The following is a 72,089-nucleotide window of genomic DNA, read 5'->3' on the forward strand; positions in this document are numbered from 1 at the left end:
TTACAAAATTCTAAATTTGTTTGTTAAAAATTAAGAAACCCTTCGAAGAAAATATGTTCACGGAGAGTCTCACTTTATCACGGATGTGCCATACAGCTTTAATGAAAAAACATGAATGAGATTTTTAGTGCCCAAAGAACGGTTTTCCTTCACTTCATCTACAGGGAAATTGTTTACTTTTTTTTTTTAAATAAAATATCCAAGCTTATAACATATAATATAATTATGTTAAGAAAGACAAAATGGTTTCATTAAAAAAAAAGTTAAGAATTAAATCAAAATAATAAATTTAGAGATTGAATTCAATTAAATTAACAAATAAAGAATTAAATTAAATAAAAGATAATGACACATAACTATGTTACTGTTACATACCATATTGTTGATTTAATATATATATATATATATATATATATATATATATATATATATATATATATAATTTTTTAAATTAAAAAAATATAAAAAATAGAAAACAAAAGCAATCAAACTATGAAGTTACACGTAAAATACATTATTCACATAACATGTCATTGATTATTTACACGCTTTCACGTGACCGTATCATATTTTATGATCTCAAAATCACACGCGAAGCTCGCTTCACTCTTCTATCTATTTTTATTTATATGTTTGTGTGGTCTTTGATGCAATTAATTTCTACTTCTGCTGTGAGATTATGATTCTTAATTCTTGGAAACTGTGTTTCTTTGTTGGAGACAACACAATTCAAACTTAATTGCTTCAATTCACGTTATCCACCAAAATATTCCAAAGCTTTTTATTAGGGTGTTTCTATCTCAATTTCATTAATTTTTCATCAAAAAATATTCCAAACAAATAATGAAGTTAAATGTCGCCCCATTTTAATTTAATATAAAATCTAATCAAACTAAAATAAGTTAATTCTTATAACAATTATTAAACATTTTATAATAAAAAATTATTAAATAAAGAGATATATTTAAAGATTTTGATAATTCAAAGACATTGTGAAATCTTTTTGTGATTTAAAATTTTAGCTTTTTTGCTCACAAATATTAAAAATATATCAAGCATCTTATGTTAAATAACGAGACTATGTTATGAAAAATTGCAGCATAAATATTTCATAACTATAATTCTAATTTTCTCTTTCATTACGAATAAATTATATAATTTTATAATTAAAAACTACATTGTAAAATTGTTAACATATGTATTTTATGAATATAAATATATTATCTATAACATCAATAGAAGGAAAAGAAACTGTAAGATTTCATTTAATAGAAAATACTATTAAAATAAAACATCACATGCTTGAATATACGAGTAAACCAGAAAAAAAATTACAGGATTAATCATTATAGTTATCTAAAGATTTAATTATAAAAAATGTCTAAGGGCACAAAACAACCTTTAAAAAAACTATGAACATAAAAAACATAGAGTTCTCAAAAGGATGTTAAAAGAAAAGGATTGATCTATAAAATCTACTCTAAAATCTACTCTAAACAATAGCATCTCCCTCTACCTGATCAGGATAAACAGGTGTCTCCTCATCTGCTCACACCAAATTTTAATGATCATTGCAAAAGAAAAAACAAACAAGAAAAATATAAGCACAATGAGAAGGGAAAGCTAGTGAAAATAAAATGACCAAATAATAATCAAGTCACTTTAAACACAATCAACATGTATTACTAAACATAGAATGAAATCAGATTCACTAGAAACTTGCACTTATGATGGCCTCTACTGCTCTACAGATCCAACTAAGGTCATTATCTTGCCTTAGACTAGGACCTTCTACTAGTCTCACCACATGAACCATTTTATGCGAGTCTGAATGATCATTAGAGCGTAAAGATGTAACCTTACTTGAATCCATAAATCATTACATACACTAGATTACCACCAAAGAAATTTCCCCATGAAACTCTCACATATTTCATATGTTATCTCAGAATAACTCATATCCCATGCTAAATACATCAAGTCAAGTCTCAAAATACCATACCATTCATGCATAGTTTTATACATCTTTACTGCTCTGCAGATCCAACTAAGGTCATTATCTTGCCTTAGACTAGGACCTTCTGCTAGTCTCACCACATGAACCATTTTATGCGAGTCTGAATGATCATTAGAGCGTAAAGATGTAACCTTACTTGAATCCATAAATCATTACATACACTAGATTACCACCAAAGAAATTTCCCCATGAAACTCTCACATATTTCATATGTTATCTCAGAATAACTCATATCCCATGCTAAATACATCAAGTCAAGTCTCAAAATACCACACCATTCATGCATAGTTTTATACATCATGTTTTTAAAATTAACTCAATCAATCACAAGTAAAAAGAATAAGGAATTAAAATTTTACAGCATTCTCGCTTGAGTTAGAAATTATCGCTTGAGCGACAAAGGTTCTCGCTTAAAGAACAACGACTCTCGCTTAAGCTAAAGATTCTCCCTTGAGCTAAAATTAAGCAAAAGTAATTCCAATGATTTTCTCGCCTAAGCTAAAGATTCTCGATTAAGCGACAAGGACTCTCACTTGAGCTAAAATTTGAATAAAGAGCAAAGTGGAATTCTGGCTATTTTCGCTTGAGCTAAATTTCTCTCGCTTGAGCGATAGGATCTCTCGCTTAAGCTAAAATAAGAGATTTTCACATGTTGTCAACATGCAAAACCATAAAACATAAACCACCACAATTCACATGCACTCATCAATTCAAACACATTAAAACACGATTAATGACCAAGATAAGCAATTTATTTTGAAATTTCAACCAAACCTACCTTCCCTTACCTCAAACATGTACTAAACTTGATAAGAAGAAAACCCCAAGAGTGTGTTTGGATAGAGTATTTTAATGAAGTAATTCATTTTTTTGAAGAATTTAGATTTCTTTGTAATGAAATGCTTTGTTTGGATAGAGAAATTAAAAAGCATTTCAAATGCAAGCATTTTTTTGAAGGATTTTAATTAGCTAAATTAGTAGAAATTCAAATACCCTAAAATAGGTGGAATTTGAAATTCTTCTCATTCAACCTCACATTCTAGACGATTCGAACGGGCATGACAACCCGGACGTGCCCGATGACACGGACGTGCTTGACGACCCGAACATGCCTGACGATCCGGACGGGCCCGATGACCTGGACAGGCCCGACGACCCGGACGTGCCCGATGACCCGGACGAGCCCAATGACCCGGACGAGCCCGACGACCTAGACGAACCCGATGACCCAAATAGGTTTGTGGACCCAAATAGGCCCGACGATCCACACAGGCCCGATGACCCGGACGGGCTTGACGACCTAGACAAGCCAGACAACTCGGACGAGCCTGACAACCTGGACGGGCCCGATGACCTAAACGAGCCGAATGACCCGGACGGGCCCTTCCCAATCATTGGGCCCGTACACCCAGACAGGCCCAACGACCGGATGGGACCGATGACTTGGACACGTCCAACGACCCGGACAGGCCCGACGACCCAGACGGGCCCGACGATCCGGACGGGCCCGACGACCCGAACGTAAACGATGACCCGGACAGGCCCGATTACCGGGACGGTCCCGACGATCCATATGGGCCCGACGACTCATATGGGCCAGACTATCCAGACGGGCCCGAGGACCCAGACGGACCCGAAGATTTGAAAGGGCCCGTATGAGTTGTCGGGCCCGTCTAGGTTATCGGGCCTGTCCTGGTCGTCGAACCCATCCGAGTCGTCGGGTTCGTACGGGTCCTTGGGCCCATTCTAGTCGTCAGACTCGTCCAGGTCTTCGGCCCCGTCTGGATTGTCGAACCTGTCCGGGTGTTCAGGCCCGTCAGGATATTCGGCCTCGTCCGGATTTTCGGGCTCGTTCAACTCGTCAGGCCCGTCCAGGTCGGTGGGTCTATCTTGATCGTCGGGCCTGTTCGGGTCGTCGGACCCGTCTGGAGCATTGGGCCAATGACCTAAACGGGTTGGACCGGGCCATATTGACGAACTTGACGGCACAATCGTGCAGTATGGGCTGTCAGGCCTATAGATCATCGGGTCACCCAGCCTGTCTAGGCTTCCTAGTCGGTCCAACTCAGGTGGGTCGCCAGGTCTAACCAATTAGGTTGCGTAGTTGGGTCTACCTAACCCATCTAGGTTGTCGAAGATGTTTCCAAATTTATCATGAACTCAAAACATAATTAAGCGTAAAATAAATATTGTTAAAATTAAATTTTATCTCACAATAAATTCAATTTTTTTTCCAAACAAGAAATTGAAATGTAAGGTATTTTAATTTCATTATCCAAACAAGTTATTTAAAAAATGAATTGAATTTAATTACAAGCAATTCAAATACAAAGCATTTTAATTTCTAAGCATTATTGAAATGCTCTATCCAAACACAAGGCATGGGAATTTGAGCAGCAAAACCCCCAATTCAACCTAGAGAATCCAAAACACATGAACACAAAAAGGGAATGATATTCTGATTAGAATTCAAGCAGAACAAAGCTCTCAGAAAAAAAGAAAGGGAAGGTTAGATCTTCAATTTACAAGGATTAAGAAATTGTTCGTTAGATTCGAAGAGGACTCCAGAGTGATATCAAATTTAGCCTCTGGTTTAGGAAAAGATGAAGATTCGGATGAGAAAAGAGGGGATTACGGCTGAGTGATGAGAGAAGAGTGAACTAGTATCGGGAGAAAGAAGAGGATTGTATTTTGTTAAAACGAAGGAAGTTGAATTTTAGTGTTAAAAGAAATGGGTTTTAAATTATTTCTTTTTATGTACACAAATTCTTACTAATTTTAAGTGATTTTTTAATTGACTTTTACTTTTAAATTTAATTGTTTTAAAAATTTAATTGTTTTCTTTTCCTTTTTTTTTAAATTTTGACCATATTTTAAATTAAAATAACTACCTATAATAAAATTATAAAAATTAGTTATGTATTTTTTATAATCATAATAATAATTTTATTGTTTTTTATTATCATAAAAAAAAGACACTCGTAAAATAATTTATAGAAAATCAATTTATCTTTATTTTGTTGTTAATTAACTATAAAAATATAAAATTATACATAAATATAAATATAATAAGTAGTTCGATTTAGGTTTTAATTAGCAAACTAGACCAAACCGTCAAATAGAGAAAAAATATATTAAAATGAAAAAAATATCAAATTTTCAGTTTTTAGGTACCGGTGTGGTGCCCAGCGCTGCATCAGTAAAATCACACCCTTTTTTTTTCTATACTATGATGCTCAAATTAAATTTTCTAAAGATTTTCTACTTTAAATAAATCATAGTTTACGCTTTAAATAATCTGAGTTAGACAAACCTTTTTCAGTATTACAATGTGAAGAAAATCAAAGCATGCTCCATTTTTCAAAGTTATTCAACCAATTTCACAAATTTTCACATCCAATGCAACACATGTTAATGAATCCAAATTTACAAATTCTCATACCTAATAAGTATAACTACACAAAATTATACTGAAAATTAATTCAATTTATAGCACAAGAAAAAAAATTCCAGCTTCCCTTTACTTGAGGTCGGACCCTATAATTCTACAAATTATCCCTCCATAGTCCCCTCATTTGGAAATTCTATCTACACAAAAAAAAAAAACTCATACCAATTATCTAACCTTACTACAAGAATCACAAACACACAAAGACCAGATAAAAGAAGATGGAACCACATGCAGCCTGCAAAGTTGACATGCATGAATAAAACAAATCAATTTTCTAAAAAAAAGAGGTAAAAGAAGAACGTACTCTAATTGATATTTTAATCGGATGGATGAGTAGAGTTCTCTACCATAAGCTCAGAGGTGGTCTTTAATTGAAAAACATAGGAGAGATGGGTGATAGAGCTTATAGAGAAGTCAAAGAAGATATATCATAAATGTTTCTAAAGAGATGAAAAAGATTTCTATCTAAGCTTTGTATAATAAAAAACCTATTTATAGTTTACCCTTTTATTAATAAAATATACACATATCATTTTATTAAACCTTCTGTAGTTTTATAAATACCTATTTTCTAAGTCTTAATATTCTTCCCAACACAAAAAAAATTTTGTCTCCAAACTTTTACTCACCAAGAAACAAGTGAGGGTATGAGCTCTTCATATCTTCTTCTACCTCCTATGTAGAATCATTTGATCTAGCATCCACAAAACCTTAACCATATTGATAACCTTAACGTGAAGTCCGTAACAAAAGTTATGACCATTTGAGGTTTTTAATCATCAAATCTTGACAACTCTAAATTTGTGACCAATATGTCAGGTGTAAACATTATATTTGAATACAACCTACTACAAGTTACTAAAAAGAAACTTGAGTCAACAATCATTTTCTAGCTAATTTTAATAATTTTACAAAACCAGGATTTAATATTTAAAGTGAATGAAAATACCAACTTTAATACAAAATGTAATCGAAAAAAATGAAAGCTCGAGTCAAATGAAATTGCATAAAAATGAATTTTTTATTTTTTGAAATCCATAGTAAAAAGTTTTAAATCCTAAATAATTGTGGTAGATGTAATATATTAAAGCTAAATAAAATTGGGAAAGTAAATAACGACTTTAGGTGGAAGAGGACAACAATAACTACGATAACAAATCCTCTATTCTTTTATCATAATAATAAATTCTTCTTTGGATAAAGACCAACCAGCTTTTTATTATTTACTTTTAAAAAGGCTTTTAGTAAAATATTGTTTTATTTTAAAGGTTAAAATATTTTTTTTACCTCAATTTTGGTTAAGTTTTGTCAAATCAGTCTTAATTTTAGTTTTGTATTCAAATAGGTCCCAATTTTCGTCAATTTTGTTTAATTGAGTCCTTTTTTGCTAATACCGTTTAAATCATTAACGACCATGAATAATGACCACCACATGTCACTTCGTGGTTTTTTTGAATTTTTGAATTTTTTAAATTTTGTTAAATATCTTTATGTCAACCTAGTAGCATGTCACGTGTCAAAGTCAATATTCTATATTCAATTTGGTCCCTATATTTGTTATTTTTGTTTAATTTAGTCCCAATTTTGTCCTATCGAAGATGTGACCAAATTTAATTTTTATATCAAAGTTATAATAATGTGAATTTTAATATATTATATAAAAATATTTAATAAAAAATGTAAATTTTAATATAAAAATTAAATTTGGTTTCAATTTGGAGAGGGACCAAATTGGTTCATGTTAACAAAAATTGGGACTAAATTAAACAAAAATAAAAAATATAGGAACCAAATTGAATATAGAATATTGACTTTGACACGTGGCATGCTGTTGGATTGACATGTGGACATTTAAAAAGAATTAAAGAAAAATTTAAAAAAATCAAAAAAATAAAATAAAAATTCAAAAAAACCACGAAGTGACACATGACAATGTTCATGACTGTTAATGATTTAAACGGTGTTAGCAAAAAAGGATCCAATTCAACAAAATTAACGAAAATTGGGACCTATTTGAATACAAAACCAAAATTAGGACTCATTTGACAAAACTTGATGAAAATTGGAACAAAAGGATATTTTAACCTATTTTATACGAATCTTGTTAAACTAATTACACCATTTTGAAAATTTCCCTTAAGTTTTATTTTAACTCTAGAGTTTCATTAGAATAATAATTTGATAGTTTTTTTTTTTTTGTTTTAATCTTTTATAATTTAAAAAAGGGTTAAATATGTTTTTGGTCCCTCAAGTTTCAGTGAAATTTGGAATTAGTTCCTCATCAAAATTTTTGACCAATTTAGTCCTTCATCTTTCAAAATGCATGAATTTAGTCATTTTAACCAAATTTTGTTAAGTTTGTCTGATGTTTCAAGCGCATTTCATGATAGTATTTAAATTATTTAGACTGTTTGACACATTTTTGCTTCAATGTTAATTTAAATACTATCATGAAATGTGCTTGAAACGTTAGATAAACTTAACAAAATTTGATTAAAATGACTAAATTCATGCATTTTGAAAGATGAATGACTAAATTGATATAAAGTTTTAATGATGGACTAATTCCAAAATTCACTGAAACTTGAGGGACCAAAAACATATTTAACCCTTTAAAAAATTATTTAGTCATATATTTACTTTTTATTTTCAAAATATCTTAAATTTTATATCATATATATTATATCAGATGAGATTTCTTACAAAATATGTTAAATTAAAATTTTGGCTTTACAACGTTGGGAATATAAACTCTTGACACTTTTAACCTGCCATCACTTATCTTGAATTTCGTATTTCACAATATTTATAAGAATGTGGATTGTCATTTACGTAAAAGAAAAAAACACACCTCTTTTTTTTTTGTCGGTCACAAGTATATTTTATTTATTTATTTATTTTTACGTTTAACAAATTACTCGAATACGTTAAATTTAAAATTGTTCATGTTAAAAAAGTTGAAATTGCTCATCCAAATTTATTTTTTCCAGCCACCAGTGTTTTGTTTTAGTCATGCTTAGAAGTTTAGGGTACGTTTGTTGTGCATTTTCTATTTTCTTTGATATTTGACAGTATAATCTACCGTGGTTCAAAATTCTTAAAAATATTAAAATATTAAATTTAAATTTAGTAATTCATTCGACAATTTTAAACACTTATTTATTATGGGTTTCATTAATTATTTGTACGAGTCAAGGGTATGTTTTAAAATAAAATTAGTTGTCATTCAGTGTTTGTTATAGGATTTTGTGTTAAATATTTTCTTGAAAGAAGTGATTTACGATGAAGAACAAATAACACTATCATATTACTAGTGAAAAGCATAGGGTGACCAGATAAATGTATAAGAACTCGATCGAATAAAAAAAATAATAAAACAAATATAATTATAGGTCTATATATTAATTAATTAAGACTGAACTATTAATTAAGTCTTTTACTATACTAAAACGTGATCATATTTTAAATTATACTAATTTAATAAAAAGATCACGTTAAATTTATTCAATAAATATTTGATATTAATTAAATTAATTATAAATATAAGAATCTGAAGTGTAAATATGATATTTACATTCATAAACTTTTTAAACGTAATAAATAAGATTGAAAAAATTGTTACAAAATTTTGACCCAACGGTGATGATATTGAAAGGCTGCAGCGATAGCAGTAGCTGTAGTGCAGAACTGGCATTCGTCTCGTTTTCGGGATATGTTGGTGGCTCCTAACTTCTCCACAATGATTCTTCAACACCACCAACCGCAGAGACAGCCTTAAACACTTCGACACACATAAAACTTTTGGTCTCATCCTTCTAAATCCACAACAACAACAACCAGATTTCTACTATGGGCATACTCTACGACGACGTGGTGATCATAAGCCAACCACAAAAAGACGGCGACCCAACTGTTCTCACTGTCAATTGCCCTGACAAAACTGGTCTGGGATGTGATTTGTGCCGTATCATACTTTTCTTTGGTCTCAACATACTCAGAGGAGGTACCCATCTAATAAAAATCTCTTTTTTTATTTTTTTAATTTCAACTTCAACTGATTCTTTTTTAATTTTTTGATGTTGTGGAATGAAGATGTTTCAACGGATGGAAAATGGTGCTACATAGTTTTCTGGGTGGTTGGGAAACACAAGACGAGGTGGAGTTTGCTGAAGACGAGGCTGATTGAGGCATGTCCTTCTTGCTCCTCGGCTTCTGGAATCTCTTATTATCGATCTGAGTTGCAGCCCTCCAAGCCCCCTGATGTCTTTCTTTTGAATTTTTGCTGTCATGACCGGAAAGGGCTTTTGCATGGTAATTTTCGGAATTTAAGTCATGAGTTTTTTTGCACTCTACATGTATGATGTATTGCTTTTTGATGATTGAGCAATTGGACGCTTTGGGATTGTTTCTGTTGTTTCTGTTGATAATCTTTATTGTTTCTGTTGAAAAGCCTGTTTTTAAACTGCCGTACTGATTCATGATATTGCAAGATATTGTAGAGAAATGTGTTGTGGTGTGTTTTCAATTGTGGTTGTGATGCCGTTTTGGTGAGTCCATGGTCGAAATTGCAAATGCACACCGTTATTTAACTCCTTGCGTATTAAGATCAAGAACCAACACTTTGGGGCTTCATTTTATGATAAGGCCATAGGTTGATGTTATTCTGATTCTAAAGCTTCATTGTGCACTTACTATTCATTGATTGGAAGTTATTTTTGTTTTTTTTTAAATTGTTATTTTGACATTGATGTTTTGTGGAACTGGTAGACAGAGCAAAATGACTGAATGTGTTTATAATGGTAGCAGATGTTACTGAGGTTCTTTGTGAGTTAGAACTTACTATAAAGAAAGTGAAGGTATCTACTACACCTGATGGCAAAGTGATGGATCTGTTTTTCATCACAGATACCAGGTTTTCATTTTATATTTGCTTTCCTCTAGCTGTTCGTTGATTTCTGTTGAAACTTCTTGATCTATTTGTTAAGACTGCAGTGTGCAAATTACTTTTGCCATTTTGAACGAAATTAACATACATGGTTTGGAGATGAAAAGGAAATTAATCACTTGAACTCCAATTTCCCAATGTTTTTTATATGAGAATGAAAGTTTATTTGATGATATGTCCCATTTGATGAAAATTTCATTTTCATCCCCTTTGAGAGTTTATTCCTTAATCTTGCATCCATATCAGAGAACTTCTACACACAAAGAAGAGAAAGGACGAAACAATTGAACATCTAACAGAGATTTTGGGGGATGCCATCATTTCTATTGACATAGATTTGGTTGGCCCAGAAATTACAGCTTGTACCCAGGCATCTCCATTACTTCCAACTGCAATCACAGAAGATGCCTTTGATTTGGAATTGCCCGATTCGGCTCGGGGAGGAACTCTGAGGTCAGATTATGTTTCTGTAATGATGGACAATACGCTTAGTCCTGCTCACACCCTTGTCCAAATTATGTGCCAAGATCACAAAGGTCTACTTTATGACATCATGAGAACTCTGAAAGACTACAACATTCAGGTACAGAAATTTGAAATCTTTATAATACTACAATTCTTAGAGTTGATTTTATGCTGCTATAAATTGATTTGTCAGCAGACACTAGACTCCATTTCATCTTGAATTTGTAGCTTTTGTACTCATATTACCAAAAAATGAAATTTCACTTTCTTCCTACTGAGGCTATTTGCCTTTGTTTTTCTACGCTTCATGAACACTGGCATACATATACTTGATCATCTTTAGCATCCTAAGGGGTACAACCTTATTTTTCCTTCAACCAGATTTCTTATGGGCGTTTCACTACAAAACCTAGAGGGAAATGTGAGATTGACTTGTTCATCATGCAAGCAGATGGCAAAAAGATTGTTGACCCACACAAGCAGAATTCATTGTCATCACGCCTTAGAATGGAACTATTTCGACCACTCAGAGTAACCATTGTGAGTAGGGGCCCGGATACCGAGCTTCTGGTCGCAAATCCGGTGGAGTTATCTGGCAAGGGCCGGCCTCTTGTTTTCTATGATATCACTCTTGCACTCAAAATGCTAGGCATTTGCATCTTTTCGGTAATCACTGATCTTAACACACATCCTACTGTTTAGAGAACTCATAATTTGAATTTCCTCCATGTCATAACTTCCCACTTTCTTGAATCATGTTCTTTGCTCACAAACGGTTGGAGATAAATCAAACTATAGTTTATAGAATATAAGTGGGGACAGACCTTATCTTAATACAAAACCGGCTTAGTAAATTGAGGTTTGTCCCTACTTATATATTATAACTTGGTTTTATTTTTGGCTGAGATGTGATATCCGACACAAGCAGACACTTCAGTTTTACTAGATTTCACATACTTTCATGTGGTTCATTATCATAACAGGCTAAAGTTGGAAGACACGTAATTGGAGATCGTGAGTGGGAGGTTTATAGAGTCTTGCTTGATGAAGGGGAGGGGCTATCTTTTCCAAAGAACAAGATTGAGGAGGGAGTTTGGAAAATGGTGATGGGTTGGGAGTAACCCATGGTTGCCATATTCTGATTGCATCCTTTGGATTAGATCATCCTCTCTACCTGTGTACAGATAGCTGTGTCTAATATGTTGTTGTTAGGAGTAATTGTGAAATATGTCGTATGCTAAAGTGGTTTTGCCACCATACTTTTGAGTTTTTCTATAATTCTAACTTATTGTATATAAATGAAAAGGCAGAAACAAGTAGAAGACTTTGGAGAAGGGAGTTTTGCTGAGGGTTTTTAATTATAAATGAAAATTAAATGTAACATTTTAAGGTGATTATTATACCTGTCCTTGTAATAAATCTCTAACCTTAACATAGTTTTAAATATTAATTACCCAAATCACATTCAAATTTGAAGATATATTATTGAAGAAATAAGTGATTGAATTAGTTGAAATGTTGATAAGGTGTCCCTACAAGCAAGATATCAATTAAAGAAAGGAAATTAGGATTTTTTTTTTCTCTAATTTGAAAATCTTAAATTTATGATAATTCATTATTTTCTTGCTTTATATACAACGACTCTTAAGTATCGTTTGCCAACGGATATTGGTAATTGGATGCTGCAAACTTGCAACTATTTTCTTGTTCAAGATATAATTAATGAACATTAAATTTTATAAAAATTTATAGTTAAACCGTAACATAATTTATTTGAATTAATGTTAACAAAAATTAAAATATAATTAGATGTAAAAAAAGTTAATTAATAGAAAATAGAATATTATTTGTTTGTTAATTTAAGTTTTATTTTTTCATTTAGTAATATTTTAAGTTTTAGTAATATTAAAATTTAACTATTTTATTCTTTAATTAATTTTTAACTTTTTTTTTGTGTGTAACAAATAAATTATCAATTGAAGATGTATAACACTCACAAGCATTTATATTCTCAAAACAAAGTAAAATTGTATCAATAATTATTGGGTCTTGCTAACCATTAGTTTTATTTTATTTAAAAGACAAAAATGTCCATAAATATTTCTCTAATAAAATTAAAAAATAATTAAATAATAAAATAATTATATTTTAGTGTTGTTAAAAATTTAAATATAATTAATCATAAAAAGTTTAAATTAATAGAAAAACCAATCTAAAATAGTGTTAAACATTAACAAAGTTTACAAAAAAAAAATAAAAAAATAAAGTATCAATTTAAAATTTCATTGGATTTATAAAATGCTTATTTCGATTGTTTAGAGATTTCAAAGAATATTTTTGTTTTTATAAAATCTGTTATATGCATTTATATTATTTTAATTAATGAAATTAATTATTCTAACTTTCAATATAAAAATAATATAACTAATGTACATTAATTATTCTTTAACTAGTGCGGTAAGAGCAAGGGTTAGTCTTCTTCATAATTATTAAGGTTAGAATTCATTTAATGTCACAATTAACTATGAACTTTTACAAAATTCGATATTCATTAATTAGACTTTGAATCCATAACACTGGTTAGCATTCTCTTTCCTAATTTTCAAGGAACCTTTGTAAAATTCGATATTCATTAATTAGACTTTGAATCCATAACATTGGTTAGCATTCTCTTTCCTAATTTTCAAGGAACCTTTTTGATTAAAAGTAGGTTGGTGTACCTTAAACTGTTTATAAATAATTAAATATTGTGGTAAAATTTTATATAAACTCATTCATATAATTTAGGAAAACTTATGAAAGTAAGGTAATTAATCGAAATGGACACTTTTTAAAAAAGACTTAATTACTCGGATGATCCCAACTTTGGTAGGAATATGTCAATTTGGTCCCGCTTTTAAGAAAATTTTAATTTCATCACAACTTTTGAAAAAATGCCTCAATTAGGTTTCTTTAAAAAAAATTACTAACGACATTAACAATGTACCATGTGTAAATCTGTGAATTTGTTTTAAATTTTTAAAAATTTTAAAATTGTTTACAAAAGATTTTGTTGTCACTTACTTGTCAGGTCCATGGTGTGACAGATGACACTGTTAGTGTCACGTGACAAGACAATGTCATGTGTCGGTGCCACTGCCAAGTATCTTGATTTCAACTTAGTCCATATATATGTCTCTTTGATTCATTTTAGTCCATACTTTTATTTTTTTGGTTCAATTTAGTCCTATTTTTTTTTTCAAAATAGAGTAATATTGTCTCTCTCCAATTTGAGACCAAATTTATTATTTGTATAAACGTTATACTAATATTTTTTTATTAAAAATGACTTTTTAACATATTACATTATTGTGTATTATAAACTCATGTTTTCTTAATCACCCAACTTTTTTTCAAGATTAAACAATATTGTATCTCTCCATTTTGAGATCAAATTTATTATTTATATAAATGTTATAATAATATTTTTTTATTAAAAATTAATTTTTAACATATTATATTATTGTATATTATTAACTCATGTTTTGTTATTCATTACTTTTTTTTTCAAAATAGAACAATATTGTCTCTCTCCAATTTGAGACCAAATTTATTATTTGTATGAATGTTATACTAATATTTTTTTTATTAAAAATGACTTTTTAACATATTACATTATGTATATTATTAACCCATATTTTGTTAATAATTTCATTTACCACTCAATTTTAATATAATATCAACACAAAATTTTGTAAAAATATTTAGACATAATTAATTTTAATCTTATGAAAAAAATGGATTAAAAAAACAAATTTCAATTATTAAAAAAAATTGGGACAAAATTAAATCAAAGTGACATTAGTAGGGATTAAATTGAATAATATATATATATATATATATACATATATATATATACATATATATATATATATATATATATATATATATGGATTAATTTGAAATCAAACATTTCATAATGGCAGTGACACGTGGCATTGTCCTGCCACGTGGAACTAATAATGCCATGTGTCATACCAAGGATATGACACGTGGAAACAAATTTTTTTGCAAAAGAACAATTTAAAAATTTTAAAAAAATTAAAAAAAATCACATATTAATACATGACATGTCGTTAACATGTTAGTAATTTTTTTTAAAAATGACCTAATTGAGATAATTTTTCAAAAGTTAGGACGCAATTGAAACTTTTTTATAAGCGGAGACTAAATTGACACACCCCTACCAAAGTGAGGATCATCCGAGTAATTAAGCCTTTAAAAACTTACTTATATAAATAAGTTGTGTTCGTATGATACAACTTCATTATTAAAAAATTGTATTACCTAAACATGATTTTGCTTATGTGAAGTAATGTTTGATCAACACAATTATTCTATTGGTACCAGAGTTGTGGTAAAAAACCTTGAATTTTTTTTATCAACTTAACAAAATGGATGTTGGAGAATCCATACATAAGAATAACTAACCTACCACCATGTTTTTAAATGCAGGGTTTCAGGTTGTGAACAAGTGTGACTACATTATGTGACTAGGGATTTTAGGGACACTGAATGTGAACCACAAACTTTTAATTTTCAAAAGGGTAGAGTGAAGAAGTTAAGGTTAAATTTCAAAACTCATAAGGTCATTTTTGTCATTTCAAATATTTGAGGGGGAGTAGGTTGAAATTTGAGGGGGTGCGAGAAGCTATTGCCTACTTCCAATCCATTTAAATGGATTTATCTCACATCCAAATCTATATTTTTGGATTTTAAATCAAACCTTCTTAATTGGATTTGGAGTGGGTTTAGATTGGATCACTTTTTGGATTTTGAGAATCCAAAATTAAGGTGCGTCTAAGTTGACTTAAGGTGGTTAAGGATCAGGTCGAACCAAGTCAACCTAGGGTCAAGGTCGAGCATAATCGACCTAGGTAAAGTCGAGTCTACCCAAGCTAAAGATTAATCCGAGTCGTGTCGGGTTGAAGAATCAAGTTAAGTTGGTCTAGATTGAAAGTCAAGATGTGTTTGTCTAGGCTAAAGATTGAGATAAGTCGACCAAAGCTAAAGATCTAGACAAGTGAGCCATGACTGTAAGACAAGCGAAGTTGGTATAGGTCGTAGTTCAAGCGGAGATGTCTTGGATCAAAGTTCAAGTCGAATCAGATCGGGTTGAAGGTTGAGCCAAATAGGTTGGCAGAAGGTTAAGTCGAGTCGACCTAGGCCGAAATTTGACCGAGTTAGCCCAAGTCAAATTTTAATAGAGTTAGCTTTGGCCAATTGTCCACTAAGTCAGCCTAAGCTAAAGGTTGATCGAGTCAAATCCCAAAAAAAGGTCGACTAAGTTGGTGTAAGGTCCTCGATGTCTAATTCTACGCTCTTAATCTTTCGAAAGCGAGTCATAGATGCATGGAGTAAATGTGTGTTGTAGTGGTTTTCTTGTATGTATGGTGATATGTATGCTTGTTGCTTTATAATTGTATATGTCATTATGATTGTGTATATGTAGGTATGTCATTCTTCAAGTTATCTTACCATTTATTTTTTTGTGGTGTTTGTTTTATCTTACCATTTCTAGTGGATGCAACACTGTGCTGGTGCCCAAAGCTCTTTATGTGTGGTTCTATGACTAGAAAGAAAATACCCTTTGAAAAAATTAGAAGAGGAAGGAGATGTGTAGTGATATTAGAGCTTTTTTGGGTGAAGGAGATGTTAGATGCCATGTTGTGCATGAAAAATAACCCAATACTTTCTATACTAGTTCTGGTTTTAACCGGTATAAAAATTGAAAACTTTATATACCCTTTGTAATCTATATAGATTCTGAAATTGACATAAATATTTTTTTATAGATTCTGAAATCAGCATAAATATTTTTTTTAACCAGTTTACTGATAGATAATTATTAAGGCTTTGTTCCTCTTAAAACTTTTATGTATTACCTTACCAACTGTTCCTGCAGAGAATAAACAAGATAAGTTAGGCACAAGCGTCACCTTACCCATGTAGTCCGCTATCTCCTCAGTTGGTCTCTTCCTGGTTGGTACATATCGGTTTGGACCCAGGAGGGGTGACCTGCAGAAGGGACTCTGAAGCTCAAGTGAGTCAAAACTCTCAAAAAGTCAAATCAGTGATTAATGAATGCGTACCTTTAATTACTGGGGTCCACGCGTATTTATAGAGCATTAATGATGTCTGGTTCTCCCGTGGGCCGGGCCTTGACTTGGGCTCTAGCTTGGGCTGTGAATGGGCCTGGGCCCTAACCCAGGCCGTTAAGGCCTATTGAACGCAAGGGCTTTCATTTTACTAAGTCTTCAAGCGCGGTCTGATCCGTTTACTTCTTGACTTGTCGGATGTCGTCCTCGGTCGTATACTGTCCTAGGTTGTCCGCTTTGTTGTTACTTTAGCCTTTATTCAGTTATGAGTATGAATCTATGCTGGCCCAAGTCGTGTACTTGGGTTGTTTCTGGCATATATGTGAGGGTTGTCATTTATATGGTTAAGTTGACCAGGTCCAGTACACCAACTTTTTGTAAAATTTTAAATACGGTAAAGGACGAAATGAAATGCACATGAGTATGACATTTTGTTTTGCTCTTGATATCTAATATATATACAAGTGTTATACGATACACTTGATTCCGTTTAAACTAGATGCATTGTTGAACTGTGGCTAAATACCTTATTAAGGTAACACTGGTTCCGGAGTGTTACATGAGCCTTTTAGAGTTTTTTGATATTATATGTATTAAATCATACTTTGTTGCTTTTCAAATCATTGTTATCTACTATTTATTATTAATTAATGCTCTTTTCAAATTTATGAAATTTTAAGCTAATCTATACAAAATACAACTCCCACCTATTTATTTTCATTAAACGAAATGATATTTTAGTAACAATAAAAAATTAAACATAATATTTTTATATAATATCGTTAATTGAAATTGATTGTTTCATTTAAAATCGGCTAGCTTTTATCATATTCTAGATTGAAGATCTAAGAATTGTTAATCAAAACACCAAGAACTCAATTATATTTGTTTCGGTTGAATTAAATTCATAAACTGATTAAAAACAAGCACTATAATATTGACATGTGGGTATTTTAGCACTTCCTTTTGATATAAGTATACGATATATATAATTTGGATAGATATGAGAATAAAAAAAATCCGGTGAAACCGATATTTTTGGATTTTAATTTTTGTTTTTGTTTTGAAATGTCATTATCATATTGAAGCTCCATGTGCAATGATACAAATGAAATGATTATTTTGATGCTTGTGGTAGATATTTTGGTGCCCTGCGTTCATATTTTGCTTGTGGAACTGGTTCATTAAAAGGTAAGAAATTACCAAGTCACCAATTTTATAGAGTGAGTTTGGCAAGTAGTGCAAAGAAGTTGTGAATGATTGCAGGGTCCATCCACAATGAGATGAATGATACCGAAAAGAAAAACAAAGAGGGGTTGCATTATTATCTCTTTTTGAATTATAGAGTGACCAATTTAAACCACCAATGATTGCAAAGAAGAATTCAACATGGTTGATTGTGTAATTATAGATAACTAGACTTTCCAGTATATTCCCAATTTGTGGAAGATGCCAGCCACCACACCCCAGAAAGTGATTTCTGCAAATATGACATATAACAGAGTTCCCAACCTCTCTGAATGCCAAACATTGATAAACACATGATTCTCAATCCAGTTTACCTGATTCATGGTTTTCATATGCCATCAAAATTGTCAGCGATTCTAGCCACTTCTTCGTCAAATCTAACTTATGAAATAGATTATAAAAGTAATTCAAATAACATATCTACTTACTTGTATATTATATATTTATCTTAAACTTAATTAATAATTTTATCTATACATTGAGATTTTTAATTTGTTTTGGTCTTTATATTTTTATTTTTGACTCAAGTACTTATTTTTTTAAAGTGATTTAATTGAGTAAAAAAAAAATACTCAATTCATTAAATTGATGATAATGTTATCGGAAAGTATCCGTATCAAAATCCGAGTCTGACCAATATTAAAATTTAGGTTATTTTAACTTGAAAGGTGTCATATGTCAAATTCAGAAGAGTTTTAAAATAAAAGATATCTAGATTTTGACACGAGATAAATCTAGATATTTAAAAACGATACTTCTAAGTAACGTTAATGTCAATTTAACATAAGACATCATACTGAATTTTTCTAAAAAATAAGAACTAAATTAAATAAAAAACAAATATAAGAGACTCATCAAATATAAAGAACTCATTAAATATTTATCTAAGATCAAATTACTAAAAAAATCTTTCTCTAGATTTGAGATATCGAACAATTTTAATATTTTAAAAATAATAGTTTTACTCTCCATGTTTAGTGAATTTCATTATTCATCCTATCTTATCTTTTCTATCTTTTCTATCTGTGATGAAATTTACCAAATATAAAAAGATAACCTCAAAATCAAGATTTGTGAAATCTAACGAGTAAGACTGATTATGACAGAAGACAGAAAAATATAGGAACTTAAAAAACATGCTTTATCTGAAAACAAGTTAGAAAGATATGATTGGTGAATTAAAGTGAAAAGATAAGGTTCTTACTAGTGAGTTATCTGGATCCTTGTAATACCATCCATTTACAAATGCTGCAAAGATGCCCTGTGCTGCCATAACAAACACCAGCATTGCATTCATTCCAATCCATTCCAAGAGCAAGAATGGAGTACGAAGCTTCCAAACATCTATCTGTTTCATTTTTCAGAAATACTATATAAGAATCATTATGAAATGGAACTATAAGTTAGGAAAATAACTAACATCTGAAATTAAGCAATCAGATTAATATATTTACCAGCAAGTAGAGTACAGAAAAGACAATTCCAGCTGCCCCAGCTGTGAAACAAACATAGCTCAAGCTGTATAGTTGCTTGTTGATTGGGATTGCTGCCATATTCAAATCTTTTGTCACATATTTTCACCAAATAAATATACATATATATTTATAGTTGGGGATTTAAAATCATAAGATATGTGACATGTATTAGTCTTACCATGAGTAAAATGAAGGATGAGGCCTATGGTGAATAAGACAAACCCTAGTGAGAGCCATTGCTTGAGCCTTTCGGAATGACCCTGAGAACAAGTACAAATTTACAAGAGAAAAACTTAGTGTGTGAACAAGTAGAAGAAGGTATGAGACATTATTGCGTTAAGTGTGTAACCTTGAAGTGAATCAAGACATGCCCATAGTGGATGCCAATGACACCAGAGAGGATAGCTGATATGGAACTATACACATAGAGAAGAACAGAACAATTTCAAAATATTTTCAAATTAATTATTGATTATTAATTTTATTTTCCGATTCAAATTAATTTTATTCATATAATCAACATATCAACTAAACTACAGAATAGTAAATAAATATTAATATTACGTTAAAAACATTAATGTTAGTTAAAGAATTAACGAATATATCAATGTATGGGGATAAACCTCAACAAGCCCTCCGGTTCAAAAGGAGCACGACACCATGATGGAGCGTTTTTAAGGAATGGGCCTTCAGCTGGAGAACTTAGTGTGCATTCCTGTAAAATGTTTTGGTAAAAAAATACATCATTGATTATTCATATGAGAAGAATTCATACAAATATCTTGAGGAACGTGTAAAATTTTTTTATATAGTTGTTCTTCCATAATTTTACCCGATGCGGGACTTGAACTTAAACTTATGGTTAACTCGGAGTAAACTGACCTTTGAGCGTGTCCAAACAGGCTGGGAATAGAGATGATTAACGCCCCAAACCTGTCTATCTACGTAGCCAACAGCGTTACATGCAGGACCTAGGTGTCCTCGCATTCCACATTGGATCTACAATCAGGAAACTCGCATCAACAAAACAACATAAACCTAGTAAAACAATATTAGTATCTAGACAGAGATTATGTTTGTACTGTGTATCTCTTTGCTTCCTGGCTGTTATAATCCACGAAACTCCAATCTGGAACGTAGAGGCTCAAGGTTGTAACCATGTAAATCACAAAGGCCACAAACCCACCAAACCTATGTAACACAAATATGTCTGCCATAAGTCATAGCAAAGAATGTAATTAAACTTTAAACATTGCAGTGTGGTTTTTGAGAATGAAATATGTTGCTTTCCTCACCATTGCCATTGATAAGCACTAAAAATGGAAAGCTGTCCCGGCTTCAGGGAAGAGGGTCTAAGCTTGGTGGTGTATGTCTCTATCAGCGCAACAACACAGTATACAAGGGCTATTCTCTGAATACACACAATATGCAGAATCATGGTTACTCAAGAACTGAGTTGTTCAAATTTATCATAATGGAATTTATGTTGTCGGCCTGTATTAATTTGAGTTAAATATGTTTTTAATATTTAAGTTTGGATGTAAAATTAAAATTTGTTATAATCTCAAATTTTAACGTAGTTTGATCTTCAAACTTTAAAAATGAATAATTTTTTTTATGTTAAATTTTTTGTGAGTTAAACGATATTTTATGATGACGTTTGAGTTGTTTATTTTATTTGACACATTTAAATTCAAATGACAATTTAAAACTCTGTTTAACATAATAAAAAAAGTTGATATGGTTGGATTAAAAAGATTATGTTAATTCATTTTTTAACTCTGTGAACTCAAATATATTCAAGTTTGGAATTGGAAAAAAATTCATTTTTACATCAAAATTCAAGAACTAGAAGTATTCAATCCTATTAAATTAGGTTCGTCCAAACCTGGAGAATGCCACACCATCGTATAAATCTCATGTCAACTCCATATGAGAGATCATCAGGTGCATGAGAATATCCACCTGCGAGTCCAATTCATCAATGCTGTGAATAATCTAACTCTGGTGGTTGAAGTATGTGAGTTATTATTGTAAATTGTTTACCACATGTACTGTAATTGAATTCAATTACAATGAATAACAAAAAGAGATGGGTTTGCATGATATGCATTGATGGTCCTACTGAAATTTCTGTGGCATTAATGGTAAATTAAATATATGCTTCAAAGTTTCATTTATTGGCAAATGGTCTAGTACCTCTACAACTTCAAAATCAAAATCAAAATCTCTGTTGTCAAGTTTGAGTTTAGTCTTGTGCACTAAATACCTTAAAAAAGTGAGCTAGAGAAGTTTTGTTACCTTGCAAAAGAACTCCCCAGAAGAGAAGTTTCAGTGTCCTAAGGATTATCTTCTTCACAGCATCCCTAACCTTGGGGATTCTCTGTGTTTTCACAAGTTTAAACCACAAAATTAGAAATGAAACAAGAGCCAACCATACACAACATCTTATAACAATATCATTCAGAAATGTTTCGAAACGTTCAATAGTCTCGGATCGTTCAGGAATAGAGATCAAAACAAAATCGTGACGAAATTCTTAAATGATATAAGACTATTGGATGTAGTAGAAAAAGAAAAAACAAGCCTCTTGAAGACCTTGAGTGCGAGAGCTATAGCAACTCCAACAATGAAAAGAAAGAAAGGCATAACGAAATCAGCCAATGTACATCCATTCCAAGGGGAGTGATCAATGTGTGGATAAGCTCCACCAGCATCATCTACTAGTACCATCACCTGCACATTTAGCATAGGTAACACAATCATACTCATATACATAAACCATCCTTTAATTACAAATTATGTAACACTAACCACTATGGTGAGACCCCTAAATGCATCAAGGGTTGCAACTCTTTTTGTCTTTTGCTTCACCGATGGTTGCTCTTGCTCCACTATTTGTTCAATGGAATCTCCATCACCATTATGCGGAGTGCTGAACCCTTCTTCCATTCTTTTAGCTTCATCCATGATACAACATTCACAATTTTTATCGAACCCTTTTATAACTCTTCCTCTTTTGGTGAAATTAATCAATACACTTAGTTGCCAATACTCAAGGGTGTAGGTGTAGGACACATATATATATACACACACGTCCACAAGAGACAGAAAAAGGGTCTTTGGTAGAAAGACAGAAAATGGAACCACATTCTCGTTTGACTGAGAAACTCCGTACGTGAAATGCATGCCTTAATTTTAGCATCATATCTTATGCGGGTGTTTTGAGAAAAGATTACTCATACAATATTAATGAAATATGAATCTAATTCATACATAAAGAATTTACACATCTCTTAACTCAAAACTTTAAAACAATAAGATCATAAATTTTCATTTTTTATGTTCAATTTTTTTATTAACGTAAGATTTAGACTTATATTTAAATTCCAAAAATAATATATTTAAAATTATTTAATTAGAAAAATTCTGCATAAAATAGTTTAATCATAAATCTTTTAAACAAACAAATAAAATAATCATGAATCAACTAACAAGGTGGTGCGTGTTAAAGAGTGTAACTGGTATTTTGTTTTTTGTTCCCTGCTAGAGAAACCAGAATTGCAGTAATATAATCTAATTGTCAATCTCTCACGACAAAAACACCTCTGTCCTTTTGACCAAAATTCGTTAACACTTTGGTTCATTTGATGTGTGCGTAGATTACCAAGTACGGTTTTTTTTGTTAGGATGATTTATTTTATGGACCGAATCTTGGATTGAAATATCTAATCTTTAAAATGACATACTCTTAACATCACTTTCATTCCATTTATACTAAAATTATAAATTTTTGTTAGGATACAATAATAACACAGGGGAAAATCATATTTTGATTCCCACAATTTGACTCTCATTTTATATTTTTTTATGTGACTTAGTGTGTGACATTGATTGATGTAGCACTACAAGAAAAGTCATGATTAGAGTCCCAATAAAACCCACCCCAAAGTAAAGAAGCAAACGCTAATGTGTCAATGAGTTTTCGACCCTTGCCATGTACAAGTAAGCTTTTCAATATTTGAGTGCGCTTTAACAATTGGAAGCAAATTAGATACGGTCAGACCCATTCAAAGGCAATTCTCATTTTTTGTGTAGCTTCATTTTTGCGTCCCAACTACCTGGCACCACCATCTCTATTAATTTAAAATAAAAACTTGCAATGGCCATGTCCTTTATAAATATATTTTTTTAAAATTATTATGATGAGTAGAGTCGGTTAAACCATTTGTAAACGCATGCTAACTTTTTGTTAATAATATATTTTGTAGTGTGGTATTAGCTTCCACATAACCCTCATGAAATGTTTTTTTTTTTAAAAAATTAATTTATTAGGTAGCGTGGGTTTGGCCGTCTTTAGGCCATGCTAACTTAATTTTTTAAATTAATTTATTAATTAGAGACGGCCTAGCCATTTCTTGGCCCACTTTAACTTTTTTTTTTAATTATTTATCTTGTAGCAACGGCTTGGCCGTTTCCAAGCTCACGCTAACCATTGCTTGTTACTGTGCGTTCAATTTAAAATAACGGAAACCAAAATCTAAAAATATGCATATCTGCCAAACAAGACCAAATACCCAAAATTATACCACATACAACTCAATATGCAATCACATAAAAAATTATAGATCCAAATTTCAACATCCATTATACCATTCCAAATTCAAAATCATTTACACCAAATACAACTTAGTATTCAATAACTCAATAACCTGAGAAGACTCAAAATTAATTATACCATTTAAGATTCAAAGATATGTCTAGAAATAAACAACTTCAACCCACATTATAAGAGACTATGGTTCTACAAATTCCAAATGACAAACATATGTTTGGAAATAAACAAGTTTAGCCCATTAAACCAAAAAAGAGTGCATTGTAATGCCTCTACAAATTTCAAAATGACATATAATTGCATAAAGACCTAACCAAAAAGTGTTTCTAAATATTACATAGCGTTTCAAAAGTAGGTTCCATTGGGCTTGAAGATGGTGGGCTTGGAGTGGGTGAAGTGTATGACCTACAAAAGTAATGAAATAACTAAAATAAATTAGGTAGCACAAAATGTAGCAAATAGAACGGAATGTACAAGTTAAAAAAATAGTTTTACATGTGAATTAATTTATCTCACATTGGAGACGAACTTCAAGAAAGGAGGTGGTCATCGTGGTCTTCAACATAGTCAGGATGGACTTCACTGGGACCCGTTGAAGCAATGGCGGAGCCACGATGGGGCAGGGAGGTGCCTCGGCCCCCTCCAATTTTTTTAATTTTTTAAAATTATATATATTTAGAATTTTTAAATTATATATATTTTTAAAATTTTTAAATTATAGTTATCACTTTAAATTAGATAACAGTATACCAAAAATTAATGAAAATTAAATTAGGTATTTTTTTATTTCTTTTATAAAGTACAACATTTAATGTTAATAAATAATACAATATAAATTTGAATATAATAAAATAAAATTTTTAAGATAATTTGTATTTTCTTTTCACATTGTTTTTTGAGTTTTTTTACTTATTGTACTCATATCTCATCTTTACCTGATTTCTTCTGTTATTGAATAAAAAAAACTTAAAACAGAAACTTATTATTTATGTCCTCATTTTTTTCATATCTTTTCTTATTCTTAAAGAAAAAAAAATATTTTGTCTCACTTAGGTAGTGCAATAATTATTTAATATTTAGCCATTTTTTTTATCTCATTACCCTTTTGTATATCCATTTTTTATGAATATAGAAGAGCAAGTAATGTATTATGTGATTTTTTATAGATGATTTTTAATTGTAACTCGATCATCATACTTTTTTTAGTAATTATGTCTCTTAATTTTTTATTATATTATACTAAAAAAAATTTGGTCTTAAACTTGTTTTATAGATAGGCATATTGATAAAAAATAAAAGAATAAATTCATTTTTAAAATTGATAAAAAAGAAGGGAATATGAGAACAAGACAATAAGGTTGCTTATAGCATAAGCATAACAATGATGAAATGAAAGTTTGTGATGACTTTTGAATTGATATGTGCACATTAGTAAAATGGAAAATGAATATTTTACATATAATATGATTATTTACATTGAACAAAAAAATAGCTGAAAAATTTAGTTATTATTCAATTATTTGATAAGTTAAAAAATATGAAAAAACGAATGACAATCATTTAGATATGTGTATTTTCTGTTATAATTATAACTATATTAAATTATGTATTAATTTTAAGTGAATGAGTGACCAAAATGTTAAATATATAAATTTTAAGTATATTATTTTGGCTCCCCCATAAATCTTAGTCAAGATCCGCCACTACGTTAAAGTGTTGCGAACATTTCGGTCCTGCATCATCACCATTTCTTGACGTATCAACCTCAGTGTGTCTTCCACTTGTGCATACTTTTGCATTGCCACATTAGCAGTTTTTTGTGCTTGCTCGACTTGTTGACGGAGTCGTTCATTCTCAGCATAGTGGTCAATATAATCCGTGGCAGCAGTTACAAAGAGGGGTTGACTAAGGGATGACACTCCATGGCAAATGTTGGAAGCCAAGTTAGCAGTTCCATAAACCCTACCTTTACTCTTGCCTCCAACAACATCCTTCCAACACTGAATTTTTGTTACTGCATTTAATTGTTGGGGCTCAGATGCTGATATGGAACTCTCTACATGAATGGTTCTCAACCGCTCATGATATATTTATCATATCATTCAAATATATGGTAACATGACTCTCTTTTTTCAAAATATTCCCTTATTTTTCTTATATCTATCAATATTATTTAAACATATATTTATATTATTCACATATTTGAATAAAATCAGAAATGGTTGATATTTTTTGTCCATCATGAATAAGAAGAAGAAAAGAGTAATAGTAAGAAGCGTATTTGAAGTGACGAAAATAGATAATTAGATTTTATGGTTTTGAGAATTTAAGAGAAAACATGGAATTGGGTTCAAATGAAAGGATTGGGGGCAGAGGTGGGGTTTGGTGGGTGTGTGTTTCTAGGCTCTAAGTTGTTGTTCCTGTATTGTTATTGCAAAGGGAAGCTTCGGATTTTGAGGTGCATGAACCATTCATTGTTTTGAACAGAAAATGCATATGTATCTTTCATCATCTTTCTCACTTTTCAATTTCCTCCATATCTCATATCTTCCATCACTCTTCTCTCCCCTCCCAACTCTTCATATATGAAACCACACGTGTAGTTTCATGTTTCATTGTGTAAAAGATATTCTTTTTTATATTATTCTTTTGCCATATTCATGTTTTTCAATTAAAGAAGTGGTTTCAATGCCAGGTTCAGAAAATACAAAGTCTTGAAAAACTAGAACTTGGTAAAAAAACAACCCTTGGTGATAAAATTCTTAGATTACTTAAGAGAGAACAAAATTCTTGGTGACCTTTATCTTACAACCAACATGAAATAATGTGACTTACAACTCACTTCATAATTCTTATTCATATTCCCAGTTGCAGGTTGTACTAGAGTGTTTACCCACATCCTAAATTATTAAAAAAAAAATCAAATGCAATTAAAATTCAAATGTAATTAAAATTCACTTTAACCAAACCAGCCTTAGAACTCTCGAGCAGTGGAAGAATAATGTGAAATAGAAAGTGAAAGTGTAATTTAAAGTAAAGAATGAGAGGAAAAGTGGAGGGATGAAAGATGACTATATACAAGTGTTTTCCTATGTTGCAAGGTATTTGTAACATCCCTAAGAAATATTACTTAAATAAATAAAGATAGGAAAATAAAACGGCACGATATTATTGTTCCCACGCGGGAAAATTTAAAATGTTTAAACATTTTCGCACGCAACATCTCTCAGAATCCAGGTAAACCCCTGGGTCAACAATTACATGTTTAATGGTTAATAAAGAATTTGATTGTTTAGGTTTGAACCCATAACCCAACAATTACCAAGTCAAATGCACAACCAATTCAACCAATCATGTTTTCACCCATATGTAAGAACAAATGAAATAAATGCACACCATTGTCCCTACATAAGTCTCATGCCTTTCTCTTTCACCCAGACAACTCCTCACCGTTTTCTATATACCCACTCTTTCATTCACCACAAATAAAAACAAATTATTCTCTCTTCTGAAACTATTTCCTAAACTTTTCCTTGGCATGGAGAAACAATGCAAGACTACACTAAATTTCCCATTGGCACATTGTCAAACACAAACCACACACCCTCAACAAAAATGGGAATCACAATACCCTCAAACAATAATTTCAAAACATGAAAAACATCATTCAGATTCATGGTTGACCATCATAACCCCAAAAGAAAAAAAACAAATGAGGGTTTATGGGACATAATGCTTACCTAAATGCATACCTCACAGAGGCACAAACTCGTGAACCAGTCTTCGAAGCTCGAAGCTGCAACCTACTACGGCGAAACGTGAAGCCTTTATTCAAGATTGTGTTGCGCAAAGAAGACTAAAAGTTGGAGCGGGAAATGTTGAAACTGGGAAGTAAAGAGAGAGAAAAATGGCTGAAAATGAGATAAAAGAGTGGAATGTGAAAATATGGGAGGCGGCAAAGTGCGAGAAGTAAGAGAAAGTAGTGCAGCTTTCTTGAATAAAATAATACATTGTATTTGCTACAACACAACTTTCAACTTTTCTATAATAAAATAATATTTCAATTTTATGTTCCCTTTTGCGTCGGACAAACCCTTATACCCAAATTAATAGCTAGCGTGGGCTCAGCCCACGCTATACCATCCCTAATATAATGTACTTCTTATACAATGACACGTGGCTTAATAATGAAATTTTGGAAATTTAATATAACTGTGCGACTTGTTATGTAGGCCACTAATACATGTGGTGCACCTTTTTGTGATTTATTTTTTTCTTTTTCTTTTTTATAATGAACGCTGATGGACTGCTATTTGCTTCCTACACCATGTCAAGCTAATATATGGAAGCTATTTTCATGTTTTCTTGTAGTGATTGTTCTACGATGTTAAAGAATGAAACTCAACTTTAATCATACGAAATTAATTTGCAAAATAAGATTTACCATTATTTATATAACATAATATATATATATATATATATATATATATATATATATTGCAAAAGTAGTTGCACCGAGAGCGTGCGTGATTTGCGTGATTTTTTCATTCACTTTCGGATGTAAATATGGTGCACTATTGCAACCATATAATTTAAACTGAATAATTAATCACTACACTGAATAATTATTTTTTGTCACTAAATTAGTCACTCATAAAATATTTTCTTGAAGTTTTAATATAATTCAAATTAAGAAAATAAAGTTTACAAATGTATACTCGTATTTTCTAAATATATGTCAATTATAAAGATTAATTAAGTTAAGAAGAAGGGTTGTGGATGATCCCAATTCCTTTTTCTTTTGGTGACAAATTATTGAAAGTTGGAAAGCATTTCTGCGTCTAAATTTCAATTATGCTATCCAAGTCAATCCTATTTTGTTAGCAATTGCAGTAACAACATTTTTCGCAATCTTGATCATTTCGCTTATAGAATTATTAGACATTAACTGTACATCACCAACTATTTAAATATTATAATGTTAAAAAGTTATTTCCCTTTTGAAAAGTTCCGAAGCCTGTATTCTTTTTACGTTTGGATGAGAGAACAAAGTGGAAAATTAAAAAAAGAAAAGAAAAATAGGATAAAAAGTTGAGTAGTTTGATGAAAGAATAAAAGAGTGAAAAGACAAAAAAAAAAAAAGAGTAAAATGTTGTACGAGTTTTGATTGACGTAATAAAAATAATATATGTATATATATATAGAAATAATTTATAAAATACTTTTTTTAAGAAATAACTTTATATAAAAACATAACAATATAAATTAGTGTTAAAACAAATTTTAAATTAAAATAACTTTTTTTATTAAATTTTAATTAATATAAAATTATATCAAAATAAAAATATATTAATATAAATAAATTTACAAAGTATCAAATTTAAAATTAGTTCATTTTATTTAATTTATTATTTTCATATTTTATTTTCTTATGTATTATAATAAATTAACTATTAATAAAACAGTAAATTAAATTATTTTATTTTCTATTTCAATACTTTTTTACTTAATTATTTATTTTATTCTAATATAAACATATTAATAATATAATTGTTAATAAATTTTTAACCTATATAGTTTAAGAGTAAATAATAACAAAGTATTTAAGAATATGATTTAAAACTTAATTAATTAGATTCTAAATATTTTAAACTTATTTGTTACCGAAAATCCAAAGATTAACAAAATGAAAAGTAAATTGGTTTATAATATTTCAGATCTTTGGTTTCCCATAAAAGAAGTTATTTTCAGATAAATGTAATCTTTTAAACATCTAGAAGAGAAATTCTCACTTAATTGAATCATGTGTTGTTTCAAATTTTGCCTTTACAACAATAAAACTTTCTTTTTTTTTCTTCTGACCTCCTCAATTACTTCATTTACTTAAAAACAATATAGATCGATATTTTTAATAAGAAGTATAATATCTAAAATATTGTTTAAAAGATTACATAAAGACATGTATTTGAAGTAATTTGAACTTTTAATTAAGACAATTTAAAAGAAAAAAAAAAGAGAAATAGAAATATAAAAGGTAAGTTGAGAAAAAATATAAAAAATAAATTGGAATATATAGTTGTTTGTAGAGTAAAGATTAGTAAAAATGGAATAGAAAATTAGTTTTAAATAAAATTATGCAATTTTTACACTAGTCTTCTGATCAATAACGTTTGACATATTTCGTATAATTGTCGATTAGTTTAGTTGATATAAAAAAAAAAATGCATACTTTTCACTCTCTTTTTTTGTCAGAGGATTCACTAAACTTCTTACACACATTCTATATCATATCTATTAATTCAAACAACCAATCTTTATTAATAGTCAAATCCAAACGTGTCCCACTTTACATAAGAAAAATATTATCAAAAAGTTCACATCATGCATGTTTGACCCCAAATTAAGGGAAGGAGTCAAACAATCTTTAATTAAGAAATGAGTTTGTGCGTAAAAGAAGGAAAACATATTTGAAAAGAAATTAAAAAGTTATAAACATAAATATTTAGTAGATAATGTGTTAAAGCATCTTTAAAATATAAAATAACAAAAAATGGATACGTTCCGTTTAAAACTTGGTAGTAGTAATAAGTTAATAATTGTATAAGTGAGCATGAAATTAGTGGTCGTAGCACAATGTGTGGATTTGACCATTGCCCACATCTTCGTTTGACCGTTGTTATTCGATCAAGAGAAAGGATAATAATGATTACATTAGCTCCATTATGCTTAATTTCACCAACTAATCTTACTCTTACTTTGGATCTTCATTGTTTGCAATTAATATTCAATTGCTCACAAATCCACAAAGTTTGTTTTATAAAGTTAATAAAAAAAAGTAGAATAAAAATTCGAAAGAATTTATTGAAAAATGATGTAAGGTATAAACAGTTTCTTCCCAAATAATTCTAGACGCAAAAAAAGTAAAAAAAAAAAATAGTTTTTCTATAAACTAACTAAATTATTTTTTACATAAGTTAATTTATGAACATTTTCTCATGTAACTTTCATTTTTTTTATTTGGCGTGTGTAATTCTAGACACAAAAAAGTAAAAAAAATGGAATTAGTTTTTCTATAAACTAACTAAATTAATTTTTACATAAGTTAATTTATAAACATTTCTCATGTAACTTTCATTTTTTTTATTTGGGGTGTGTGCAAGATATCATTAATAAATGGTTAAGTATCTTTCTTAGTCTCTTAACTTGTATGCGAAATTAGAATTTGTTTCTTTCGAATAATTAATACAAAATTGATATTCATATTTTAACGGATGGAATCCATCCTCCAGAGCCAATGACGTTAACTTTTAGTTGACATATCTAACAACCTGAGTGCTTCTCTCTTTATTCTTCTTAATGCATGCATGGGAGAGGGTTTACCTTATTGAATAAGAGCAATATGGTTTTCTTGCAATCTGCCTTTGATAAAGAAAAGTACTCTCTAAAGCCAGAAGCAATGCAACTTCAACAATTTCTATGCACACTGATTAAACCACCTGATGAAGGATTGTCCCCAACCAAGGATGGAGGCACATGTTTAAGAAGACTAAACATGTTTAGAAAGGAAGTTCACTAATCCTTCATCCCTTTCATTTGTGTTTGTTATTTTTGATTCCCTAAGTTGACTTAGTTGAATAAACCTTAGTTGACTTGTTGACCTTTGACTAGGTTTGACTTGTTGACTAGAGTTGACTTGACTTAAGCCAACATGCTAATCTATGTTTATTTGCTTTGTAGGTTAATTATGAGTAAGAAAGCAATGCTAGGTGTCGCATGATGATTGGTGATTGGGGAGCATAAATGATGTGGAAGAGAGAGTAAAGCAAAGGCATAAAGCATAAAGTAAAATGCATAAAGCAAGTGTACCTACGTACCTTTAGTCTCCTTTGTTTTTAGCACACTTTGGCCACTTTTTGGAGATATATGAGACACATTCTTGGTCTCCTTTTGTGCTAGAACGAAATTAGCCTTGCACAGACCATAGTTAGCTCTTTTGTCTTTCATTTTTGTAACCTTATTTGTCCTAGTTTCTAGAAGCTAGGGTTAAGTTTTTGTAGAGACATCCTAGGTATCTTTTATTTGCATAGAGGTCCCTAAACTCTTCTATATAAGGGGTGCTCCTAGACATGTAAAAGGGTTCAACATTTTGAAGTAAAAACACTCTTGTGTCTTAACCAATTCTGAGAGTTTCCTCCCTACGGAGTGAATACTTTTAAGCCTCATCTTGCATAGCAAGTGGCGGCACACATCCACTCATCTTCAAGGTTGCCATGGCTTCTAGCACTACAAAAAAAATTAATTTTAGTAAGGGTTATATTTGACATTTCTGGGGGTTTTAACCTCCACTAATGGTTTTACCAGGGGTTTGGAATTCCCCTGGGAGAATCAGCGTGGCTAACAGATTACCAGGGGTTTTTATCAACCCCTGGAAAAACGCAACTTACTGGGGGTTTACAAAACCCCTAGTACTGCTTGGGTTTTCCGGAACCCCCACTACTGCCTGGGGTTTCTGGAACCCCCGCTACTGTCTAGGGTTTCTGGAACCCCCGCTACTGCCTGAGGTTTTTGGAACCCCTACTACTGTCTGGGGTTTTTGAAACCCCTGCTACTGCATGGGGTTTAAAACCCCCACTACTGCCCTGTCTGGGGTTTGAAACTCCTAATGCTATCAATGGTTCAAATCTCCATTTGTCGACAATTAGCTCTAAATAATTTTCATTAGAGTTCCTTTTTTGTTTTTTTAGTGTTTTTTAATAATACATAAATCCTAAAATAAAATAAAAATTATAAAAGACAACAATTTTAGATTTTTAGTATTTATAATTTACAAATAACATTTATAAAAGGAACAAAGAACAAAAGTCTACAATTTTAATATAAAACAATGTAAATAACAAAGCGTAAAAATTAAAATTAATAAGTCATCAGTACAGTGTTAGTTGCTTTCATCTCAGACTTCTCTGTTGTACCTTTTGCCATATATTCTTGTTCAATGGTATCTTTTAGGATGAACAACCTCTTAATTGCAATAGGGCCAGTCATTTGCCTGGCTTCTCTAAAATTTGTTTCTTCCTTGTTCAGATGATACGCATCAAGCATGATCTTAATCCACTTGTGCAGCTCCTGTGGGGTGCTGTTTAACCACATCAAAATTAAAGCAATATATCATATTTATCGCAACAATAAGATAATAGTTTAGAATGAACCAGAAGGAAATTCTCTCACGTGTATTGAGCATAAGGGTCTTTGGCTTCATGTTCATCACCAGGGTAGAAAGCTATTGCCAACACATAGAATCGCTCCTCAGGATCTATGATGTTTAACAAATGCTTCAGTAGCTTTATTTCTTTTGGAGTGATACTCCTTAGGATGCTCTTTGTGGCCTTGTACAATTGATACATTATATCTTTCACCTGCGCAGAATAAAGCAAGCTTGTTGAGCACAAATCATAATGCAATCTAGTAATATCTTCTAAGCTTGAGCAGTCAAAATTAAGGACCAACATGCTAATGAACAAGAAGGAAGACGTTCAGATTATATCGATTGATTTATAAATCAGAACCATCAATTTAGTTTGTTTCATTCCTAAGACCACAGTAAAAGATTCGTACTTTAGCTTCCTATCCTGGTAGGTATTAGTATTATATAGGGAAAGACACGAAAACCTCTTAAAATTTCCATCCCATGTAACTTCATAGTCATAATCAATGTATGTAATAATGCAACTATGTGAAGAATTATGCTGAAAGATGGTCGATATTAATGCCTTTCTGACTATCTGCAATATGACATAAACAACCACCATTTTTCTTTGAAGTCCTGTAAAACTTAAAAAATAAGAATGCAAGTCAAAACCTTTTAAAATTAGCAGAGCAAGCAGAAAGCAACAGAAAAAAAAATTTATGTATGTTTATACACCTACAAGAGAAGCACACTCTATTTGATTTTAAGTTTTATAGAGCCTTTTATTAATATTTGTTGGGGACAATTAGAAATCCATGTCCTATCTTCCAAAAGGATGGAATACAGAACAAATCCAAGGGACATCATAAAATTCACACCTCATTCTTCATCGTTGTAGAATATTTTGCTTTAGCCCAAGCACTGCTTATCAACAATATCAATGAAGAATCAAGTTCCTTTGCCTTTGCAAGACTTTTGATCTTCTAACAAGTAACATCAATAGAAGGAGAATTGAGGATATCATCAAATTTGGCATGTGCAGCATCTAACGTGTCCACAACCTCTAGAGTATTATCATATGCACTGACAGTTGACAAACATCTACTCTCCAGCCTAGAAATCCTTGTTCAAAACATGCCAATGGCACTCATAAGAAACATCCTACACAAGAAGCAGGATCACAAATGTTATCTTTGTCCAAGGTGCAAGGGGAAGACTTATTATGTATATTTAATGGCAAGATCAACATTAAACCCCAAAGCTTAATATTGTAAACATCTACTAGACAAATCTTAAACTTCTCACATCTTCTTCCTTTCTAAAAGAAATCTAATTTTATGATCAGTTCATTCTCTCTTATTACAAGTTACAACTATAAACATTCTTAACAATTTTACTCATTTCTTCTGGTGATTACTGGTTACAGAATCAACAATAGTTGAGCCAAATACCCAAAACCAAACATTTATTTATACTTCTGCATAATTACCATCATGGTCTTCCAAGCTGTCATATGTTTCTGAAATAAGAGAGAGGTAGTGGAAGAATTCTCCTGTAAAATCCCTACGCCTTCGTGCAACTATGGCATTAATGTCTGTTGGGCTATCTTGTATTTCCTTGAGGAGTTCACAGTGTACTTCCATTTCATCATCAATCTGCAATGCTTACTCCTGATCAAACAAAAATTGGGAAAGAAGATCTAAAGCCAGGCAACTCCCTAAATATGAAATTAAACTTTATTGTACAAATTTGCACCCATCCAAGTTATCTACAAACTAAACTAACTATGTTAACTAATTAACCTACTCTAACATGACACCTAAGCAGATAATCATTTTAATAGTCACTAGTCAACACAGGTTATACCTACTGCTCAGAGGTGTCGCTTGGAGTTCCTAACTTGATGCAACAGGTGGTACTCCAACTGGAATGAGGGACACTTCAAAAGTGCAAATTCACGTAGCATTGCTAGTGCTCTTCTCAATTGATACCTTCTTGAACATTTCAATTCAAGCTTGGCAACTGCTCAAGTGGCAATATAAGCTCCTACAACTCAGCAGAAGTGTTAATTGATGTTCTTTTAAGCTTCCATCAATTGAATCAAGGATTGGATATCAAATTCAAAAATTCAACTATGGGTTACCTTCTGGTCAACTCTGCATAATTGTTGGTTAACTCTGCATAATTGCCAAAGATGATTTTGATTTGTATGTGCTAGCTGATTTTAATCACCATTTCTTTACTGACCTTGCTTTATATTGTTGCACTAGAATCATAAAACACAAGTTAGTACTATTATGTATTCAAAACTACCTAAACTAGACAAGTCATTAACTAACCTAAAATTACTTAAAACTATAAACCAAGACTGCACCTAAAATTTACCTTCTGTAATAAGATTTATGAATCAACAAAACTATATGACTACAACACAAAGTACTATTAATTTACACTAAACTACTTAAACTAACTAGAAACTAGTCTAACCTACACTAAAACTAAGCTACAATTACTAACCTTTAGAATTTTTTTTTATTTAAAGGAACAAAAAAAGGTTTTGAATATGTGAAACCTTCGAAATAAGCATTGGTAAAAGATGAAACAAGTGAACATAATAAGATCGTATGAAAATTTAAGACATAGATCATGGAAGAAATCTGAGTGAGTTATGGCATGAGTAAGAAAGATGAAATCAAAAGAGGAAGATGAAATCAAAAGCAATGACACAGGGAAACTAAATCGAAAGCAAGAAAACGAAATTGAAAGCAATGACACATGGAAATGAAATCGAAAACAACAGGGAAACGAAAACGAAAACGAAAATGAAATCGAAATTGAAATGAGACGAAACTGAAATTAGACAGATGAAATCGAAAGACAAAGAACGCTAAAAAGCAAGGAGACAAAATTGCGAGCAAGGGAGCAAGGAAAACAATCTTCATTACCTTGAACTTCAAACAAGAATGGTGGAGGTACAATGGAGGCACAGACGCGAAGGCACGGTGGAGGCACGATGGTGACGCACACGAAGCCTGAACCTAGGTTAACACGATGATGAGGAAGAGCTAACGGAAAAGGCAAAGTCATTTAATTAAAAACGATGAAAGGGGTGGAAAAGGAAAAAAATAAAAGGAGATTTCATGGGGTTCTTAAAAAACCCCTAGTATTTTAAGAGGGTTTCTAAAACCTCTACTATGTGTATTTCTTACTAGAGGTTATTAAAACCTCAACTAAATAACCTCTAGTAAAATTATGTATTTTTGTAGTGTAGCCTAGCCTTGTAGTGGCGTGCTTCTCACATTTTTACCATTCCTTTTCTTTCCATTTTATGTTTTCTTCTCCTTTAATTGTTCTTGGTTTTATATGGTTGATGTGCTTTCCATTTCTTTTTTGTTTTGAATCAATCCATCATCTTCTTTTCTTGAGCTTTGTGAAAGGAACCTTCACATCTAGATAGCTTGCTATCTTAATGTCCAGTGGGGATTTCTTTGAGTTTTCTTAACAACTCTTCACCATATTCCATAATCTTAAAAGAAAACAAGATAATCCTTCATCATTTGGTATCTAGAGCTTAGGTTATCTTGAATATGGTGTTTTTCATGTGCTAACCTTGTCTTTTTGTAGCTATCTTGTTATGGTTTAAATCCACTTCCACTAGTGCTGGCAGAAAACATGACGATTTTAAAACATTAAACTACACCAGCTTAGTGGTCCAAAAATTACGTTTTTGGTGTCAAAAAAAAGCTCTTCGAGTCTCGCTTCCAACAACAAAAGAACCAACGCATTTGGAGTTCTGTGGAGAGAGTTATGATAAAATTAGTGAGCAAGGGTCAGATCTGCCAAGAATACGGGAATCAGCGTTTTCAGGTTATGTTGTGGCAGTTTGGCTACGGTTTTTGGACCTCTTTAAACTCCTAAATGTGGTTCGATAACATGTCTTTGGATGCTTAGTCTTTGAGTCTCAAATCCATGAGTTTAAATGCATGATAGCTACATGTTTGTGTCTTTGTGCATGTCATGTTGAGTCTTTAAATGTGTCTAACTTTTGCTTGAGTCATATGTCATATGTTAACTTGAAGTTTTCTTGTTCTTGTTATTCCAAGTATTTGAATGTAGCATTCACTTTATATCTTGCTTGATGTATGCTCCATGAAATTGATTTTGGCCTAAATCTTGAGGAACTAAGTGTCCAAGCCACCTAAAACTCTTTCTCATCATTTTATGAAACTAGTTGTGAAAGAAGAAAATTTTGCACCAATTTTTGCCTAAGAACCAAGAGCAACCTTGCTCCTTGGTGAAATAAAAGTGTGTTTTTCACTAGGTGTTATGCTACTAGTTTTCATACTTGAGAATTGGGTGATATTGGCTAATTAGTTTCATGCTTTAACTTGGTTATGATCTTTCTTGGTGTATGCATGATTTAAGACTTGAAGATGCTTGTTCAAGTGCTTTCCATGGAGTCTTTAAAATGTGATTTTCTTGTTTTAGTCTTGTTAAAAGTTTTGTCTCAAACTTTTCTTCTTTAGAGTTTAACTTTCCTTGTTTTTGTACTTTTCTTGCTTGTCACTAGGTGTTCTTTGTTTTGTCTTAGTAGTTTTATTTTCATGAAACTCTTGGGGTGTTGTGGCCGAATCACTTGTCTTGCATTTGAAAGGTTTTGAACAAGTTTTTAAAAGTGTTTGCTTCACTCTTTTGGTGGATTTTGAGTGCTAGCCTTGCCTTGTTACTTTGGGAGTGTGATCTAAACACTTGGGTTGGATTTGGTCTCGATTTTCATGTTGTCTAACCCCTAATCCATTTATTTTGTCTCGGATTTGAGTGTTTTTGTTGTAGGAATCATGGCAAGTTCATCAAATGCACATACACCAAACAAAAACAATACATTGATGAGATTGCTTCAGGATTTGGAGTTGTCTAGGAAGGAGGCCTTTAAACAATTGAGAAAAGACAAGGAGCAAAGCTACCTAAGAATCCAAGAGCACATTCAAAGGCTTGAAGCTAGGGAGCAAGAAAGAGAAGCTAGAAAAAGAAGGCTTTCTAGGCGCAACCCATAACAAAAGAAGCAAACTCCAAAGATTCCTAAGTTCTATGGTGGAAGTGATCCCAAAATCTTCCTTGATTGGGATGCTAAAGTTGAGCAAATTTTTAATGAAAATCATGTAAAGGATCAAGCACAAGTTGATCTAGTAGTTTTAGGATTTTTGGAGTATGCCAATACTTGGTGGCATAAAGCTTGTAAGAATTATGACCAAGGGCCATCCGCGGCTTTTTGGATAGACATTAAAACTCTTATGCACACTAGATTTTTTCCTCCCTCCTATAGGAAGAAACTTCTTTTAAAGCTCTAAAGGCTTCACTAAGGTCCTATGAGTGTGAGTGAGTACTTTAAAGAATTAGAGTCTCAAATGCGTAAGGTTGAAATAAAAGAAAATAACAAAGAGAAAATAAAAAGATTTGTGAGTGGTCTTAGAAGAGACATACAAGACCAAGTAGAGTTGTATGAGTACTCCACTCTTGAAAATGTTTTCACACTTGCCCTTGGGATTGAAATTCAATTGAAAAGAAAAAGAAAGGCAAAGAAGACACTACAACAAAAATGACTTTAGGCAATGCACAAAAAACCATGACCTAAAGCAAAAAAATTGTGGCCTTAACATTAGACAACGAATTGGCAATGAATTTATAGTCGTTGCGTAGGTGGTCGTGGCCTATACTAGAGGCAACGATTTTTTATCGTTTAGGCCAGGAAATGCAAAAATTGTTGCCTAATATGCAACAATTTAGAAAACCGTTGCCTATTATGCAACAGTTAAAAAATGTTGCCTAAGGTATTCCAATATGCAACAATTTCCATGTCTGTATAATGCAACGATTTTTTTCATGTTGCTTATTTCTATAGGCCACATTCATAAATGTGTGGTACAAACTATATTTGTTTAAACAAGGCTTATAAAAAGGTAGTGATGAAAAATAATTTTAAAATAAAAATTTAATTTTATTTATACATTTAGATAATGCTATTTTTAATGAGATATAATAGTTTTATTTGAAAAGTAAGAATTAAAATAGATTTATTCTACTAAAATAGTAGAAATAAAATAAATTAAATAAGACACTTCTAATATATAATGGAATTGAAAATTTCCATATATTGCAAAATTCCATATAACATTTAGATCTTTTATCATTCTTTTTCCTCTTGATCTTCACCAACATCCTGTAATAAAAGAAAATACAAAGTTTAACTTATCCCTTATCCAAATCCCAAGTAGTAAAACAATAATAACACAAGTCCTAACTAGTAAAACAATATATAATGTAGAGAACTTCCACTCCTCATTAGGCTTTCACTATATATATACAACAAAACTTACCTAATTACAATTATATTACAATTTCTTAGTTTGGATATCTACACCAAAAAACAAGTACACAAGTTAAATTATATCATTATCATTTTTTATCTTTGTTTCCAGGGAGACAGTGAATCAACCAAGCATTAAGTTTCAAAATTTCAAAATGGCAATAAAGCCTATAGCACAATTATTGAAAAATTACCATATATGTTTAAACATTCAGTAGGTGGTTTTTCACTGTCAATGTTGTCCACTCTATGGGTGAATATACTAGTTGGTTTTTCTCTGACAGTAGCAAAGAAGAAATAATCAAATTAATAGAATAAAGGCTTGACTCAAAATAATATTTTCATATTAAGCTTCTAGAAGAAAAGCCTGGGTTTGTTTATTGCCTAGCTATTTACGAAGTAATTAAGTAGTTTAATATGCAACATGATATTACACCTATCAAGGCCTTTCTAGTTTAAGTGTAGTGAGATGAAGTATATCCCATTAGTGAGTAAAATAGCGGATAGCGGGAAGTAAAACTTCTTGATCTAGAAACAAAATAAATAAATTATAACCTAGTCTCATATTTTAGAATATCCTGCAATATAGAAATTTCAACAATCACAACCTTTCTAACAATTACATTGTCATGTATTATTACTTAACATTGCAAAAAGGACAAGTTCCAACATTCTAAATACTACCAAGATAAGTAGGATAATTTAAGTTGACAAGTTAAGAATTGTTTAATAAAAAAAGTAATGTAGTTCAAAGAGCTTAAACAATATAAGGTCTTTCTATGGGCAAGTATGAAACTTTTCATGTCTATTAACTACCATTTGGAAAAGGACTGGATACTCACCCCACAATTGAGGAGAACTGATTTGGTTACTACTCCATCAATCCCTTCATTGTTAACCTGCATTGTACAATCAAGAAATCACAATTCATGAGATTCCCTTTAAAGCAATGAAGAAAATTTATCAATACTCAATAACTAGATATGAATGAAAATTTTCAAGATGGTAACAAGCAAATGAATCTTACTTAATACATTATGGAACTTCTATTTACCAAGTTATGACAAACCTGCTAGAACTGGTCTTGACAACTACTAGAAATAAGTTAATTTAGTCCTTAGTATCCAACCTTCCTATAACAAGGTCAACAAACTGCAATGTTAGGGGTAATAGTCTAGAAAAGCAAGAGAGGAAGAATAATCTAGAAAAGAGGGATGGCCTAATCAAAGCTAGGGGTAATACCCATAGAAAGGATGGAACAAAAGCTCGTAAAAGGGAGGTGCAAATCCTCCCCTAAATCAAGTCAAGCTCCATCTACAAAGGCTTAAAGAATTTGTGGTCAAATTCTCTCCAAGGAAGGGAGGATGATGAAGGATTGTCCCCAACCAAAGATGGAGGCACATGTTTAAGACTAAGCATGTTTAGAAAGGAAGCTCACTAATCATTCATCCCTTTCATTTGTGTTTGTTATTTTTGATTCCCTAAGTTGACTTACTTGAATCAACCTTAGTTAACTTGTTGAACTTTGACTAGGTTTGACTTATTGAATAGAGTTGACTTGACTTAAGCCAACATGTAAATCTATGTTTATATGCTTTGTAAGTTAATTAGGAGTAAGAAAGCAATGTTAGGTGACACATGGTGATTAGGGAGCATAAATGATGTGGAGGAAAGAGTAAAGCAAAGGCATAAAGCATAAAGTAAAATGCATAAAGCAAGTGTACCTAAGTACCTTTGGTCTCCTTTGTTTTTACCACACTTTGGCCACTTTTTGGAGACATATGAGACACATTCTTGGTCTCCTTTTGTGCTAGAACGAAATTAGCCTTGCACACACCATAGTTAGCTCTTTTGTCTTTCATTTTTGTAACCTTATTTGTCCTAGTTTCTAGAAGCTAGGGTTAGGTTTTTGTAGAGACATCTTAGGTATCTTTTAATTGCATAAAAGCCCCTAAGCTCTTCTATATAAGGGGTGCTCCTAGACATGTAAAAGGGTTCAGCATTTTGAAGTAAAAACACTCTTGTGTCTCAACCATTTGTAAGAGTTTCCTCCCTAGGGAGTGAATACTTTTAAGCCTCATCTTGCATAGCAAGTGGCGGCACACATCCACTCATCTTCAAGGTTGCCATGGCTTCTAGCCTAACCTTGTAGTGGTGTGCTTCACATATTCTTACCATTCCTTTCCTTTCCATTTTATGTTTTCTTATTCCTTTAAATGTTCTTGGTTTTTTATGGTTTATGTGCTTTCCATTTCCTTTTTGTTTTAAATCAATCCATCATCTTCTTCTCTTGAGCTTTGTGAAAGGAACCTTCACATCTAGATAGCTTGCTATCTTAATGTCTAGTGGGAATTTCACTTAACTTTCTTAATCAACTCACACCATATTCAATAATCTTAAAAAGGAACAAGATAATCCTTCATCAACACCCATTACATCAGACATTTCATTGAGAAGGGATGGAAAGAAGGTTCCATCACACACTAACTACTTATATCAAGTTAGCCAGAAGATATCCAGGAGAAAATGAATATATAAGACCCTCCGAGAAAAATTAAATAATTATTTAATAAATGCGGGTAATGGGAACCTTTAAGACAATAAATGCGTAATGTTATGACGTGGAAAAGTATCAACTCAAGTGGTTGAGAGTACTTAATTGTGTGAGAGGACTTGGGATCAAGTCCTATGTATGCCATTTTGTGTGTTATTAAATTAGTATTACTTTTAATATATATTAATTATGTTATGGAATGTTATAATAAGTGAATCATATTAGTTAGCATGAAATATGAATTGGCATGATGGTTTGGCATTGATTTGGCATTGCATGGTTGTGGGTTTAAGTCTTGGAGAGCTCAAACTCAACTTTATTTTGGCTATTTTTAGTTTTGATTTGAAGTTGAAGGGTTAAAGGAAACCCTAGCAGACCTAGCAGCCAAGGGTGGCTGGAAAACAACTTAATTAAGTGTGCTTGAATGATAATTACACCTCCCCTTAATGCTAATTTCGTTTTAGGTTAATTAAGCTTAGTTAAAACACCATTAAAGTGAATTTTGAGAGAGAAAGAGAGTGCTCTTAAGTCTGCCACCGTTTTGCCACGATTGGAGAAGGAATTCAAAGGGAAAGTGTGTGGGAAATTGACGTATAGGAGCTGAGTTGTGAGAAAGCCAAAGGGGGAGATCATTGGTTATCATTGGAAGCTATCAAGTAGTCCAACTTTAAGCAAGGAAACCAGGTTAGAGGAGTTCTATCTTGTGTTTGTATGTTTAATATATGTTTTCATGCTATACTTGATAAATGATGTGGGGTTGTTGCATCTTGTTGAGTCTTTTCACGTTTCTGGAAAATTCCCAGAAACCGCTTGGCGGCGTTGAAGGCCCACCAGGCGGGTCATGCCTCCAGAACCATTTCTTGGGTTTTCTGTTATATACAGCCTGGCGGCTAAGTGCTGCCCGCCAGGCGACAGAAATTGGCCTGCCTAGTTCCCTCGAATTTTGATATTTTCGTGATGTGGGGATGCTGGGAAGTGATTCTTATGATATGAAAATCCTTGGTTTTGTGAATTGTTATCTGTAATGGCCTAAGTGGAGCAAGGTTATATGAACTGTGTATGGATTTGGGATTTAGGGTTTATGTTGTCATCGGGGATGAATGACATAACTAAGGTTATGAGGAATGCATTGGTTGTGTGTGAGTGATGTTAATATGAATATGTTATGAACCCTGAATGTGGTGTGCATGTGAAATTGTGTCAGTTTTAAGGTAAAATTGATATTAGGTGGTTGGAGAGTTATGCTGGGTGCGGGAGGAACCTGGGCAGAACCCAGTTTTTCACGTACCGCTTGTCGGCACTGAGGCTACCGCCAGGCGACCCATCATCAACAAAAAAGTTGTTTAGTGTGCATTCACGTTATGGGAGTGGTTGATTGGGGTACATGTAGAGCGTGTTGTAGAGTGCGATAAACTGTGTTTCAGAGTGTTTGTCATTTAGTGATAATTATGAAAATTATGTATGTGAGTTGGGCGGATTAGATTTCCATACATAACGATTTCTGCAGTGTTGGTTTTATTAATTAAGAATATGTGAGAATGGGGTTTGGTGTACATTGTGAATAAGGGGCAGGTTTACGATAATAATAGAGGAAGTGTAGGTGTGCATGATTAAACTGAATTGGCACGATTTGGGTGTGTAGCTGTAGTATGATAGAGTATTGTGAACTGTCCAAAATTGTGTTGTTGCAAAAAGGTGGGTACCTTGAGGATCACCCCGCGACTTGTTATTTTTATAAATGAATAAGGTGAAGCATGACAAGGCATGTTAATATTTAATTTGGGCATGAGTTAATTACACTTGTTTTATTTAGTTGTGGTATTATGTTTTAAATACTATGATTGATGTTGGAAAGACGAATTGCATGTTTGGGGTCTCTTAAGACCTGTAGGAAATGCTAAAAACCAGTAGCATTGGGTTACTGGTATGGCGCCTAGCGGCGCGGGGCAAGCTACTAGGTGATAGGTGACTCAAACCGTGGCAGTGGCCAATGAACATACATGGCGCCTAGCGACATGGAAGTTTCCGCCAGGCAGTGATGAAGAAGCGTAGCTCCTGTTTGGCTATTGGCGCCTAGTGGTAGGGGTTTGGCCGTCGGGCAGTTGGCTTTGAGTTTCTGCCCAGCAGAGTCTAGGTGGCGTCAGGCGATTTTAGCTGCTGTGAAATTGGTTGTTGCACCGATTGGTGGACTTGAAAGACTAAGTTCACTTACCTTTGTGTTTGGGCTTGATGGACTAAGTCCAATAGGGGTTTGGGATGTGCTTGGTGGTGGGTCGCATGATGGGCATGGAACTGGTTAGTTCCCGTTGACTACTAAGAGGCAAGGAGTCCTTAGTATGGTGATTACATGCGTCGGACGCACGATGGGTAAGGAATAGTTTTGTTCCCGTTGGCTGCTATTGGGCGAGGAGTCCATAGTATGGTGATTGCGTGTGTGTCAGGGTCTGAGCGAGGAAGGCTTGGATGGTTTTTCTACAGACGAGGAGTTTGTAGGGCAAGACTACGAGCGAGATAGGCTCGTAAAATTGGATCACGAATGAGTTAGTTTCGTGGGAGCACAGTAAAGTCCCAAGACCTAGATACATGCATATGACTCATGAAGGACTATGAGATCAGGGTTTGGGTAATTCAAAATAATGGAATACTGACGTATGACTTAATTCTGGGAATGGGTGTCATATTTATTTTATATGTAAAAATATGTATAGCTTACACTATCTTTTTGTGTGTGGCCACTAGTGCAGAAATTGATTTTTACCTCGCCTTATATGCCTCGGTTGTCCAGGAACCGAAGCATATAATGGCGCGGTGGCATTTTTGCAATTTCAGACAACTTTTATGCCTCGGTTCAGCTTAACCCGAAGCAAAAGAGATGTATATGCTTCGGTTCGCCAAAAACCGGTGCCAAAGGAGGCTCATATGCTTCGGTTACACAGACCCGAAGCCAAAAACCCACTAGTCGTTACCTCTTTGGCCTCGGGTGGGTCTGAATCGGTGCCAAATAGGGCTATATGCCTCGGTTCAGTTAATAATCGAGGCCATATGGTTTAATTAGGGCACCAAATTCACGAGCCCCCTTTCTCTTCTTCTTCCCCACGCCCCTCTCTGCAACAGTACCCTTTCTCTTCTCCCTCTGGCATGGTTGTTCCAGGCGCAGTGGTGATGGTTGGATGCGCTGCTGCCTGTGCTTCTTCTTCTCCTGTGATGTGGCTGTGCGACGGAGATGGTGGAGTTGCGGTGGCTAGTGCAGGTTCCATGGCTCGTTGACGCTGCTGTTGCAGGTTGTGTGTCGCGGCGCAATGAAGCTTTGCGTGAGCGTTAATGGTGCATATCAGTGTTGGAGCGTTGCGAAGAATGCATCTTGCTCTCGTTGCTGCAATGGAGGCGTTGGTCGCAGTTTCAGATCTGCGGAGCGTTGATGATGGTTCGAATCTGGCTCGCGTGCAGGCAGTGGATCTGTGTTGATGGTGAACGTTGCAGGTGCTGCCTTGGTGGTTGCAGGTCCAGACAATGCTGTTGCTATTGCGGAACGCTGGCTGTTGTTGCGGTGCCGGAACTCGCAGTCACGGTGGAAGAAGATGGTGGTGGCTGTTGCTTTTCGCTGGCGAGGTTACAGAACACTATGGCTCCGGTTCATTTAGAACCGAGGCATAAAAGGAATTTTATGGCTTCGGGTAACGACCGAGGCCAAAAGGGGTGTCTTTAGGCCTCGTCCCAATATGCCTCGGTTCCAGACCCGAGGCAAAATGAGGAAAACAACCGGGGCAAAAAGCCCTTACTGCACTAGTGGGCGATGATCAGATAACTTGCTATCCAAGAGCAGATGATTTGACAGGTGAGCCAAGAGATGCATGAGTACAGAGAGCGGAACTACATGGGGAATTTTTGAAGACTTTAAGAATTGGACATTTTCTTGTTTTCAAACAGTTTGTAGTTAGTCGTTTTATGAGATGTAATAACTGTTATCCTTGGATATTTTTTTTAAGGTATACGATTACATGGTTTTAATTTTCCCGCGTTTTGGGAACAGGTGATTATAAATGAGGTTTTAATAATATTATGGTGTTTTATTTCATTTTATTTATTCATTTATAAATTATTTAAAAGTAATATTCTTAGAGGTGTTACAGTTGGTATCAGAGCAAAAGTTTTGAAAATGTTTTTGAAAAATGTTTTTGGGCTTTTGGGGAGTGAGCTTGCTATGTTTGTGCATGTTATTGTGTGTGTTTAAATTTAAGAAGGTAGTGGTTTGTTAAACTGATGGAGTGATGTTTAATAGGTGAATATATGGCGTATCCAGGCAATGGCAACTCACAGGAGAAGGAGAAATTCTAATGGTGCTGACGAGATTGCAGAAGCCATTCATCGGATGGTGGATGCAATGCAAAATTCTATTCCAGCACAGCCAAGAGTGGCAATTACACCAGTGAGAGTGCCGACAGTGGAGGATTTTTTGCGCCATAAGCCCACAGAATTCACAGGTGGGACCACTCCAGACGAAGTTGATGCCTGGCTTCGCAAGTGTGAGAAGATATTTGGAGTGATGAATTGTGCTGACGAATAGTAGCTGGCGTTTTCTGTATATCTGCTGAATAATGATGCTGAATACTGGTGGGCAGGTATGCGACAACAAATGCAAACGAGGGAAGAACCAGTGAATTGGGCCAACTTCAGGACTCACTTCCTAGAGAAGTACTTTCCTGATACAGCTAAGCAGGACAGAGAAGCTGAGTTTTTGGCCTTGCAACAGGGAAATATGTCGGTGCAAGAATATGTTAATAAATTCGAGCACCTGGCAAGGTTCTATTCCCAGGAAATTACTGAAGAGTGGAAGTGCCTTAAGTTTGAGCAGGGACTCAAACACGAACTGAAGAAGGTGGTTACTCATCCGAGAGAAAGAAGATTTCCAGTCTTGGTGGAACAAGCCAAGAGTGCAGAATTTCTAGAAAGAGGGCCAAATTCCACGAGTCGACATCAAAAGAATGTTGCAGAGGCTAGGCAGATGAAGAAGCCTTATAGCCGACCACAGACTTCTCAGGTTCCCACTTGTTACCAGTGTGGTGGACCCCATTTAAAGAGAAATTGCCCTCAGCTAACTGGTGGAGTAGGAGGATCAGGTGATCGTCGCAAGTGTTTCATATGCGACAAACCGGACCACTTTGCCAATAATTGTCCGGAGAAGAAGAGTACTGGTGCAAAGAAGCCAACAACATCCCCAACAGAAAGAGCTAGAGTGGCAGGAAGAGTCTTCGCTATGACCTCCACAAAGGCTACCCAATCAGGTAACCTTATTCTCGAGCCTTGTTTGTTGATTGGCCAGTCAGTTTTAGTGTTGTTCGACTCTGGAGCAACACATTCTTTCATTTCTAATGCATGTGTGGGGAGATTGAATCTGGAGAAACGTGATTTGGGATGTGATTTGCTTGTTTTGACTCCTTCCTCGAGTCAGGTAGCTACCAGTTCAGTCTGCGTTGGGTGTTTAATGGAAGTGGCAGGTCGCAGATTCAAGGTGAACTTGGTGTGCTTACCTCTAGAGGGACTGGATGTAATGTTGGGAATGGACTGGCTATCCAATAATCACATCATAATTGATTGTGGACGGCGTAGTTTGGTGTTCCCAGAACATGAAGGGTTGGAGTTTATCTCAACTCGAGAAGCTGTGAGAGCACTGCAAGAAGAGGCCACTTGTTTTATGGTGATGGCAAAACCAGAAAAGAAAAGCGCAGCGGAGATGATTTAGAATATTCCTGTTGTAAATGAGTACGCAAATGTGTTTTCGGATGAAGTACCAGGATTGTCGCCGAGCCGAGACGTTGACTTCACCATTGACTTAGTTCCTGGTGTAGGTCTCGTGTCTATGACTCCATACAGAATGGCGCCTGCAGAATTGGCAGAACTCAAGAGGCAAATAGAATATCTGCTTGAGAAGAAGTTTATCTGGCCTACTGCGTCACCGTGGGGAGCTCTGGTTCTTTTAGTGAAGAAGAAGGATGGGAGCTCAAGAATTTGAGTGGATTACCGGTAGCTGAATAAATTAACCATCAAGAATAAGTACCCACTGCCGAGGATTGACGATCTGCTCGATCAATTGAAAGGAGCAGGAGTATTCTCCAAAATTGACTTACGATCTGGATATCATCAGATCTTAGTCAAGCCGGAAGACGTTGTTATGACTTTGGCAAGTGTACCAAGTCGTGCAAGTAATAAAAATGGTAAGTCCAAGTATCGTTTTCCCACGGAAATTGCGTTTGTTTAGTTAACTAGGTGTACTTACTAATTTAAGCGTTGAATGTAACCATTGATTAATTCGAAACAAGTGAAAACATAAGGATTTCTAAACTTTAAAGTGATAAAATACCAAGGCAAAGACTCATTGGGGTTGGAATTCATGACCAAAACTCTAAGCAAGCACCTCACAATATAAATCTCTCATCTACTCAAGCATTGACATCAAAGGTATTCAATCCCTAATTCCTTAGGGGTATGTTTTGAACTTTTATGTAAAAATTACTAATCCCTTAGAGGTTTAAACACAAAAGACACATTAAAAACGATGTCTAGAATGACCAAAAGCTTTGGTCTATGTCTAGAACCAAATCTTTAGGTTGTTCTATCCATGTCTAGGGTTCCAAAACACTTTCCAATGACTAGATACCACCCAAAACGCATAGATATTCCATCATACACGAAAATAATTTAGATAGAACACAAAAACAGTGAAAGAGATTCTATTGCATAGATGAAACTATAACGAGTTTAGGTACATTACATCCAACCCCAATGAGATGGAGTTTAGCTACTCCTATACATCTAGAGCACAAATGGAGTTGAAATGGTAGAATGGATGAAGAAAGATTGATCCTTTAAGCTCCAGAAATGTCTCTGCCTTCGTTTTGAGTTCCAGCAGTGTTCCTCCCACCAAAAACTGTCTTTTTGTTCGAGTCTCGACACTTTTAATGTTTGAGCAAAAAGATAAACTCGCTGGGCCAACATTCATTCTCGCTGGGCTAGAGAGCCTTCCTCGCTGGGCTAATGGCTGGGCTAGTGAGTCTGGTTAGCTGGGCGAGTACATCCAGCTAGCTGGGCTAATGGCTCCAGGCAGCAACTAGTGAATTTTTTTCCAATCTTCCATTCTTTTCTACAAAAGTCCACAAACATCAAAGTAAACATGTTTTTGAAATAAATAACAAAATCCTAAATTCTTTCATGAGATTAACACAAAAATACATGAATAAAAGACAATTAAGAGGTTCTAAGAAGTGTAAACAATAGGTAATTATCACACTTATCAGACGTACAGAAGACGGCGTTCAGGTCGAGGTATGGGCATTACGAGTAACAAACGCACCGGCGATATTCATGGATTACATGAATAGAATATTTCGGCCTTGGTTAGATAAGTTTGTCGTTGTTTTCATACACGACATCCTCATTTAGTCAAAGACGAAAGAAGAGCATGTTGATCACTTGAGAGTTGTGTTGAAGATACTCAGAGATCACCAGTTGTATAGGAAGTTGTCCAAGTGTGAATTTTGGCTGGAAGAGGTACAATTTCTTGGACATGTTATCTCTGCTAAGGGTATTGCAGTGGATTCGGCTAAGATTGAGACGATGCTTAAGTGGGAGAGGCCTAAGACAATGACAGAGGTGAGAAGTTTCTTGGGCTTGGCAGGATATTACAGAAGATTTGTGGAAGGGTTCTCAAAGAAGGTGAATCCATTGACACAGCTCACAAGAAAAGACCAACCATTCTCTTGCACTGAAAAGTGTGAGGAATGCTTTGAAGACATGAAGAGGTGTTTGACTACCGCCCCAATGCTAGTAATTCCTGATATTGAGAAAACATTTGAAGTGTACTATGATGCTTCATATCAAGGGTTGGTGTAACGTCTTGGCCGGAAATTACTTTTAAAAATAAATAAGAAAATAAATTATGTCACAGCCTCATTTATTAAGCGCGATTTCACAAAACACGCGGGAAAAATTTAAGTATCGATGTTCAACGCGTTAACATAAATAAAAATAGTCGTAAAATGCGTAATACGATTAAGATTGTTTGTATAATTATTACAAAGAAAACCATGGTCCAACATGAAAACTGGTGATAACAAAATCCCTGAAAGATCCCCACTCCGTCTCTACGTATCCACCTGCTCACCTGCATTACCATCTGCTCCCATGTAACAAGTTACATGATCATCGCCACACACACACAGATAGGGTGAGCTCATTTAAATAAAACCAAACACATAAAATATTAAATACAACATCAAAACATTTAAACCCGGGTTAGTATTCTTCTCCCTTGTTCCTTACTTCTCCACTTCCAATACTTTCATTAGACGTCTATCATTTCTATACCCTTTAGGTGAGAACGATGATCGATCTTTGCTGCACGAGTGTCTACTCGTCCCTCCGACTACAGGCCACCACCTGATAGTCCACACTTGGGAATAATATTGCCACAGCATCTCACCGTGACACCAAGTGGAGTTCCCCGAAACAAACATGAAGTTTGTAGCTGTTCCAGACTACCAAAGCTCTATCAGAATCACTCTGAAGAGAGCAATCACCCGAACCTCGCCGTACGAGCCACAACTCGCACACTCCACTGGACTTCCTAAACCACCAGGCTACAACCTAGAGTGGTCACGTGTTACCCCAATACAAGATTACACTCGTAACTGGGCCCCCAGCCAAAGCATCGCATCATCAACATCCCCTAAAGCTGTGTAGAAACCTTTCCTCGCGCACCATCACTGAACCAAAACCGCTTGGCGCGCATCCCACGTCGCTAGGCACACACTAAGTTCACACCGCTTGGCGAGCATCACACACCGCCAGATCCCACGCCCCCGCAGAATCATCACTGCACCATCACCGCCTGGCGGGGGACACATACCACCACGCACCACGCGCCTGCAGAATCATCTCTGCACCGTCACTCGACGGATTCCGTCCCGCCGCCAGGCGCCACTCGTCGCCACCGCCTGGCGCACCTGCCCGCGCCGCCAGGTGCCGCTGCACCTTCAGGACCTCTGCTATACCATACCGCCTGGCAGAACTCTCCCTATCGCCAGGCGCCAAGTGTCAACAGTGGCCACTGCTACTGATTTGTGTTCCGTCTGCCTGGCGGCTCGCTCGCGACGCCAGGCGCCATACCAGTAGCGCAAGGCTACTGGTTATTAGCATTTAAAACAGATCCCAATGGACCTCAAATCACACATTAACCAAACTTCAATCACATTCACAATTATCCATTTATGCTACACGGCTCAATCACAATACACACATTTAAGTCACATCAACAAGACAATTCTCCTCATTTATTCACACCATGTTGTTTTTCAGGTATTGAATTAAAACCTATCTCCTCTCTCTCAATATGGTCCAATTCTTATACTCATGCTAATCAATAATTAGACACCTCATGCTATCAAGACTTTCAATAATTTTGAACTACACACCCATGGATACGAATAATCTCAATCATTCTTGGTATTGCACACCTTCATTCATTCATGAATATAATTACAGCAAACACTCCTACTCTCTCTGTACCTACCATCTTATTTAATTATTAGTACATACTTTGATTAACTACCATGCACCTTCTTGTACACAACTAAATTCGCAACTTCTAGCACTCAAAGTTCACCATCTCACATGTAAGGTTTTATTCTAACTCTTTGGTCCCTTACATAATTACTACATGCCCAGGTTTCATTTAATTCCATTCCAGAACCCATCACGAGACAAATCAATGTCTCTACTTGCACCTGCGTTGTCGCCTGGCGGTAACCTAGGTGCCGCCAGGCGGTGTATAAAAATTCTGGGTTTTGCCCAGATCGCTCTCGCACCCGCCACGACTCAAACACCCCACTTACAACACACCATCATATTGACATAAAATTCTAGTGCACACATCATACTAGATTAGACATCATTCGTATTGTTCTCAATTCTGTAAAAATCAGTGTACTAATTAATGAGATAGTTTATGTTCATTATCCCCAATCCCAACATAAACCCTAACCCCCAATTCCCTCCGCGAATTCATGCAATTTCCATCAATTTAGTCACTACAAACAACAATTCATCATGCCATTGATATATGTGCAACACGAATTCAATCCAAATGCCACAACATCACTGACCAATTAATCAAAACGAAAGAAAGACAGCAACAACAATGTAGCGCCTGGCGGGTCACTCCCGGCCACCAGGCGGATCATCCGCAAACCCATAAAATAAGTGTAGCCACATGTGCCACCTGGCGGCAGTTCATGCGCCGCCAAGCGGTTTTTGGAAAAATTCAGAAAACGTAAAATAAAGCCGAAATTGAGGTTTTCTCAATTCAAGTATGGCCCAGAACACATCTTCATACAATACAGAAATAAAACATGCAATACGAACTCCCCTAACTTGGTTTTCCTTTGCCAAAATTGAAGATTGCAAGCTTTTTCCTTGATCACCAATGGCCTGCTTTATCTTTCTCTTCCCACTCACCCTTTGCTTCCCTCAATTCTCTCAATACACTCCCAATTTCGTCCCCTCTGCTCTCACCTCAGAGGCAGCTTCACAAAACCCTTCCTCTTACCCTTAATTAGCTTTTTATTGTGCTCTTAATATGGTTGGATTGCACCAAAACGAAAATAGCATTAATCCACAATTAATCATCACTTCATGCCTAATACCTTTTGTTTCCAGCCACCCTTACTGCCACATGCCTTAGGGTTTATGTGCCTCTTCACTTCCATGCTAGTGTAGATTTTAACAAAAAGAAAATTATTTTGTTCAAACCAAGGTTTGAACCCTTAACCATGCGAATATTAAGTCAATGCTACCCATCATGCCAATTCATGTTTCATGCTAAACTAACATAACTCAATTACTATATTCTTACTTAACACGCACATTCATATTATTAAAACAATAATAATTAAATAACACATAAGTAGCTTACATAGGACTCGAACCCAAGTCCTCTTACTCAACCAAAGTACTCTCAACCATATGAGCTAGTACTCTTTCACGTCACATAAACCACTATTAAATGCCATGAAGGCTTCCACGACCCGCATTTATTAATTAATTAATTATTTAATTAATTAAATTTCACGGGTCTTACAGTTGGGGTGTGTATTGATGCAAGAAAAGAGGCCGGTAGCATATGCTTCTCGTCAATTGAAAGTGCACGAGAAAAATTACCCGACTCATGATCTGGAGCTAGCAGCTATTGTGTTTGCTCTTAAGTCTTGGAGACACTACCTGTACGGGTCTCAATTTCAAGTTTTCAGTGATCACAAAAGCCTAAAATACTTGTTCGACTAGAAGGAGTTAAATATGAGACAATGCATGTGGATGGAGTACTTGAAGGTGATGAAGGATTATCTTGTTCCTTTTTAAGATTATTGAATATGGTGTGAGTTGATTAAGAAAGCTAAGTGAAATCCCCACTAGACATTAAGATAGCATGCTATCTAGATGTGAAGGTTCCTTTCACAAAGCTCAAGAGAAGAAGATGATGGATTGATTCAAACAAAAAGGAAATGGAAAGCACATAAACCATAGAAAAACCAAGAACAATTAAAGGAAGAAGAAAACATAAAATGGAAAGGAAAGAAATGGTAAAAATGTGAGAAGCACGCCACTACAAGGCTAGGCTAGAAGCCATGGCAACCTTGAAGATGAGTGGATGTGTGCCACCACTTACTATGCAAGATAAGGCTTAAAAGTATTCACTCCCTAGGGAGGAAACTCTCACATATGGTTGAGACACAAGAGTGTTTTTACTTCAAAATGTTCAACCCTTTTACATGTCTAGGAGCACCCCTTATATATAAGAGTTTAGGGGCCTCTAAGCAAATAAAAGATACCTAAGGATGTCTCTACAAAAACCTAACCCTAGCTTCTAGAAACTAGGTCAAATAAGGTTACAAAAATGAGAGACAAAAGAGCTAACTATGGTGTGTGCAAGGCTAATTTCGTTCTAGCACAAAAGGAGACAAAGAATGTGTCTCATATGTCTCCAAAAAGTGGCCAAAGTGTGCTAAAAACAAAGGAGACCAGAGGTACATAGGTACACTTGTTTTATGCCTTTTACTTTATGCTTTATGCCTTTGCTTTACTCTCTCATCCACATCATTTGTGCTCCCCAATCATCATGCGCCACCTAGCATTGCTTTCTTACTCCTAATTAACCTACAAAGCAAATAAACATAGATTAGCATGTTGGCTTAAGTCAAGTCAACTATAGTCAACAAGTCAAACCTAGTCAAAGGTCAACTAAAGTTGATTCAACTAAGTCAACTTAGGGAATCAAAAATAACAAACACAAATGAAAGGGATGAAGGATTAGTGAACTTCCTTTCTAAACATGCTTAGTCTTCTTAAGCATGTGCCTTCATCCTTGGTGGGGTCAATCCTTCATCATCCTCCCCTTCTTGGAGAGAATTTGACCACAAATTCTTTAAGCCTTTGTAGATGGAGCTTGACTTGATTTGGGGGAGGTTTTGTGCCTCCCTTTTATGAGCTCTTGTTCCATCTTTTCTAAGGATACTACCCCTAGCTTTAGTTAGGCCATCCCTCTTTTCTAGACCACTCTTCTTCTCATGTTTGCGCATTGGGTCTTCCTTCTGAGCCTTGCAAGAGAAGAAAGAATGGTGATGTCCATCTTGCTTTGGAAATTTTCTTTTAGAGGCAAGTAACACTTTGGAGGTAACTTGCTCTTTTTCTTTTTCATATTTTCTCTTATCTTTCACTTTATTTTGGTCCTCATTTGCTTGATTGGGTGAGAGAGGTAGGAGTGTGAACTTCTTGCCTTGGAAGGAGAAAGCATAGGTGTTAGCATGGCCATCATAAAAGACTTTTCTATCAAATTGCAATGGCCTACCTAACAAAATATGAGTTTCTTCCATAGGCACAACATCACATAAGACCTCATATTTAAAATTTCCAATTGAAAAGTTAATGAGGACTTGTTGAGTTACTTTAATGTCTTCTTCCTTAAGCCATGATAGCTTGTAGGGCTTGGCATGAGGGATAGTTTTCAAGCCAAGCTTGTCCACAACCCTTGTGCTAGCCACATTTATACCACTTCCATTATCTATGAGGAGGGGACATAGTTTGTCATTGATATGACACCTTGAATGAAAAATGTTTTGTCTTTGAGAAGGGTCAAGTTCCTTGGAAACTTGTCTTAGTTGGTGCCTTATCATTAATAATCCACCTTCAAGGGGTTTAATCCTTTCACTTGAAGAAGAATGGGAAGAAGTACTTTTGGGGGAAGGGGGAGAAGAATGTCCACTCTTTACTTCTCTTTTAAGGTTTAAGGCCATGGTTCTTTTGGTAGGACAATTTGAAGCTATGTGCCCATATCCCAAACACTTAAAACATTTTATAGAACTTATCCTTATACCTTGAGAAGAATTAGGAGTTTCATTAGAAGGCCTAGATGAATTAGTCCTAGGAGGTGGGTCTTGGGAACTCTTGAGTGGTAATTTATCATGTTTTCTTTCTTTATCTTTCCAAGTACTAGAATAGTAGTCATTGTATGAACCACTCCTCTTGGCCTCTTTTTTCTTTTGTAATTGAGTTTCAACTTTGATGGCCAAATGTAAAACTTTATCAAGAGAGGAGTACTCATATAACTCTACTAAATCTTGTATGTCCCTCCTTAACCCACTCACAAATCTAGCTACCTTTTCCTTTTCACTTTCAAATTGGAGTCTTATTTTTAGAAGCATGGACTCCATTAACTTGTAATATTCATCCACACACATGGACCCTTGTTGAAGCCTTTGGAGCTTCAAAAGAGTCTCCCTCCTACAGTAGGAAGGAACAAATCTAGCGCGCATCAAATTTTTAAGGTCCCTCCAAGAAGTCGCGAGTGACTCTTGGTTAATATTGTCCATACATAATTGATGACACCAAGTCATGGCATAATCCTCAAACTCTAAGACTACAAAATCTACTTGCTTTTGATGACTAACTACATGAATGGTAAAAATTTGGTCCACTTTTTGTTCCCACTCAATGTAGATGTTTGGGTCATTTTCTCCTTTGAACTTAGGAATCTTTGGAGTTTGCTTCTCTTGTGATGGTTTGCACCTAGAATGCCTCTTTTCCTAGCCTCTCTTTCTTGCTCCTTAGCTTCAAGCCTTTGAATGTGCTCTTGGATTCTTAGGTCACTTTGTTCCTTGTCCTTTCTCAATTGTTCAAAGGCCTCCTTCCTAGACAACTCCAAATCCCGAAGCAATTTCATCAATGTATTATTTTTGTTTGGTGTAGGTGCATTTGATGAACTTGCCATGATTCCTACAACAAAAACACTCAAATTCGAGACAAAATAAATGGATTAGGGGTTAGACAACATGAAAATTGAGACCAAATCCAACTCAAAATTCAACCCAAGTGTTTTAGATCACACTCCCAAAGTAACAAGGCAAGGCTAGCACTCAAAATCCACCAAAGGATTGAAGCAAACACTTTTAAAAACTTGTTCAAAACCTTCAAATGCAAGACAAGTGATTCGGCCACAACACCCCAAGAGTTTCAAGAAAAGAAAACTACTAAGACAAAACAAAGAACACCTAGTGACAAGCAAGAAAAGCACAAAAACAAGGAAAGCTAAACTCTAAGGAAAGAAAAATATTGGTGACCAAACTTTGAACAACACTAACACAAGAAAAGCAAATTTTTAAGACTCTATGGAAAGTACTTGACAAGCATCTTGAAGTCTTAAATCATGCATGCACCAAGAAAGATCATAACCAAGTTAAAGCATGGAACTAATTAGCCAATATCACCCAATTCTCAAGTATGAAAACTAGTAGCATAACACCTATTGAAAAGCACACTTTTAGTTCACCAAGGAGCAAGGTTGCTCTCGGTTTTTAGGCAAAAATTGATACAAATTTTTCTTCTTTCACAACTAGTTTCATAAAATGGTGAGAAAGAGTTTTAGGTGGCTTGGACACTTAGTTCCTCAAGTTTTAGGCCAAAATCAATTTCATGGAGCATACATCAAGCAAGACATAAAGTGAAAGCAAGATTCAAATACTTGGAAAAACAAGAATAAGAAAACTTCAAGCTAACATATGACATATGACTCAAGCAAAAGTTAGGCACATTTAAAGACTCAAACATGACATACACAAAGACACAAACATGTAGCTATCATGCATTTAAACTCATGGATTTGAGGCTCAAAGACTAAGCATCAAAAGACATGTTATCCAACCACATTTAGGAGCAAAAGAGTCACAAAACCGAAGCCAAAATTGCCACAACATAACCTGAAAACGTTGTTTTTCGTATTCTCGGCAGCTCTGACCTTTGCTCACTCATTTGATCATAACTCTCTCCACAGAACTCCAAATGCGTTAATTCTTTTTTTGTTGGAAACTAGACTCACAGAGCTTTCTTTTGATATAAAGAACGTAATTTTTGGATCACTGAGAAGGTGCAGTTTAATCTTTTAAATTCGTGAACAGTTTCTGCCAGCATTGTTTTTGTGTGCAATGAAAATGGATTTGAACCATACAAAGATAGCTACAACAAGACAAGGTTAGCACATGAAAAACACCATATTCAAGATAACCTAGGCTCTAGATACCAAATGATGAAGGATTATCTTGTTCCTTTTTAAGATTATTGAATATGGTGTGAGTTGATTAAGAAAGCTAAGTGAAATCCCCACTGGACATTAAGATAGCATGCTATCTAGATGTGAAGGTTCCATTCACAAAGCTCAAGAGAAGAAGATGATGGATTGATTCAAACAAAAAGGAAATGGAAAGCACATAAACCATAGAATAACATATTGGCTTAAGTCAAGTCAACTATAGTCAACGAGTTAAACCTAGTCAAAGGTCAACAAGTCAACTAAAGTTGATTCAACTAAGTCAACTTAGGGAATCAAAAATAACAAACACAAATGAAAGGGATGAAGGATTAGTGAACTTCCTTTCTAAACATGCTTAGTCTTCTTAAGCATGTGCCTTCATCCTTGGTTGGGGTCAATCCTTCATCAGAAGAGGACTACGACTTTGAATTGCTTTATCAACCAGGCAAGGCAAATGTCGTAGCCGATGCTTTAAGTCGTAAAAAGATGCATGTGTCTTAAATGATGGTAAAGGAGTTGGAGCTAATTGAGAAACTCCGAGATATGAATCTGGGAATGTAGTTTGGCAAGGAGTCATACAATGCAGCTTGTTGAAAGTTACTAATGAGTTCTTAAATGAGATACGTGTGGCTCAGGGACATGATATGGAGTTGCAACAATTTATAGGATGGCTGGGTACTGATAAAGGAAAGGACTACCAGATGGGAGAGGGCGGCATTCTACGCTTCAAAGGTAGGGTGTGCGTGCCTGGGGGACCCTTATTCAGGAGGCAGATTCTGAAGGAAGGTCATCAGAGTTGTCTTAGCATACACCCTGGTATGACTAAGATGTACAAGGATTTGAAGGAGTCCTTCTGGTGGAATGCGATGAAATCAGATGTAGCAGACTTTGTTGCTCAATGTTTGGTATGTCAAAAGGCCAAAATTGAACATCAAAGGTCAGGAGGTACCCTACAATCATTGGAAGTGCCTCAGTGGAAGTGGGACAATATCTCTATGGATTTTATGACACACTTCTTACCTATAAATTGACTAAGTGTGCGCACTTCTTACCTATAAATCAGAAATGGTCGATGGATAAGCTAGCAGAAACATATGTACGGTAGGTGGTGAGATTACACGGGATGCCAAAAAGCATAGTGTCAGATCGGGATCATAGGTTCACTTCATGGTTTTGGAAATCTTTGCAAACGGCCTTGGGTACTTAGTTGAGAATGAGTTCAGCTTATCATCCTCAAACGGATGGTCAATCTGAGCAGACTATCTAATCCCTAGAAGATTTGTTGAGATCTTGTGTGTTGGACCATCTGGGAAATTAGAATGATGTGTTACCCTTGATGGAGTTCACCTACAATAATAGCTACCATGCTAGTATTAGAATGGCACCTTATGAAGCATTATATGGAAGGAGGTGTAGAACCCCGCTATGTTGGTATCAGGATGGTGAAGCCTTTGTGCTTGGCCCTGAGTTTCTACAGCAGACGACTGGAAAAGTCAAATTAATCCAGGATCGAATGAGAGCCACACAGAGTCGGCAAAAGTCCTATGTTGATAAGAGAAGGCAGCCATTAGAGTTTGATGAAAGAGATCATGTGTTTCTCTGGGTTACCCCAACCACGGGAGTTGGAAGGGTTCTTAAATCGAGGAAGTTGACCCCGAGGTTTATAGGACCCTATCAGATCATGCGGAGGATTGGACCGGTGGCCTACGAAATTGCCTTGCCACCTCATCTGGCAAACTTGCACAATGTATTCCATGTTTCTCAACTGAGGAAATGTGTTGCAAGCCCAAACCATGTACTAGAGGCTGATGACGTACAGGTGCGAGAGGATTTGACAATACCAGTCAGACCGGTTCGCATTCTTGACGCTCAAGTCAAGCATCTGAGGGGTAAGGAGATAAAGACGGTAAAGGTGCTCCGGGACGAGGCAACCTAGGAGATGACCTGGGACATGGAGGATCGTATGAGGCAATCCTATCCACACTTGTTTCTTGGTGAGTCTTATTTTCGAGGTCGAAAACTTTTTAAGATGGAGGGAATGTAAAACCCGAGAAAAATTAAATAGTTAATTAAATAATTATTTAATAAATGCGGGTAATGGGAACCTTTAAAACAATAAATGCGGAATGTTATGATGTGGAAAAGTACTAGCTCAAGTGGTTGAGAGTACTTAATTGTGTGAGAGGACTTGGGTTCAAGTCCTATGTATGCCATTTTGTGTGTTATTAAATTAGTATTATTTTTAATATATATTAATTATGTTGTGCATTGTTATAATAAGTGAATCATATTAGTTAGCACGAAATATGAATTGGCATGATGGTTTGACATTGATTTTGCATTGCATTGTTGTGGGTTCAAATCTTTGAGAGCTCAAACTCAACTTTATTTTGGCTATTTTTAGTTTTGATTTGAAGTTGAAGGGTTAAAGGAAACCCTAGCAGACCTAGCAGCCAAGGGTGGCTGGAAAACAACTTAATTAAGTGTGCTTGAATGGCAATTACACCTCCCCTTAATGCTAATTTCCTTTTACGCTAATTAAGCTTAGTTAAAACACCATTAAAGTGAGTTTTGAGAGAGAAAGAGAGTGCTCTTGAGTCTGCCACTGTTTTGACGTATAGGAGCTGAGTTGTGAGAAAGCCAAAGGGGGAGGCCATTGGTGATCATTGGAAGCTATCAAGTAGTCCAACTTTAAGCAAGGAAACCAGATTAGGGGAGTTCTATCTTGTGTCTGTATGTTTAATATATGTTTTCGTGCTATACTTAATGAATGATGTGGGGTTGTTACGTCTTGTTGAGTTTTTTCACGTTTCTGGAAAATTCCCAGAAACTACCTGGCGGCGTTAAAGGCCTTCCAGGCGGCTCACGCCTCTAGAACCATTTCTTGGGTTTTCTACTATGCACCGCCTGGTGGCTAAGTGTTGCCCGGCAGGCGACCAAAATTGGCCTGCCCAGTTCTCTCAAATTTTGATGTTTTCGTGATGTGGGGATGCTGGGAAGTGATTCTTATGATATGAAAATCCTTGGTTTTGTGAATTCTTATCTGTAATTGCCTAAGTGGAGCAAGATTGTATGAACTGTGTATGAATTTGGGATTGAAGGTTTATGTTGTGATCGGGGATGAATGACATAACAAAGGTTGTGAGGAATGCATTGGTTGTGTGTGAGTGATGTTAATATGAATATGTTATGAACCCTGAATGTGGTGTGCATGCAAAATTGTGTCAGTTTTAAGGTAAAATTGATATTGGGTGGTTGGAGAGTTATGTTGGGTGCGGGAGGAACCTGGGTAGAACCCAGTTTGTCACGCACCGCCTGGCGGCACAGAGGCTACTGCCAGGCGACCCATCAACAACAGAAAAGTTGTTTTGTGTGCATTCACATTATGGGAGTGGTTGATTGGGGTTCTTGTAGAACATGTTGTAGAGTGCGATAAACTGTGTTTTAGGGTGTATGTCATTTAGTGATAATTATGAAAATTATGTGTGTGAGTTGGGCGGATTCGATATTCCATACATAGCAATTTCTGCAGTGTTGGTTTTATTAATTAAGAATAGGTGCAATCCCAATTTAAGACATGGTGGCAAGAGTAATATGAAAATTGAACTATGTGAGAATGGGGTTTGGTGTACATTGTGAATAAGGGGCAGATTTACTATAATAATAGAGGAAGTGTAGGTGTGCATGATTAAACTGAATTGGCACGATTTGGGTGTGTAGCTATAGTATGATAGAGTATTGTGAATTGTCCAAAATTGTGTTGTTGCAAAAAGGTGGGTACCTTGAGGACCACCCCGCGACTTGTTATTTTTATAAATGAATAAGGTGAAGCATGACAAGGCATGTTAATATTTAATTTGGGCATGAGTTAATTACACTTGTTGTATTTAGTTGTGGTATTATGTTTTCAATACTATGATTGATGTTGGAAAGACGAATTGCATGTTTGGGGTCTCTTAAGACCTGTTGGAAATGCTAAAAACCAGTAGCATTGGGCTACAGGTATGGCGCAGGCGATAAGTGACTCAAACAGTGGCAGTGGCCAGTGAACATACATGGCGCTTGGCAGCAAGGAAGTTTCCGCTAGGCGATGACGGAGCAGCACAACTTCTGTTTGGCTGTTGGCGCCTGGCAGTAGGGGTTTGGCCGTCGAGCGGTTGGCTTCTAGTTTCTACCTAGCGGAGTCTAGGTGGCGTCAGGCGATTTTGGCTGCTGTGAAATTGGTTGTTGCACCGATTGGTGGACTTGAAGGACTAAGTTCACTTACCTTTGTGATTGGGCTTGATGGACTAAGTCCAATAGGGGTCTGGGATGTGCTTGGTGGTGGGACGCATGATGGGCATGGAACTGGTTAGTTCCCGTCGACTACTAAGAGGCGAGGAGTCCTTAGTATGGTGATTACATGCGTCGGACGTACGATGGGCAAGGAATAGTTTTGTTCCCGTTGGCTGCTATTGGACGAGGAGTCCATAGTATGGTGATTGCTGCGTGCCAGGGTCCGAGCGAGGAAGGCTTGAATGGCTTTTCTACAGACGAGGATTCTGTAGGGCAGGACTACGAACGAGATAGGCTCGTAGGATTGGACCACGAATGAGTTAATTTCGTGGGAGCACAGTATAGTGCCAAGACCTAGATACATGCATATGACTCATGAAGGACTATGAGATCAGGGGTTGGGTAATTCGAAATAATGGAATACTTACGTATGACTTAATTCTGGGAATGGGTGTCATATTTATTTTATATGTATATATGTGCATAGCTCACCCTATCTGTTTGTGTATGGCGATGATCGGATAACTTGTTATCCGGGAGTAGATGATTTGACAGGTGAGCCAGGAGATGCATGAGTACAGAGAGCGGGACTACATGGGGAATTTTTGAAGACTTTATGAATTGGACATTTTCTTGTTTTCAAACAGTTTGTAGTTAGTCGTTTTATGAGATGTAATAATTGTTATCCTTGGATTTTTTTTAAGGTATACGATTACATGGTTTTAATTTTCCCACGTTTTGAGAACAGGTGATTATAAATGAGGTTTTAATAATATTATGGTGTTTTATTTCATTTTATTTATTCATTTATAAATTATTTAAAAATAATATTCTTAGGGGTGTTACAGAATACATCAAGCAATCTAAGTTAAAACATCTATTTCCATAACAATAACAAAAAGTCCCATTTGGAATTAATTGGTTATTAGAGTAGCAAAACAGATAAAAGAGTCTTTTTTTTCCTCCCTCCATCATTCCCCTCTATCTTTGGTTGATGTCACTCTATAAGGGGTAAAAATCAAAACTTTGAAACATAAGGTAACAGAAAAAAAAATTGATAACCTAGGAAGTGGTCTGGGTAGGTTTTGGAATAGGGGATGTTAACAAACCTCATCTTAGTAGTTAGTTTCTTTGGCTCGAGCAGTTACACCTGCATGCATAACTATATATTACTTTTGCTTTCTCCATAATAGATACTATTGATCATAATAACATTTTTAGCTTATCTCTTTTCATCTTTCTTAAAGATGGGATCTATGATTTCCCCTCGCTACAACATTTTGACTCCCCTTCAATGCATTTTACCACTCTACACATTCCCATTATTATATACCATACTTGGCATACTGTCATGGGTCATGCTTCTCATCAAGTCATTAAGCAAGTTTTACATAATTACAATATTTCTATTCCTAACATTGTTACTTTTTGTAGTGTTACCAAGTTTTACCATTTCTCGAATCTAATAATTGATGCACTCAACCTTTAGAACTGATATACATTGACATATAGGGTCCTTTTGGTGTATGTTCTATGAATGGTGATAGATATTACATTAGTTTTTATATGCGTATTCCAAATATGCATGGATTTATCTATTACATTCAAAATCACATATCTTCACCATGTTTTTACACTTTAAAGCCTTAGTTGAAAAACAACTAGGAACTAAAATCAAATCCATTCAAACAGACAATGCTCTTGAGTTTTTAAAGTTTGAGCGATTTCATGTTGTTGTTAGCAGATAACCCCAATTGATATGTCTGCATTCACACCAATAAAATGGTTCCATTGAACGCAAACACAATCATATAGTTGAAATAGGATTAAGCATTCTTACTCATGCATCTCTCCCTTTGAAATATTAGGGTCACACTTTTCTTACTACCACATCCCTACGCCTGTGTTACATCATAAAACACCATATTATATGCTTTATGGAAAACCATATGATTATAACATGTTTTGTGTGTTTGACTGGACTTGTTTTCCTTTACTTCAACCTTTTAATAGTCATAAATTTTCCTACAAATCTTATGCATGTCTTTTTTATAGGGCTCAATTCTAATCATAAAGGTTATATGCTTGTTTGCACCCATCTGGAAAAAATATATATTTTTAGGAATGTTCTCTTTAATGAACAATATTTTCCTTATAAACACACTCCTAATCTGTTTGAGCCACACTCATCCTTTACTGAGACATCTATCTTTATTTGTCTCCTTTTATGATTCTTTCCCCTTTTATCTAATCTAGATGTTTTACATAATACTTCTTCTACCTCTGATATACCTACTGTCATTCATTCTACCGATCTCATTTCTTCTCATCCTGATAGAAATGAATCCTCGTCCATTATCTCTCTCCCCATTACTACACATTCTAATATACCTTAAGTTTTATCTTTTTCTCTTCCCTCTATCTCTTCTTCATTTATAACTTCCCCTTAAAATGTTCACCCTATGAAAACTCATGCAAAATCTGGAATTTCAAAACCCAAATTGTGGACCTTTGTTCTTGTAGATACTATTCCATTCACTATTAATGATACTCTCGCCAAGTCTTAAGTGAAATTGTTTTGATGATGATGTTTTTAAGTTGAAGATATGTCGAGAGTTATAACTTTCATTTTATGTGTTTGTGAGTCTTTTATACCAATCTTAAAATTAATAAATAGAATTTTTTATGGAAAAAATAAAAAGATGTGATAGAGGTTATATCAATGTATTAATCAACAAAGGTTTTAAATAATTGATTACACTGTTCTTGAGATAGTTGAGAACAAAATAATTGATTATATATTTTGTTAATCGATTAAAGCAAAGATTGAATGAATGTGTTTTAGAATAGAAATTAATAGATTTATAAATTCTTGAATTATCAATTAACTTTTGTTTTACAAAATAAATGAAAAGCTAAAATAATGAATTAACCTGTGTAATAATTAATTAAAACAAGGCTTAAATACCTTTTTGGTCTTCATTTTTGTAGTGTTTGTTGCGGATGATCCTCATTTTCACAGAATATTTAAAATGTCCTCATTTTTACCTAATGTTTAGAATGGTCCTCATTTTCGCAATTCGTGTTTTATTTGGTCCTTTTCTGTAACGCCGTTTAAATCATTAACGGAACATTGTACAGGTGGCACGGTTTGTATTAGGGTGTGTTACGTGTGGCTAATTAACGTTAATTTTTCAATTTAGGGGAAATTTTGCAATTAGGGAAATTTCTTTATCTTCGTCTTTCTTGAGTTCAGATTTGCAGAGGAAGCAGCTAATACTTGCCATTTCATCATTGGATTGCAGTTGCACTCTTCATTTCAATTTTCTAGTTAATCATCATCAACGAGGTAAGTGGGTTCAGGGTTTTCTGGGTTGTGTTTGCTCGTGGGTTAGGGTTTCCGTAATTCTATTTTTGGGTTTGTTTGTCTTTCGATTGTTGTGATGTTCTGCATGGTTTCTAAATTACTTCCATGATTTTGTGTAGTTTGTGTCTGTAGGTGGGGTTCAGTGGGGTATTATTTTAGTTGGTTTGTTTGTCGGTTGTCGATGTTGGTGTAATGGTTTCCATTATTTTATTTGTAATTGATTGTAGCAGTGGTCCCCCATTGCGTTAAAGTAGGCTTAATAATACATATTTTTTATCTATTTAATTTACTTTAGGGCAATGAGTGATGATAGGTTCAATGTTATTGTCCACCATGGTGGTGAAGTAGAGGCCCATGAAGAGGCTGTTGAAGTAGAGATTGGGGATGCCAGTGGTCTGAATAGTGATGTTGAAGTGGAAGGTGAAATTGAAGTGGACATCCTTTTCCAAATCATTAATCTACCTCATTTGTGTCATGATGATGACATCCTTTTCATCAACACCACCATTTGAAAAAGTTGCAGCCCACATTATTAGAACCACCACTCTGTAAATCAATAAACCAAAAATTAAAACCAATTTATTATTAACACAAAAATAAAAATAGATTGTACCCAAAATTTTCTACCAATATTCTTTGGAGTTCTTGCCATCCTCAAAGTAGCCATCTCTCTGCAACTACAAATCGGGGTTAATTCGTTTCTCGTTGAACCACCATTAGTGCACGAAGTGATACAACACGGTTGCCTCCAACGATTACAACCAGAGGTAAAGGAAGAAGATTGGGACCGTAATATACCTATATAATGAGATTGCAGGAAGAAGAAGATTGCAGCAATACCAATTGGGAATGGAGGAACAAGATTGCCAAAACTCACCAACTGCCCAAACATTCCCTACCAAAACCCTAGCTCACTTATTTATCCCCAAATATCTAATTAAGCCACCTGTACAGTACACGTAATACACTCTAATACAAATCGTGCCACATGTACAATGCTCCGTTAATGATTTAAACGACGTTACAGAAAAGGACCAAATAAAACACGAATTGCGAAAATGAGGACCATTCTAAACATTCGATAAAAATTAGGACCATTTTAAACATTTTGTGAAAATGAGGACCATTCGTAACAAACACTACGAAAATGAGGACCAAAAAGGTATTTAAGCCTTAAAACAAAAAGGGTTTTAACTGATTTTTAAATTGTATTGAAAATATTCAATTACCAATAATTGATTAAATGTCTTAATTAACTTTTATATGTGTTTTAAGAGCTTTATAAATAAAACCTTTGATTCACTCTTTTATACATCTAATAATACTTAAAGCAAATTCACTTATATTTTTAAAGAAATGTTCTTCTCTAGAGGGTAGGTTCATCTTTATCTGACTGTAATTGTGTAACAGAAAAAAATAAAATAATGTATTGATAAGGCTGGGTGCAAAATGCAGGCATTATCTTTAACATGATCAATATTCGGCTGTCACTTTTCAACACGGTTCTACAAAGATAACAATACTTGAAATTCTTATGAAACTTAGTACCTTCTACTTAGATCATAGTTTTGTTTGATCCGAGTGTTCTTCTTTTCTGATCCAAATTTGTGTAAGAGATTCCTATTCTAGAATACACCACTCCTTATCAAATGTTTTTCCTTACATTAAAACAACACTTGCAAAAACTCAAATAAAACACGCTGTGTATGTTTTCGGCATCCTATGACCTCGATATTTCTATCATTTAAAACTTTCTATTATTCAATAAATTAAAAATGGAAAAAAAAAAGTTTACTTTTGCAATATTATTTTTCTCGATTTAAATTATAAAATATTGTTTTTCTGCAAGTTGTCATAAGATATCAACACATATATTTTTTCCTTTTGGATCACGATAAAAAAAAAAATTCTTTAGACAATCTTCTTTAAATCAAATAACTTAATAAAATTGAACTCCCTCTTAATTAAGACTTTCAGAATAAATACTTCAATTTTCTCCTGCTTTCTATGGTAAAAAATAGTTTGACATAAACTACCTTTACATGTAATATTTCTTCTTTTTGATAAAACAAAACTTTCTAGAATAAGTACTTCCCATAAATCTTAAGATTATTTAAGACTCTAAAGTTTAGAGAAAACAATAGTTTATTTAAATAAGAGAAGATCACATCATAAAAAAATTATCCTTAACTCTTTAATTTCCATTTAAAAATGCCAACAGTCTAAATATTTGAAAAATTGATTTAAACGGTAAAAAATTTGAATTTTCGTATTCAGCTTCTGGGATAATCGATTATATCTAATGATAATCGATTATTAGTTCATCAATTTTTCCAAAAAATTTCCAAAATCTCAGATAATCAATTATTTTTAAAAATAATCGATTATTTCATAATGATAATCGATTATGACTTGAAATAATCAATTATTTGCATGATGATTTCCGAAAAACAATAAAAATGATTATTCTTCACAGTTTAAGACACATTACTAACATCAAATATACCTAAAACTTTTCTAAGATCATAGAACTCACTAGGATACCATAGAGATGTTCTTGATTTTGAAAATAACTTATAGAATAGAAGAAAAAATTTGGTCTCAAAAAACTTATCTAGGTCCTTTGAGGTTTGGTGCAAATTACTTTATAATAGGAATCCAAGCACATCTTCCATTAGGAACATCAAAATGTTTGATTCTACAATTATTTGAAGTGTGCCCATTTTTCACACAATAAAAACATCTTTCACCGTTTATATTCCTAGAATGAGTAGCTCCTTTTCTCTACCCATACCCTGAGAGTTCTTTTATTTTTATTCTTAAGAGCTTGCTTGATGTTATTTGAATTTTTTTCTTAAAATTTGGATTTTCAACATTTTTAATTTTAGAAGCATTTGTAGTTAATTTTTCAAGATTAGCAATTTTCAATTCATGCTCCTTGCAACATTCACATTCAACAGATACATTTCTACCATCTTTTAAAATTGAAACTTTGCTTTTTCAAATTTCTTCTTCTTCCAAAGATTTTGCAAAGCTTAATGTTCTGATTTTAATTTACTGTCAAAAAGAAATTAATTTTTCATATGCATGATATAATTTTAAAATGCAGAATACAGTTCATCATAATTTTCATCATCATCAGTGTCAAAATTTTTACCTAACCTAAAGATATGATTGACGACGTGGGTGGAATCTTTCCTACACATTGTATATTGTTTCCCCTTGGAGGATCTAAAACATCTCGTACTCTTTAATTAACGAGTTCTTCCTAGCAAGCTTCACATTATCTATTTCTTCATGGGTTACTCTTAAATCTCCCACATTTCTTGAGCACTTGCACTAATTGAAATTCTATAAAATTCATCAAGAGTTAAAGCAGATGAAATTATATTTCTAGCCTTAACATCATATTGACTCCTTCTATTTTCTTCCGGAGTCCATTGCAAAGAGGGCTTTGGTTCCTGCACATCACTGACACTAATAGTAGGAACAAAAAGGCCATTTAAAACAACATCTCAAATACTACCAATAGACTCTAAAAAGTTTGCATTCTGACTTTCCCAAAAGGATAATTTTCACAGACAAAAATAGGAGGTTTGTTAATAAAGGCGCCCTTTACAAAAGTTTGGGTTTGTCCAACCATTTTTGAAAAAATTTGAATGACTAAGAAAGCAAGATCTAATACCAATTGTTAGAATCACGTAGCGGAATGTTCGCGTGTGGACAAAAATCAAGAAGAGGGTGAATTTGTTTCATTAATAAAAATTAATACTTTAAAATATTTCCAGAAATTTACCGTTTCAATTAAAGATTCTTTCTTTTAATGGAACTATAGATTAGTAGTTCCTGTGAACATTTTGCATCTGGCAGCATCACTCCCTCCACCTATCAACCTTTGGGCACGAAACATTTTTCCTCAACCCTTAGTTGGACTTCCACATTTTGTCTCCTTAGATCAACAATCATCTCCATCAACTACTCCATTGAGGGATGAGGGGGATTCGATGCTTCAGACATTCTTACTTTTTTTTTCTCTCAAAATTTGTTATCTAGGACTAGCTTTTACCTATCCCATGATGGGCATTAAAATTTTCTTGCCAAAAAGACCGGTGTCCTATTAGTTCGATCAGCTAAAGCATTTAAAGTGTTCTCTCCTCCTCGACTAAATGTTATTCTTTTTCCACTCTCCTTTAGTCCTTTTTAGCTCGTTTATCCTCTTAATGTTTAATTGTTACTCTTTTTTATTACCTATCCTCCGTTATCCGACCAATCTCTTTAATCCCCTTTACTATCTAAATGACATCTTAAGTCGATATACTATTTCTCCTCACGAAACATCCAATATGGCATTGGGCCGACTGGTTGGGCCTATCACCACAAAAATCATAGAGGATAATACTAGAGATATGTTTTTTTTATGATAATACTCCAATACAAACCAAAACATTATATTTATGTAGATGTGATAAAGAGTTGCAAACTTATATATCTACTTTCATAATTCACATTAACAATTAAATCCAATCTATTAGTGTAAGGATATAACATAGATAAATTAACTTTAGAAGCATTTACCAACACAAACAAAGGAACGATTATGCATAAACTCGCAAATGAAGACAATGGAAGATGAATGTAAGAGGAAGAACAACAAAGAATCACACACATAAATTAGCATGATTCAAAGTATTAATTGATGAAGGATTATCTTGTTTTCTTTTAGAGTTATGAATATGGTGAAGTTGTTTAAGAAAGCTTTTTGAAAATTCCCACTGGACATTAAGATAGCAAGCTATCTAGATGTGAATGTTCATTTCTCAAGCTCATGAAAGGAAGAAGAGAGTTGGATTCAAGGTTAAATACACACGGAAATAACAACACTTAAAGAGCAAAATGAAAGAAGAAACAATAAAAATGGAAAGCATAGAAGATGAACAATGGAAGAAGCACGCCACTCATAGGGGATCTAAGCCAACCAAACCCTAGAGATGAGTGATGGTGTCGCCACTTGCAAGCAAGATAAGGCAAAGGTGAGTTCACTTCTAGGAAGGAGAGCTCACGGCAAAGAGATGGTTGAAACACAAAGTTTATAGCAACAAATGATCAATCCTTTTACAAGACAAGGAATACCCTTTAAATAGGAGTTCATAGGGGTCCTTTAGCAAATACAAAAACATGAAAAGGACTAACTAACAAACCCTAAAAACCTAAGCTAGGGTAATTCTCGGCCAAGTGAAGGAAGGTGGTTGGTGGATGCATTTCCATGAGGATTCTAGGCCAAAAGAGGAAGGAGACCAAGTAGCCTTCTAAGGAATAAACCAAAAAGGCAAAAGGAGCCAAGGTATATGTCTACTTTTGCTTTTACTTTATGTTTTTTGCTTTCCTCTCTCTTCCACATCATCCATGTGCTCCAATCACCATGTGCCACCTAGCATGCTCTACTTTCTCTTAAATTGCCTACAAAACAAGACAAACAAAGATTAGCATGTTGGTTTAAGTTAATCTAAGGGTCAAAGGTCAATTTTGGGTCAAAGTCAACAAGTCAACCAAAATAAGTCAACTAGATACCAACTTAGGGAATTCAAACTAAAGTGATGCAAAACAAAGATAAAGGTAATGGAATAGAAGACTCCCCTCTAGACATGCTTCTAGTGATCCTTCTTGAGGGAGCTTCTAAGGAGGTGGTATGGTTGGTCACGCCTTCATGATTAACAAACTTCAATTTATATCTAGGCAAGAATTTAATATAGTTTGATATTACAACTTACAATTTCTCTACAACAAATTGTTCCTCAATTACAATTCAAATGTTAATTTCATCTAATGATACAAAAGTTTTATTTATACAATATTGTTGTAACTAACACACAAGAAACATGCCTAGACTAATGAGAAGACACGTGAATAATATTTTTATCACTGAAGTGGAAAGTTACTTATATGATTTAACCATATGGTTTATGCACTAATGTAGGGAAGACTTTTGTTGGTTAAAAAAGACTTTCTATGTTTTTTTTGGAACCAACATAGATGTAGCTGGTATAAAATGTTTCAACTTTTTATGTTGGTTTTATACATAGTTGGCATAGAAAGTCCTGCTCCCAAATTTTTCATGAAACCCTAATTCCACCGTTGCTTGTTATTTTCAAACCCTTAACATTGTTGTTGCTGTGCACTCCCTTCTCCGCTTCATCCGCCTCTTCGTTGTTGTGTTTGACAAATGATTTCATAATCAATAGACATAAAAATAGCCAAGTACTCATATGCTATCACATAACTAATTTCATAAATAAAAATTCCTAATTTGGAAATTAGAATAAGTGAAACAAAGTGAGGGAGAGGGAGAAGACAACAACATAGGATA

General features: G+C 34.2%; 3 protein-coding genes and 1 pseudogene across 3 annotated transcripts; 2 read left to right on the forward strand and 2 right to left on the reverse strand.

Annotated features, from left to right (window-relative positions):
* Window positions 1-9,099: 9,099 nt before the first annotated feature.
* Window positions 9,100-12,275, forward strand: LOC114191937 (ACT domain-containing protein ACR10-like). Its single transcript, XM_028081391.2, has 6 exons — window positions 9,100-9,471; window positions 9,561-9,779; window positions 10,275-10,380; window positions 10,660-10,996; window positions 11,260-11,544; window positions 11,862-12,275. The coding sequence occupies exons 1-6, from the start codon at window positions 9,318-9,320 to the stop codon at window positions 11,997-11,999; spliced, it is 1,239 nt and encodes a 412-aa protein (XP_027937192.1). The 5' UTR covers window positions 9,100-9,317; the 3' UTR covers window positions 12,000-12,275.
* A 5,874-nt stretch (window positions 12,276-18,149) lies between these two features.
* Window positions 18,150-29,310, reverse strand: LOC114191147 (uncharacterized). Its single transcript, XM_085675340.1, has 14 exons — window positions 29,251-29,310; window positions 22,553-22,606; window positions 22,337-22,474; window positions 22,040-22,121; window positions 21,627-21,703; window positions 21,034-21,149; window positions 20,821-20,929; window positions 20,621-20,737; window positions 20,362-20,453; window positions 20,088-20,154; window positions 19,917-19,998; window positions 19,718-19,809; window positions 19,468-19,611; window positions 18,150-18,577 (listed from the first exon to the last, which is right to left on the reverse strand). Exons 1-14 carry the CDS (start codon window positions 29,296-29,298, stop codon window positions 18,431-18,433), a joined length of 1,365 nt encoding a protein of 454 aa, XP_085531466.1. The 5' UTR covers window positions 29,299-29,310; the 3' UTR covers window positions 18,150-18,430.
* Window positions 29,311-33,266: 3,956 nt separating this feature from the next.
* Window positions 33,267-36,624, reverse strand: LOC114191148 (uncharacterized protein At4g37920-like; annotated as a pseudogene).
* A 9,152-nt stretch (window positions 36,625-45,776) lies between these two features.
* Window positions 45,777-48,195, forward strand: LOC146884609 (uncharacterized). Its single transcript, XM_085675940.1, has 4 exons — window positions 45,777-45,913; window positions 45,957-46,086; window positions 46,735-46,978; window positions 47,075-48,195. The coding sequence occupies exons 1-4, from the start codon at window positions 45,777-45,779 to the stop codon at window positions 48,193-48,195; spliced, it is 1,632 nt and encodes a 543-aa protein (XP_085532066.1).
* Window positions 48,196-72,089: the final 23,894 nt, after the last annotated feature.

Source organism: Vigna unguiculata, chromosome 7 (genome assembly GCF_037176805.1).
Source record: "Vigna unguiculata cultivar grain cowpea cultivar isolate G323 ecotype 2 chromosome 7, ASM3717680v1, whole genome shotgun sequence".
Lineage (NCBI taxonomy): Eukaryota > Viridiplantae > Streptophyta > Magnoliopsida > Fabales > Fabaceae > Vigna > Vigna unguiculata.

Bases quoted from the DNA above. Each gene is read 5' to 3' on its own strand.
- LOC114191937 (XM_028081391.2), top strand. From the start codon at position 9,318: ATGGGCATACTCTACGACGACGTGGTGATCATAAGCCAACCACAAAAA. The intron at 9,472-9,560 runs GTACCCATCTAA...TGTGGAATGAAG, and splicing joins TCTCAACATACTCAGAGGAG to ATGTTTCAACGGATGGAAAA. The intron at 10,997-11,259 runs GTACAGAAATTT...TCCTTCAACCAG, and splicing joins TGAAAGACTACAACATTCAG to ATTTCTTATGGGCGTTTCAC.
- LOC114191147 (XM_085675340.1), bottom strand. From the start codon at position 29,298: ATGTCTAATAATTCTATAAGCGAAATGATCAAGATTGCGAAAAATGTT. The intron at 22,122-22,336 runs GTCTTCAAGAGG...GTGAAAACACAG, and splicing joins CTATAGCTCTCGCACTCAAG to AGAATCCCCAAGGTTAGGGA. The intron at 18,578-19,467 runs GTAAGAACCTTA...ACCATGAATCAG, and splicing joins AGGATCCAGATAACTCACTA to GTAAACTGGATTGAGAATCA.
- LOC146884609 (XM_085675940.1), top strand. From the start codon at position 45,777: ATGGTGCATATCAGTGTTGGAGCGTTGCGAAGAATGCATCTTGCTCTC. The intron at 45,914-45,956 runs GTGTTGATGGTG...TGGTGGTTGCAG, and splicing joins CGCGTGCAGGCAGTGGATCT to GTCCAGACAATGCTGTTGCT. The intron at 46,087-46,734 runs GTTCATTTAGAA...GATGTTTAATAG, and splicing joins TACAGAACACTATGGCTCCG to GTGAATATATGGCGTATCCA.